Source organism: Amborella trichopoda, chromosome 2 (genome assembly GCF_054954075.1).
Source record: "Amborella trichopoda isolate Santa Cruz 75 chromosome 2, AtrichopodaSantaCruz75HAP2 v2.0, whole genome shotgun sequence".
Lineage (NCBI taxonomy): Eukaryota > Viridiplantae > Streptophyta > Magnoliopsida > Amborellales > Amborellaceae > Amborella > Amborella trichopoda.
In genome coordinates, this window is record NC_142337.1 from 61,750,663 (window position 1) to 61,811,610 (window position 60,948).

Here is a 60,948-nt window from a genome sequence, read left to right on the forward strand (position 1 = left end):
TGAAATTTAATAGCTTGGGTATGTCACAAAGTTTGAAAAAAATTTATTTTGAAGTTTGAAGTTGGTCAATAAAATAACTGCAACCATCCAAGTTCATATTTAATAGTCAAGATTAATTGTGAACACCTTGTCCCAAAAGTAAAAATAGTCTTATTCTACCCTTTTTTTTTTAAAAAATTAAGGGCGTAACTGCATGTGCTCGTGGCAGAGCAAGTAGACATGCTTATATCCATGATACTCATTCTTAAATGACAAACAACGACAAATCTACAGTAAGGTCATGAGCGCGTATGCTATGCTTCGCACGCTTACTCTTCGTGCAAAATATATATTTGGTTTTTGTTCTAACATTTTAGGATCCACTTAGAATCACCAGGTAATTACGTAATGAAAAATTAGATTTCAAGTTCTTAAACACTTAGATCTCACCCTCTAAGAATTAGACCATCTCATGTTATTATTTCAGTCACATTTTAAGTATCAATTGGAGTTTTTTTTTTTTTATGCCAATTACCTAGTTGAAGTGGTTACATTCCCAAAATTTTGTGTCCTAATAATACTCTTAGATGGAGTTTCTTAAATGGACAATATGCTTGTGTAGCAAATCCTTTTGGCATTTTTAAAAGTTCTTTCGAATATTTGTTTTTAAATGACAATACGTCGTATTTGTTTCATTAAAAGAATTAGGGTTGAAAACCCCATTTTTAATGTATATTGCTATTTTAATAAGGCCAGTTATAGCGTTCTCTAGATTGGACTATCCACCGAATTGATGAGGGATTGTCCCAATAAAAAAATGATCCAATTACTGGTCGAATTGATTGGATTGCATTTTAGGAAAAATAAAATAAAATAGATATAATAAATAAAATATATATTAAAAAATTTTCCAATTTCATTTAGTTAGTCAAACTACATGGATGAGAGAGAGCGAGAGCAAAAAAATACTGTTTGCTATGGAGTTTTTTGGAAAATGCACGGTGGAGAGAGAATGATTTCACATTGAAGAGAAAGTTATGAATTAGAAATTCATACAATCGATCATTTGTAATGCAGTTGTCTCGAAAAGTTAAAAAAATAGTAAAGTCCCGGTCTTTAAAAATCTAGGATCCATAGATCTATTTATATTTTATATTTATTTTAGACTTATTAAGAAACAAAAGGAAGCTTTTAGATAACGTTTTATGTACAAATTATAAGAGAAGATAATAATTCCCATTAAAAGAGGAAATAGAGTCTTTCACTATAAGCAAAGATAACTCTCTCTCTCCTCCCTTTTCTTCAATTAGGGGCGGCAATGGACCAAAACCTGGACCCAAATACCATTTGTCTTGGTCCGGGTCCGGTCGGATCTGACGCATACCCGCCCCTACCCTCAGTGATATTGTATCCATCTCTTTTTTCAATTTGAAATTAATATTCATGTTGGTCGTCACCGAGGTTTTCAACTTGTGAAATTTCACGCAGAAAATCCATATATGTGTAAACTTTTGAAGGATGCATGTTTGAAATGGTGCGCTTACCCATCAAAATCCCATCTCGGAAAGGAAAGAAATCTGAGAATAGCATCATTTCAAAAAAAAAAAAAAAAAATTTAAGAAGGAAAATTGTTTAATTCGGGCTAGCCCGCATGATTACATATGCGGTACAAAAGTGTAAAGCATCCATCATAAAGATGGATGCAAGTAGGTGTTCCATCTAAAAGACCGGAACCTAATGGTTCAAATGTTTTTTTACTAGAATTAATTTTTTTAGTTTTAAAATTTTATTTATTTTTTCATATTCATGATCTCCATGTTAGAGATTACATGTCTTTAAAAATTAAGTCCAAAAATTCACTTGGCCGCATCGAACCAATCGCCAATTGGTTCAAATCAAACTGGTCGAGTCCACAAATTGGCTTGGCTGAAAGTAGTTTAAAAAAACATTACAATCAAAATCTAAAGAGTTCAAAATGTTCAAACGAAGTTTAGGAATTTCAAATGTTCTTTAAAACACCAGTTTAAATTACTAAAATATCTCTAATGGCGTTCATAAGCCCTAAGTCCGAGCTTTGATTCAGCGTGGGACTCCAGGACTCTGCATTCGGTTTCTATAGGTCCATGAAGAAATGAGTCACTTCTTGAAAATCTATTTTTGAGGTAGATTTTTTGACGTAATTTTTAAGGACATGTAATCTCTACACGGAGATCATGAACATAAAGAATAAATAAATTTTAAAAATTAAAAATAATAAATCTATTAAGTAAATATTTGGACCCGCTGCATGAAACAAATTTTTTTTTTAATTATGACCATGTTTTTTTTTTTTTTGTAAGCATAGAGCCTAGGCTTTAAACAATCAAATTAGAGCCTACCTTCAAATAGTGTCGAAAAATATTGTTTCAATAGTAGAAATCTTTTTGATAGCCTTAAAATATATTTTCATTTTTATTTATAAAGTTTAAAGCTTCAAAAATAGTGTAGATCGATAGATATATGAAAAATTGAAAATCTTGAAAATTGATGGTCAAACAATGTATTACAAAATACACTATTTTCAAAACTTGAAATCTATTTTTTTTTCATTTCCATGCATTTTGATGTCGAGATGATCAATTTGAGGATATTTGGGCATCAAAAGAACCTCTTTTTGTAGAATTTTTGAGTTAGGCTCAAATTTGATTATTTTTTTATTTTTATTTTTAAGTAATTCAATGGGGGAAGATATGCCCGTACTTTTATTTTTCAATGGCTTAGAAGTTAGCTTTTTTCATGGTATCAGTGTATTGGTGTTAGTTATGGGAATGAAAACTACGACATGGTGACTAGGATGGGGTGCTGCCACAACGACCCCAATACCTTTTACTTTTTTTTATTTTTTATTTTTTATTTATTTAACAATAGAGAAGTGCAGGTACCTATTGGTGGCCAACGTTATTGCATCGGTGTACGCTTTTCTCTCCCTCATCCTACAAGCGTTTGGTAAGCGTTCGTCCCTGCTGCTTTGCACGTGCGACGTTGTTATGTTTGGGTTGTTGTTTTCGAGTGTAGGGGCATCGGGTGCAATAGGCGTGGTTGCGCACAATGGGAATTCGCACGTGAAATGGAATAAAGTGTGCGATGTTTTTGATCAATTTTGCAAGCAAGTTGGTGCGGCCACCCTTGTCGCTTTCTTCGGGGCTTTGACCTTCCTGCTGTTGCTCTTTCTCTCTCTCTTTAATCTCCACCGTCGATCTCCCTAGTTTATGCTCTCTCTCTCTCTAAAACTCCGTATGTTGTTTTTTTAGTGAGCTGCTACTTCTCTCTCTCTCTCTCTAAAGTTTCTCTCTCTTCTTTATTTCTGCTTTTAATATGTTAAGTTGTTAACAAGCCTTTCTCTCTCCCAACCCCATTGTAAATGAATGTAAACGTGAGTGTGTGTAATTTTAAATGTCCATGTTCTACTACCCTCTCTCTCTAGTTGTGGCTGTAAGATACTAGAGAAAATTACGCTACTGTTTTATTTTACTGTTATATCAAACAGCTTTACAAATATGCAGTATTTTTTTTGGGTAAGTAAATAAGCGGTATTTACCTTGAAGGATTAACCTCCTCGTAATTTTTTTTATTTTTTTCAACTATGTCTTGTTCTGATGTTTTAAACATTAGACTGCTTATTAATTTTTATTTTTATTTTTTTAATATTCATAAGGCCATTCAATGACAAAACAAAATATAGCATAAAACATTAGAGCACTTGTGTTAAGGTTTTTTTTTTTATCCTCTATTTTCTATCATTTTCTTTGTTCCTCTTTCCTTCGTGTGTCGACATTTTAAGTTATTTTTGTGTTACTTATGTTGCCAATGTTGTAGAAGTAATGTATGGATTATGCGTTCTTTTTATTTATCCTTGCAACGTTGTATTACTGGCATGTATATGGTAATAATATTAGTCGTGACATGAATGAATAAGTTAATAATGTTAGAAACTATATTTTTGTATATTTGAGCCTTAAGCTCCTATAGAAGATGTATTTCAGAGTTTATCGAATATGTGAACGAGAGTCCCAATTTATAGGGTTATAAAATTGTGTACTACTAAAGAAACTAACATAGGTAATGAACCACTTTTCTAACACATAAAAGGAAAGAACAATATTTTTTCAAAAAATGAATGCAGGTTTTTATGTTTTCACACCTCTCCTCAAACTCAAGATGTATTAAGAGAGAGGAACTTGAGTTTGAACAACTGAAGGCAGGCCCTAATAACAAAACATGAACAGACAAGATCGAGTTGTGGTTTTCTTAAATCTCTCTACCAGTCTCTCCTTAAATTAAAAATCAATTATAATTTCTGTTTTTTTATTTATTTCTCCCTTAACTCATCCATCTCTCTTTAAATCTCTCACAATCTCTTTTTGGATATCTCTTTTTTTATCTTTTTTTAAATCTCTCCCCGTCTCCTCCTTTCCCTCCCTTTCTTCCTCTCGAGGCTCTTTCCCTCTCCACGCTCTCTCCTCCTCTCTCTCTCCAAGCACCTTCACTTTCTTTTTGTCTCAAAGCTTCTTTTTTTTTTATGGTATCTACTCCCATCCCTTTCTAAAGTCTCTATTTATATTTTTATATCTTATTTTGTCTTATTCTAATTTGGATTTTTTTTTACCAAATTTTGATTTATGGCCTAATCATAAATCTCTCGATGCTGCAAATTTTGAACGTCCTCTTAAAATTATAGGTAACAACATGAGTTTTATTTATTTATTTATTGTAGTTTGGTACTGTATTTATTTGTGTCGTTTGCCATTTAATCTAATTATATTTTATTTATTGAAAATATAAATTTAATTTATTATGTGAATCATAAATAAAGAAGAATATTATTAAGCTTGAGTAATTGTGGTTGAGTAATGACAATAGTAATCTCTAATTTATTGTGGTTTTATATCAGTCTCAAAGTTTTCTTACAATGTCTACCACTTTTTCCCTTCTAAAGTCTCTCCACTTTTTCCCTTCTAAAGTCTCTTTTTGTATTTTTTATCTTATTTTGTTTTATTCTAATTTTGACATTTTTTTTTTTGTCGGATTGTGATTTACAGCCTAATTGTATATCTCTGGACACTGTCAAATTTTGAACACTATTTTAAAATTGTAGGAAATAAAATGAGTTTCTTTTATTTATTGTAGTTTGGTACCATATTTATTTCTATCGTTTTGTCATTTAACCTAATTATATTTTAATTATTAAATACATAAATTTAATTTATTTTGTGAATAAAAAATAAAGAAGAATATCATTTAGCTTGAGTAATTGTGGTTGAGTAATTTGAATAATGAGAATAATATTTTCTAATTGTTGTGATTTTATACCAGTTAATCATAGATCTCTAGACGTGGTCAATTTTTAAACACTCTTTTAAAATGTCTGGTAACAAAATGAGTTTTTTTTTATTTATTATATTTTGGTAATATTTTTTTCTCCATTTAACATAATTATATTTTATTTATTGAATTTATCAATTTAATTTATTGTTTGATTCAAAAATAAAGAATAATATTATTTGGCTTGAATAATTGTGATTGAGTAATTTGAATAATGATAATAATATTGGAAAATAGTTTGATAGGGTAGCAGCCCTATCAAAGTAAGTAAAGCCTAGCCTCATAACTCATCCAAAATTACAATTCAAACATTAAAAAACCTTTACATCAGTCATCCCAACTTGAATATTATGGTTGTAAAAAAAAAAGGCTTTCAAGCTCTTAAAACAGTATATATTCTAATAAAATATCTAATTCATCCATTTTGCCCTAAAAATAAGTGTTCACATATCCGCAAAATATGTACAATTTTTTTTGAGTTTCGACTTTCATTGTCCATGTCGGAAATTGATTTTAGCGCGTCATAGAGATTTTTGCTGCCGAAAGTGCTTTTCAGACGAGGATTTGAGGTGAGGGTTTAATTTCTTTACATAAAGCCTAGGCCTTACAGAGACCTCATCCAATAGTATTTTCTAATTGTTGTGTTTATTTTCATAACTATAGTGTTGTATATAATTAAGACAATTATATATTTTAATTAATCAATTAGACAAATATTAATTTGACAGTAATAATTAATTATAATAATATAATAACACTTACATAAATAATGTATTAACATCCTTCATTAGTAATAACGAATTATATATAATTAATATATACCTTATAATTAATAAAAGAAGTTAATAAACATAATATATTATAATGAAAACTGATATTCATAATAATTAACATGGTTATAGATATTAATATGCATAAATATAAATTTATTGAAAATTTATAATATTTTTTATTTATTAAAAATTTATTATCATATAATTATTTATTGTAATTTCATTAATGGAGATTATAATAATTATGTTGTATTAATAAATTCTAATTGCCTAAATTTTTTGAAAATAAATAAAAAATTTACAATTTATATATATATATATATATATATATATATATATATATATATATATATATATATATATATATATATATATATATATATATATATATATATATATATATATATATATATATATATGTATATATATTATCAATTAATAATATTTGCCAATAATAATTAACATAGGAGATAATTAATCTATTTGATTATATCAATTATAATTCATAACTATTTTAATATTCATAACAGAAAATAACTATAATTATTAATTTAAAATAGCAAGTGTATGATTGTAATAGTTTATTAAATATTATACTTATTACACACATAATTATATTATAGATTATATTATTATAAATGTAATTATATATTAATAGTATTATTATTATAAAAGTTTGTTCCACATTAATTTTCTTATTTTCAGAGATAATTTTGGTCGAAATTATAAATGTGATCAGTATACATGAATAATAATAATCATACTTTAATAATTAAAATATATTAATTGATATTAAATATAGTTTAACTAGTCATAGATACAACAATTATGTTATACTGCTAGAATTTTAACTAACTAATATTAATCTATTGTTTTAGGTTATTTATATTAATCTATTTTAATAATATATCAATAATTATATAATAATAAATTTATTTTTAAAAGTAATAAATATTACTATAATTGAGTTGATAATCATAAATAATATCCTTTCTATGATACTTCATTCGATATTTTAAAATTTTATGTGTTATTCAACATAATGCATAATAATGTATTCATTTCACTAAATTTATGTCTATTCAATCAAATAGTATTTCAATCATTATTGTTTGTTTATGAAAAGTATTTCATCTCTCTTTCGCCTTCTTCCTACATGTGTGATAAACTATTATTTTTATATTATTGTAGAATTTAGTTTAATTTTTATTTCATTTTAGATTTTTTAAATTTATTTTCTTTATAAAATATCATTAAAAAAACATTACATGCATAACAGTTTGATAACACCTGCAATACAAGTGCATGCTACTAGTATTATTTAATTGAGAAATTGTATGCTATAAAATTATTTATCTTTGTTATATGGACATCCAATGGCTACTAGCCATTAAGATGTCAAACTAGATGACATAGAGTTTTCATGAAGTTCGAGAATTTTTTTTGAACTTTTTTTTGGGTGAGAAAATATCAAAGTTGCTCTCAAGTTTATATTTTTTATAGCATGAAGCAAATGGAAAGATGGGGTTGATCGGAAGTGTTGTTTGATTAGGAGAGTGGGTTTAGATAAAAAAAAGTCAGCGAGATTTTTGCCGATGTTTTGATAAATGTGTATCTTTTCTAACTACAATTTGTAATCTTCATTGTGATAGTGAATTTTCACTCGTTGAGACTGTGATTGTAGCCCTTAGGGATGAACCATATAAACCATACTTCATTGTAGTATGCTTTTTGTGTGTACTTATTTCTCGCACTTTTATTATTATTATATTCATCTATTTTGAATCTAGTAAACTATGTCTATTAATCTTAGGTGGGATTCTAGGGTTTGAGATTCCTAGTTGTGTAGGCAAAGGGGTTTCGAGGAAGGCTTTGCCGTGTCCCAATTTGAGGTGCACCTTACTTCAATCGTATAAGGTTTACACCTCATATAAACTTGACCCTTTCTTTGCAACGACCTCCAAAGGAAGCATATAGCGGTGAAAATACCCTTGTGGTCAAGAATGCCTTGTAGCCCCATTTCTAAACAAGATTTTTTAGGGGGTGAGGCTAGTTTGGCACATAGTGTGGGACTCGCATTTGTTATACGTTAGATGCCACTTCATTGGTCAAAGTGGCTTCTAATTTATAATTGAAGGTAGCATGGAACTCCATATACTAAACTGGCATGTGTTTGATAATTAAAATTTGTTTGAATCTCCAAGTGCCGGCCCAGGTTTAGTTTCACGATTGAGGCCTTTCCAATACATGGAAAGCTGGACCAGCATTGTCTTATATACAAAATTTGAAACGATGCTGGTCCAACATTTTAATGTTGGATTGGCCCCGTTTTTTTGAAAAAAAAAATAGAATCAGGTCTTACACCTGAAGTGCCGCACAGCTTTGCCCTTTGAAAAAATCTCGTTTAAAAACAAGGCTACAAGGCATTACTAATTACTGAGGTACTTTTTTTTTTTTACAACTGTCATCCAATTTTATAAAAAATTACAGGAACGAGATTAAATCGTTAGAGACAATAGCCTCAGATAACTAACTACTGAGGTATTTTCTTCCTAAACTACCCTATATTCTTCCTTAGGGGTTGGCTGCAAAATTAACAATGTATAGGCAGGCCCATGCTCAAAAAGTATGATCCAATGGGGTGGACGTATTTTTTCAAATCGATAACTCTCGTAGGATACATTTGGCTGGCATTTTTATACGAAAAAATCTTTCTTTTTGTGTGGTTTGGTGTGAAAATATTTCCACACAAATTAATTATCGATTTATGTTGAAAAGATATACGGAAACCAATTGCTATGAAAACATTTCTACACCTAACCACGTGGAAAATTTCTTTCGCATTAAAATATTTTCACGGGAAATAAATATCTATCTCAAGTGATAAGATCATCTGTTGCTTACAACTGAAGGTACGGGATAGGCTCCGAACGCATTAATTCCATCCTTATCATTCCAGCGCGGGGTAGACCTATTGCATACTTCTGTTTCCTTTTACTTGAAGAAAAACTAGCGACTTAGGATACCCATTTTCTTAAGGGGTGAAGTTTATATAAGGTTGCAACCTTGAAATGTAGAACTATGGATGCACCTCAAATATCCATCAGAAAAAGTTGTTTTCATGTTAAAAAAACCCTCTAATTGATCATCTCGACATCGAAATATATGACTATGAAAAAAAAAAGATTTTACGTCCCAGAAATGGTGCATCTTACTACATATTATCTAGACCATCCATTTTCAAGATTTTCATATGTTTGTAGATCTACTTGATTTTAATCATTTTTTTTGTTTAAAATTTTATAATTAGATATGAAAATAGATTTTGAGATAATCTTAAGAATATTTTACATCAAAATTATATGTTATGATAAAATTTGAAGGTGCACCTTAAATGGATTGTTTATGGTTGCAACCTTATGGAAACCGCACCTTTTCTTAAGAAACCATTTCCAATATAAATTTTTTTTTCTTTTCGGGTGTAGTTTATATAGAGCCGAGGCTCTAAACAATCAAAGTAAAGTGCATTTTTAAATAGTATCGAGAAATATGGTTTTAATACTGGAAATCTTTGTTATAGTCTTAAAATATATTTTTATCTTTAATTATAAAATTTAAAACTTCAAAAATAGTGTAGATCCAGCAAATTTATGAAAAGTTGAAAATCATGAAAATTGACTGTCAAAAAATGTGTTACAAGATGCACTATTTTCAAAACTTGAAATCTATTTTTTTATCATGTCCATGCATCTTGATGTCGAGAAGATCAACTTGAGGATATTTGAGCATCAAACAACATCTTCTAGTAAAATTTTTGAGGTGGGCTTAGTTTGAGTGTTTAGAGCCTCGGCTCTACATAAACTTTTTCCTTTTCTTAATGGCTACAAATTCACCCTTTGCTCAAGAATTAAGCTCTCTTTGTATTTGTCCGAACATTGGTGGAAGAGCTTCGCACTTCACCCTTCACCTGGCGATGAGAGAGAGAGAGAGAGATAGAGACTTAGCCTTTTGGCCAACCTTGCCACATACATGAAATTTATTTGTGTAACGTCCACTTTTTTATTCCACGTCCAGTTGATCTTGGAGAAGTCCACTTCCTCTAGGAAAATTTTTAATGTTTTTTTTTGGCAGAAATCTTCAAGGCAAATGTGGAACAAACGGAGAATTGTTCTGCATAAGGATAACATTCAGTAAACACTCAGCTACCTAAATGAATTTGGGCTAATTTGATGGTCGTGATTATATATTATATTTTAATTTTTTTATACAAATCGATATCATTTGAAATTTGGATCTTCTGTTATTGAAAAATAGACTAATTTAATACAAACATTAAAAATAATTTGTAAAAATAAATTAACTACAATATCCATAAATTTTCAAGGGTATTTTGGTTCATTTATTTTTTTATAAATTATTTTTTAATATTTTTATTTGGTAAGCATTAGTGAGAGGAATTGATGCTCCAAATTTTATGTGATTTGAATTAGTACAGAAAAGATAAAAAATTCAAATACAAAATATAGTCATAACTATCAAATCGGCTCAGATTCAATCTAAGCCATTGGGCTTGCACTATCCATCAGCCCTTGAGCTGATATGATCGGTTACACTATCCATCAGCCCTTGAGCTGACATGATTGGTTTCATATATATATATATATATATATATATATATATATATATATATATATAACTTTAGCTGATGTTTTCTTACTTTCCCTCTAAATTCCAGCCCTATAAACCCCTATTTTTAATATTTTTTTACATCACAGATCTAGATCAGATCCAAATCATTGATCCAACAATCGGACACAGGAGAACAATCCGCCCCACCAATCCGAGCTTTAAAAAAGTAGTTCTTAATATTCAATCTATGGGTCATCCTCACATGGGTTTCTTGTAGTACGCGGTTCGAGTTTTAAATGTCCATCTCTTACTTTCACATGTTTGAAAGTCAAGGCCCATTTCCTATTTTTCTCATTTCATTTTCTTAACTAAGCTTTAACTTAGGTCTAAATGTTATGTGAATATTTAGACTAAAATCTGAACGATTGAACTAGATCTGGAGCTATGATGCAACATTAACGGCGGAGAAAGATCTATTTTCATTCCAAATTTCAATGAAATACATCTGAAAGTTAGCTGTACTGAACTGGTTAAACAAAAATATTGTGCAGCACCAGTCTTATGTAGTTGAATTATCAAATGTCAATTGTGTAGTTGAATTATTAGGTTTCAAATGTGAAGCTGATTTGTTGAATATCGGAAAGAATTAAGTATTCGCTTATCCTAAACTTTGTACAACTCGAAGATATGGATCAAGACAAGCAACTCGAAGGCGTTATTTCGATAGAGATATAATGTTTTGTTATTCGGGTACTTGGTAACGGGATGAAGTCCTTCAGTGGGACAAGACCCACAAAAGAAATCGATCCAAATAACGTAATTAATAGTTTAAGTTAATTAACGGAATAAATAAGATAGATGTAAAGTGTGGTCCCTCTGAAAAAAGATCAAAATCAACGGTCTAAAATTTTTCTTCAAACAATCATCACTTTTAATTTTAATATTTATTTATTTATTTACATCTGAGTGATCTTCATGTTAGAGATAATATATTTCTAAATACTTGTGTCTAAAATGTACGTTAACAAATGGATCATGAAGGGGGATCTACATACAAGTCGTAAGACTCATAAAAATTGCCCAACATCAAATAATTTATTTTTTCGCTTCCGTTTCACTTAGATAATTTTTTTTAAAATATCTTAAAAAATATTCACCCCAAACAAGCAGAGCATTTCAATAATTTGATCCACAGTATATAAGCAATGGCACTCCCATTATATAAGATCAGAAAATAGACTCAGCATAGGTTTAATTTCTAAAGTGTCATTTCTCTAATTTTATATGATCTGACAACTCATCCAATCAGATAAGGATCCTAAAGACCCCAGGGTTTGTTGGCTTAGGATTTAACACCTATTTAAATATCATTTCCATTTCTCTATCACTTCTCTTATGCTTATTAAAATAAGAAAAAAGTTTATATAGAGCCGAGGCTCTAAACAATCAAATTGGAGCCTACCTCAAAAATTTCACTAAAAGAGGTGGTTTTGATGCCCAAATATCCTCAAATTGATCACCTTGACATCAAGATGCCTGAACATGAGAAGAAAATGGATTTTAAGTTTTAAAAATAGTATATTTTGTAACATATTTTTGGACCGTCAATTTTCAAGATTTTCAAACTTTCATAGATATGTCGGTTTATACTATTTTTGAAGCTTTAAACTTTATAAATAAAGATTAAAATATATTTTAAGGCTATCACAAAAATTTCTAGTATTGTAATCACATTTCTTGATTCTATTTGAAGGTAGGCTCTAATTTGATTTTTTAGAGCTTAGGCTCTATACAAACCACACCCTTAAAATAATTGCTTGAGTACCTTTTTTTCGTGCATCATTTGAAGAAGGTATCAAGATTCTTAATAAATTATACAACGGTGTGTGAATGGCAATATACTAAATGTTATCTCTATTCTTTAAATTCTTAGAGGGTGTGGTTTTCATTTTTATTGAGACCACCACCCTAGTGACCCCTTCAAAAAACTCACTCTTAAATTATTTAAAAAAAAATGGGCAGGAACTTGTTTTTCCAACTGAATTATCCCCCACCCTACAAAAAAAAAAAAAAAAAAGACTTTGGCAGAATTTACAATTCTGGCGTTTGAAGTCCCTATTATTACTTGAAAATTTATTTTGTACCACTAATTCTGATAATTAACACTGCAAAAGCATTAAGGAGATCTTTCAACAATTATAAAAATAGACGGTCGAGATAATATGCTAGAAATTGCAGTGTTTTTATGACTAGAAATATTTTTTTGCCCATATCTATTCTACATATTTAAATATCCAGATGATCAATTAATGTATTTTCAAGCATAAGAACCTTCTCGGATGGATCTACTACGCTGACAATACTTACATGGTTGATGCCTTGTATCAACTAATTCACATAGGAAGAGATGCTCCAACTATTTCTGTTTTTCAATAGATTGAGGAGTTACATTTTGAAAAAAAATGTTATCATTGGGGGTGTCAGATGGATACTGTAAGGATGCTACGACCTACCCGTTTTCTACTATTTTCCTTCTTTAAAATACATTTTTGAGTTACTCGTAATTTTTTATACAACAGCCAAACAGTGTGTCCGGTCGAAGGCGAGAATCTCCTGTTCCCATGCACTCTGTTCTTTTAGCGTGTAAGCAACCCACTCACGACCTGTATACCCATTCGAATATGACATTTAAAAACAAATAAACGAATATTCACCATCGCAAATTCGCAATAAAATATTACTCATTCGCTGTATAGGAATTAAGTAATTGATTTGGAGAGAGAAGGGGAGATATTGACTGAGAACTATAAATGTTGGTCGCCCTTCAATTCATGATCTGCAACTACATCAAACAGAGAGAAAGCAAAGTGTAGAGATATACAGAGACAGAGAAAGCAAAGTTTAGAGAGAGAGAGAGAGAAAGCAAAGTAGAGAGAGAGGATTTGCAGTTGTAAGTGAGCCATGGCGTCGATCGAAAAGGGAGTGGAGATTGAGGGGCGGCGGCCTCTTTGGTGCTTAGATGTGGGGTTAAGGCTTCTGAGCTTTTCGGCGACGCTCACAGCTGTGATTGTTATGGCCACAGGCAAGGAAACCATCACCGTCGTCTCCCCGTTGCTCCCTTTTCCTATTACCCAAGAAGCAAAATTCAATCAGTCTCCCGCTTTCATGTAAGTCAAGTCTCTCTCTCTCTCTTCCTATTATCCAAGAAGCAATATTCAACAATCTCCCACTTTCATGGAAGTCTCTCTCGTGCAGGCCTCAAAACTGTAATCTAAAATTCTTGGATACGTTAGGAGTTCCACGTTTGGTGCGGTATGAAAAAACTTTCCAGACAAATATTTTTACGGATGGGAAAAAGCTCTTTCATGTGATTAGATGTGAGAGTTTTTTTGTGATCTCTGTTCACTTTGTCAGAGTTTTTTTTTTCATGTCAAGTATTTTCATATATATCAAACATATGGGGTAGCAAAATGCTTGGATAGCCATCGCAAGAGAACATATTCCAGTCACGAGAGCAGCCATTTTGTGCATAAGCCAAAGTTTAGGATTATTTTTAACCCACCCCTCCAAAGACCTTGTTTAGGCAGGACCACCATTGGGGGTCAAACATATCCTTAGAGAAAAATATATTGTGATCCTCATGATAACTTAGCCCATGTAGTCATGAGTTCATCACCATCCAATTAATAGGTTGGATGGATTACATGCAACTATCTGTTTCGAAAAAAGTCATTTCTTTTTTTTTTGAAGGCGTTAATGAGAAAAGAGGCCGTACCCTTTTAATTGATAATCATTGATGACACTACCACCATGCGGTCCCATTCTTTGTTTGAAACCCAAATACTTATTGTGAACAAAAGGCCATAAATCTCTCTCTCTTACTCTAAGTTTGAATTAAAATCAGTGGATTTCACATTGGGCAGATACTTTGTGGTGGCCAACGCTGTAGCGTGCGCGTATAGCATCTTCACGGCGGTGGTTTCCGGCGTCTCCAAGAAAAGTCCCTCCGACAAGCTTTTGTTCCATCTTCCTTTCTTCGACGCCGTAAGTGTCTCGTCTAATTCACTTTTTCCCGACTTTATCTCTATACCTTTTAAAGGAATGTTTGGTAGTTTCACGGGACCATATTATAGATTTGAACCATGGATTACACAACCAGTCATGGGATCTGATGAACCAATAACTTTCAAAAATGGTTTGTATAACACTGTAAGTCGATTTATAGAAAATAAAAAAAAATTAGAAATAAAAATGCAAATTGGATCTCAAAACCGTCAGAAATAAAAAAAACCTCCTCGAAGTCTAAGATGAATCCTCTGTCCATGTTGATTTCATTCAGTCTTGAGTTTTTGAAATCTTATTTCTGGATTTCTTTTGAATCCTTCATTGGGTGTATCGAAGATGATTGAAATATTGCCACAATCCTCCTCATTGGATGTTTTACCCATGGGACCGTATGTAATTTAAACCCGTGGGACGATCGTACAAAGGCACTTTAAAAATTAATCAAAAGCATGGGATTAGATAAGCCTACAACCCTAAGCTCTTTTCTTCCACTAATTGATCTAAAATAGATTTTACAAATTGATTGTGGCCCTATTCAACATTAATCCATAATCAGTATAAATTAATGCTTAACCGGTAGTCTAGTCTTTGTGTTTATTTGAACTTTATTTTTGGGTGAGGTTTATATAAGGTGCCCCCCTTATACAATACAGGTAAGGCACATAATTAAGTTTTGTTCGGAGATATAGTTCCAATGTTGGAAACCTTATAATGGCTTGAAAATGCAAGTTCAATTTTAATATAAAATTTCAAATTTCAAAAACACTTTGGATTAAGTAGATCTATAAACACTTGAGAATCTTAAAAATAGACGGTCTAGATAACTTGCTACAAAAAATGTTATTTTTAATACTCAAAATTCTTTTTTTTACTTATATCCATATATCTCAAACTAGACATGATCAATCTGAAGGTTTCCCAACTTCGGAACACTCCATCTTATTAGATTTTTGAGTTGCACTTTAATTCAAATAGTAAAAGGTTACAACCTTATATAAACTTTTTCCTTTTATTTTTTATGTAATATACCAAACATTTGTGTTTCACTTTTAACTATTGTTGATGAAATCAAAACTAGCACACTAATCTCTTGCAATCATATGTGAAATCCATTAACTTAAAGATTATTAGAAGGTTTGAAAATTTTCTCTTGACGATTTGAGCCTAACAAATGGTACACACTCAAAGTCAATCAATTTCATGAAGAATATTGCGATTCCAGCCTCTATGTATGAAAAGTGAATGGTCCGCTCATATACTTGCTTCTTCTTCTTTTCCTCTGGGGGTGTCTCTTATAAATGCTAACCAAACTGAGTCCATTGCCCTTTCGATGCAGGTGTTTGCAGGGATCGTGGGCTCGGCTACAGGTGCTTCTGCTGCAATCGCGTATGTTGGACTCAAGGGCAATTCTCATGCTATGTGGCCCGCGATTTGCCCCGTCTTTGGCAAGTTTTGCCGGTACGTTGGAGGATCGACTGCAGTCTCCCTCGTTGCCTCAATAGCCTTTGTGCTTCTTGTCGGCCTCTCCTCACACTCTCTCTACCGTAGAAGAAGCTCCAAATAGCAAATGTTACCCATGTGTATGTATGTATGTATGTATATATGCATGTATGTATCTATGTGTGTATGAATCTCTTTGCTAGTGTGTGTATTGTCGGTTCGCACATGATTATGTGTGGGCAATGTGTGTGGTATTTTGGTTTTCCTTCTTTATTTGAAATATTGTTGTATCAGGGACTATTGTGGATGAATAGTAACTTGGTAGTTTCAGTTTGCCGGTCTTTATTAAATTGTTATTTGGAAAGTTATACCCTTGATATACAAGGAAGTCACAATTACTTACAACCATCTAATGTGAAATCTGATTGTTTGGGTTTATCATAAAGTTTGAATTTTTTTTTTTTGAAGTTTGAGTTTGGTCAACGGAGTAAATGAAACCATCTAATGGTCAAGATTCATTGTGACCACCTTGTATCAAAGATAAATAGTTTCATTATGTACTTTTCTTAAGTTTAATTCTTTTTCTATTAATAAATTACACCAGGGTAAGAAATCAATGAAGTATTATTTATAATTTTTTTGAATAAGCAAGTATTACTCATAATTGGTTCTATCTTTGTTCCAAAAGAAAGGAGCTGACAGAACTTGGTGAACCGGGCCTTTTGTGTATGCCGGTAGCTGGCACATGTGCATTGTATGATAATGCAGTTGAGAAATCAGGCAATTTTAGAACATTTAAGTTGAGCAAACATTATACATGGAACAATTTATATAAGGTCGGTACCTTATATAGTAGAATTAAGATGCATCTATGAAAAATAATATTATGATGTTGAAAAACCATCTAATTAATCATCTTGACATCCAAATGTATAGATATGTAAACAGAAAATTTTCAAGTCTCGCCACTAAATTGCACAAAAAAATGGTGAGCAATTGACCTTAATTCAGTTGATGGAGCGGAGGATTGTAGTGGAATGTTGTTTATCCCTAGGCCGTTGGTTCGAATCCAGTGGGTTGGAATTTATAAACATTTTTAGCTACCCAAAAAAAAAAAGAGGTTGTAAAAATAGTAATCTTGCATCATATTATTTGGACCGTCCATTTTCAAGATTTTTATGAGTTTATAGATCTATTTCATTGAACTATTTTTTGAGTTAAAAATTTTATAATTAAAAATGAAAATTGATTCTCGAGCCATCCCAAAAATTTCAACTCCAAAATTGCAGCCTATAACAAAGTTTGAAGGTGCGGTTGCCTTTAATTGTTTAAGGTTGCATATGCAAATCACCTATTTATACTCCATAGTTTAATCATAAACAAAGGAAGACATGATTTTATCCATCCATAGTTTAATCATAAACAAAGGAAGACACGATTTTATTTATTGATATCACTACGGTGGTTTGTGGCATTTTCTGAACAAACACGTTTTTGAGCGTGGTCATGAAATGGTAGTAAACTATGGATATAGGCTGGGAGACCAAACTATGGCTCAAAGCACTTAGTTTCTTTCTACTTAAGGAACGCACTTAAGTCTGATTTATGGCCCATCCAAACGGCGCCTAATGCTAGTTTTGACCAGACTTCTCACGCATGTTATACCGGCGCACATCATTCAAGCGTGACAATAGTAAGTGCCAAAAGATTTCATGCTCCTGTGGGAGCATACTATTCATTTACTCCCTTGGAAAAAATCCATTCAGCAGTGACCCTAGGACTATAAATTGTAGATATGCGACATCTTCAACCCATAGACCAGCACTAATAAAAAAAATTGTAAATCACACTCTATGTACTTGGAAAAGAAAATGTTTCAATATTAAACAAAAACAATCCAATTTTTTGAGGTATCTTAGTGCTAGAAAACGTAAAATTCAAATCACTTACTTTGATTCTTAGGTGGTTTTTAAAATTTTTAAATTGAAAAAAAAATCCTCCCAAGGGAGTAGGTGCATAATATATGCTCGGACGAGTTTCTTGTGTACCTTTATAGAATGAACATGTTTTGATAGGGCTTCAACCCTATCAAAATAAGTAAAGCCTCACCTTAAAACTCACCGAAAATTGTACTTATGGTATCGAAAATCCTTCATATTGATCATCTCGACCTTGACCATTATGGTTCTTCATCATCATCATTATCATAATCATAACCTTTTACCGACTATTTGAGGTTGCTACATGAATTCTGATCCGCCAATTTGCTCCATAAATGACCATACTTATATATCTTTTCTCACTATTTCTAGCCATATTCTTTTGGGCCTACCTCTTACTTTTTTTTAGCCTTTCACTTGAACCAGCTCGCACCTCCTAATAAGTACGTATTGAGTTTGTAATGCACATAGCCAACCCACATAAATCTACTTTCTTTTATCTTATCATTTATTGGAGTCATGCCTAAGTTCTTTCAAATATATTCATTTCGAATTCTATCCCTTCTTGTCTTGCCACTCATCTATGTCAATATCATCATCTCAGCTACATAAAAGCTATACCTAAGGAATTATTCTTTGCACACTTCACAAATCTATTAACTTTCAAGCCCAAACGATTTTCCTTGGGTTATGCGTGGAAGCATCCCGCTGACGGTTGGGTCAAACTTAATTTTGATGGGAGTACGAAGGGACATATGGCTGGGTATGGGGGAAGTCTTCGTGATCACTGTAGAGCAATGATGTAGATTGTTTTGGGCAGAATCCTCCCTCGTGAGATAAATGAGGCGGTGAAGATGGGAGTTCTAAATGTAGATCGTTCCTACTCGAGGAGCTCGGCTACGTCATCAGCCGGTGTTTGTTCCCGGACTCTAACCCTTGGCACCTAAGTAGTCTCATAAACAAAATTTTGTTACATTTGAGGGATTTTCAAGTCTCTTTAACGCATGTTGCTCGAGGGTTTAATTCGGGCTACTTCGTAAGCCTTGGTCTTGTTGTCCCCCCTGGCCTTAACTCCTTCCCTCCTGATTCCCTCAGGGCCTTTCTTGCTTTGTCTTTTCTTTTCTTTTTTATTTTCCATTGTTTCATTATCTTAACAAAGCTCACACTTACTCACAAAAAAAAATATATTATCCTAGTAGCCGGGTTGGTTCCTATCAAGTTTCTAACATGCTAGGCATGGGCTGGTGTTTGATGTTTCAGGTCTTGTTTGAAAATAGTGTATTTTGTAAAGCATTTTTGAATCTTCAATTTTCAATGTTTTCAAGTTTTTATAAATCTGTCGTTCTACACTATTTTTTAAACTTTAAACTTTATAAATAAATATGAAAATATATTTTAAAAGTTTCACAAAGATTTCCAGTATTGAAACCATATTTCTTGACACTATTTGAAGGTAGGCTCTAATTTGATTGTTTAGAACCTAAGCTCTATACAAACCGCACCCCTTAGAAAAAGCTACAACAATAATCATCCCAAATTAGAATCTTAATAATTAAGGTTCAATTGGTTTCAAATATCTTGATTCCCTCAATTTTCTCTTTTGAATAAATTCAATGAATAAAATACTTGATTTTTCTTTTTCTCTTCTAATAATGTATCTTTCTTTTTAGAGCACTGTGAAATAAGGTCGCCAGGTCTCCACACAAATTGGATTAGGACAAATATAAAATTTTGAAATTTATTTTTTTAAATAATAAATATGAAATTCATAGAAGGTTACGAAATTAATTTATCCTTAAACTATCAAATTGATCATATTTTCTAAATTTTGTATTTGTAAATAGAATCAAAGAATCTATCGATTTCTTTCTTACTTTTTTGTTGTGAGTTTTATTATATATAAATGATTTATTTTAATTTAAAATTAAATCCCAGAAAACTAGTGATAATTTGATTAGTAATAGGTGTACACGTCCCTCAAGACTTTATGACCATGTTACCCTAAAACACATCTCATTATCTAACGCAGATATGAATAATACCAATGTCAATTTTTTTAAAATTAGCCTTTCAAATGCACCATCTAAAAAAGGGGCCCATGGGATTTTGGGTGAAATTATTTCCCTTGAGATTAAAATGGAGTGCTTAGGCTTCAAAAGTATCAGACATGAGTATTTATATCACTAATATGTCCATACATGCAAATTAGGGTTTTAAAACCCGGTGATTTTCACTCTGAGTCACGATCCGAAAGCAGAATCGATCAGGATTGAACTGGCTCAAGCATGGCATGAGTCTAGGTCCATTCTCTCTCTCTCCCCCCCCCCTTTCCTCTTTTCATTTTGTTCTTGTCTTCTTTAAGCTTATTTAATGTTATGTGTGGTCCCCTAAATCCCCATCCAATAAACCTTTATTTCTATTTTTATTTAATTTTTTTTATTTTGTAATTATTTTGGATCACCGAACCAAACAGTTCAAAAACGGTCTAGATGGCTGATCCAGCAAATCCAAATCGGGATTGATTGACGATCCGCCCTGATCCGTTATTTTTTAAGCATTGGTGCAAATACATGCCATTAACATAAACACGAGTCTTATCCAATAGGTTTCAAGTTAACATCAACTTTCTACTCAATACCATAGAAAATCGAAATCTAACGTGCAAAAGTGCATCATTTTGAACGAGTAGATCTCAGCCATCTAGTCTCTTGGGCCATGGAGATGAATCTTTCATTGACCATTGTTATCTCAATAATCACACACACAAAAAGAAACGATTTTTTTGGCCGGTATGGCCTAGTACAAGTAACACACATCCCTCAAGAGTTTTGGCTATGTTATGTTGACCCATATATTCATGTCAATGTCTAACATGGATATGAGTGTTAAATATTATTTTAGAATTGATGTTTCAGACGCGCCTATATATGTTTCATCGAAAGGGAGAAGTGGGATTTTTAGTGACATTAATTATGTTTGCAATAAAATATCAAGAAAATAAATTAAAAAAAAAACATCTTAATTTCTAAAATGTTTGACAAATTTCATCGTGTATAAATAGGTCTCTGCCACCGTATGTTCTTAGTTGTAGGCCTGATGAATCTTTCCTTCAACAATATCATTTCAATGATCAAACAAAGTTCATCTCCATTGAGGATCACTAGAATCAATGGTTGGAGACAAACTAGCGTATGAAGTTATACACCGTACGTAATATGCTATGCGATCTCATGTGGACAATTATTAAACGAGCAGGATTACAACACTTTGATTGCAACTAGTGCTTCAATAGCCAGATTAGTGGGGTGGATAATTTACCACATATATGTGTAGGATCGGTGGATTGGTGCTCCGATTCATGTTAGGATCGGTTTGAATGGGCAATCTAGAAAATATAAAATAAATTAAAATTAAAATTAGGCTTTGTAGGGTGGAGATGTTAGAAAGGACCTAAAAAAATGTTATATAAGTCCAAAAAAAAAAAGAGAAAGAATTTATATAAGGTTTCAACATTAAAACATAGAAATAAAGATGCACCTAAAAAATCCATTGGAAAAAGTTGTTTTAATATTGAAAAACTTTCTAATTGATCATCTTAACATCGAGATATAGAAATATGAAAAAATAAATAAAAAAAATTGAGTCCCAGAAATAATGCATCTTACAACACATTATCTAGACCCTCTATTTTCAAGATTTTCATATATTTATAGGTCTACTTGGCTTTAATCTTTTTTGGAGTTTAAAATTCTATAATTAGAGATGAAAATAAATTTTCGGATAACTCTAAGAATTTTTTATACCAAAATTACATGTAAAAATAAAATTGGGAGGTGTGCCTTAATTGGATTATTTAAGGTTGCACTTTATACAAACCAAACCTTTTAAAAAAAACGTATATAATTGTGATATTTTTTTGTGAATTTGCTTCAGAAGTATTAGTAAAACAAAGAAAATTTTCGCTTGTAATATAAGTAATCAAATACTAGATCATCAATAAGAGTGTTGTTTTTAACCTAAAACTCATTTTATAAACTAAAATTGATTATGGCAAAAACAATAAACTACGAATAGGCATTAGAAGATGAAATGCAAGCAGAAAGAAAAATTTGGGGAGAGAGAGAGAGGATTTATGCTCGGTCGAATGAGCCAAGAGATACATGAACAAACAAAAAACTTTTTAAAGAAGTTTTCTTTTGGATAATAAAATAATACAACTACATTTGTTTTTGAGTAATAATACAACTACATAGTTCCTTTCCCTTAAAAGAACTAGTGCTTTTAGGTTTATTAAAATTTGGGGAGAGAGAAAGGATTTGTGCTTTGTCAAATGAACCAAGAGATACATGAACAAACAAAAAACTTTTTAAAGAAGTTTTCTTTTCGATCAAAAAATAATACAACTTTATTTGTTTCTTTTACCTTAAAAGAACTAGTGCTTTAGAACCTTTATTAAAAACCATACCTTTTCAAACTTTTCTTTAAAAAGAAAATCTCTTTTGTGGAGAATCAGTGTTCTAAAACAAGTCTTGCTAAGTATACTGAAGAAAGGAGCATGTTATATGCTAAATATTGGAGCATGTTATATGCTAAATATTGAACAACATACACACAAGACGAGGATGGAAAGTTAGACATGGGTTTGTTGGGGGCAAGATGTTGGATGTAAAATTTAATAGATGAAAATGTGTCACAATATTCGCAGGATTATATTTTGAACTTTGTTCTCAAACAATAACATATATTAACCACTGTATTTCAAATCTAATGGCCAATGATGATTGTTTCTTCCTTGTATAAAAAATAAGTGACCTCATTATATATATTTCCTAAAATAAAAAGAGCATGTATACTATAGTATCGTGTGAGTATAGTTTACTTCTACTCCCTCAGTCAAAAGACCTAGTTGAGACAATCTTGTCAATCTGAAATTTTGGGATCTACTAAAGAATTAAAAGATGATTATTCTAAAAAAAAATATTGAAATTTGAGTTTTCTAACGTAGAATCATCTAAAAATTGGAGCGTCTCTATTCAATCTCAACACATTATTTTTTTTCAAGTGTACGAAGGGTACAATTAGGTTACTTTTTTTTATTGAGGTTAAACTATGAGTAGAAGAGGTTTCATTCCAAAATTTGAAATCCTAAAATTAATTCTAGCTAGGGGTTTACATGAGGGAATAAATGGACATTCTACTCCTACTGGAATAAAATATCTTTTGGCCAATAAAAATTAAGTCGTATGAACCACTCAAACCTGAAGTTTAAATGAGGTTCTGTTTGGATGAGCTCACTTTTTAAATACAAAAAGTGAGAATTATACAAGGTAAGTAAGATGCAATTTCAACTGCTCAAAAAATAGTAAAGATGGGCATATTGATAAAGGATACAGTTTGTATAGGTGTATAACCCCCCTCCCCTCCTTTAAACAAACAAAATAATGCGCACCTCCAAAACCTATTGAAAAATGCAGTTCCGATGCCGGAATAATTAAAGTAGCCGGAAATAATTAAAGTAAGATGCAATTTTAACTGCTCCAAAAATAGTAAAGATGGGCATATTGACAAAGGATACAGTTTGTATAGGTGTATAAACCCCCTCCCCTCCTTTAAACAATCAAAATAATGCGCCTATTGAAAAATGCAGTTCCGATGCCGGGAATTCTTAAGATAGCCTGAAAATTTGTTTTTTACCCCAAGTTAGGTAGTGCAAAGGTCTAAAAATTTGTTTGTTAAACTATTTGTCAAAAAAAAATTTTGTTTGTAAACTCATTTAAAAAATTTGTATAAGGTTGCAACCTTAAATTGTAGAATTAAGGATGCACCTCAAAAATTCATTGCAAAAGGTTTTTTTAATGTTGAAAAACCCTCTAATTGATCATCTCGGCATCAAGATGTATGAATGTAAAAAAAAAAGATTTTGAGTTTCTCAAAAATAGTGCATCTTGCAACATATTATCTAGACCATCCATTTTCAAGATTTTCATATGTTTGTAGATCTAATTGATTTTCCTAAACCCTAAATCCCTTTTGGAGTTTAAAAATTTATAATTAGATGTGAAAATAGATTTTTAGATAATTTTAAGAATTTTTTACACCAAAATTGCATGTTATGATAAAATTTGGAGGTGCCCCTTAATTGGATGGTTTGAAGTTTGAAGTTGTAACCTTATAAAAACCACACCCTTATTGTTTTTTACACAATCTTGGTAATATCCCAATAATAGAGATGCACATGAAACAAAGACCTCTATGATCTTCTATCGGGGAATCCATTTTTTTTATTTTTCCTTCACCCTTTTCTTTTGGCAAAGATCACTTACATGTGGTCTTTATTAGAATAAGATAAATTTTAAAATAAAATCAACATAACAAGCAAACCAAGATCTTAACAACTTGATGCCATTGAAACAACTATGTATAAGATTGCAAGAAACAAAAGGAAGAGTGTCGAAGATTACCTTAACCAGGCTTATTACACCCTACACCGAGTCACAACGATCCGATAACGCGGGGTCAACGGTCTAGCTTCAATCTTGAATCAAGAAAGCAAATTTCGGCCAAGCCACATCAATGGAACATGAACCCTTTTGATCACAAACTCAAACTCTAGTTGAATTCTCTTAGCAACCTAGTTTGAAAGAGATAGATTTTCTTTTTGCTAAATCATAAAGTCCTTAGCCATAAATCCATATTTGAGAGATATGAGAGAGAAGAACTTCATAGCCTAAACCCTTAGGTTCTTTGAGAGATAGGAGAGAGAAGAACTTCATAACCTAAACCCTTAGATTCTTTGAGAGATAGGAGAGAGAAGAACTTCATAACCTAAACCCTTAGGTTCTTTCACAATGTAGGAGAAAGAGATAAAAAATGAGAGAGATAAACTTTCTTAAGAGAGAGAGATAGAAAGATAATATGTAGAGATTTTAGGTAAAAACAATCCTTTTTTTTATAGGTTTGAACAAGATTATGGTTTCATAGGGTTTTCTTTGGCTTGTCTCTTCTTGTGAGATTGAACATAGACCGTCGATCAAGAGTGACTTGTGGGGTGAGAGATCTGAGCCATCCATTCCATAGATGGGCCATCAACATAATAGAAGGTGCGTGGACCATTATCTCCATTTCATTAACCATTTTCTCATCAATAGAAATTAGATAATTTAAATCTAATTAAAATATTATTCATTCCATAATCTTTCACAAAATATTCCAAAAATATATCAAGTCAATGTGCACTTTCAATATTTGGTTAAAATATTTCATATCTTATTTGACCACGTGTCATAACATAATATTACCAAAACATGAAATAACTTAAACTCCAAGAAAGAATCTAATGGGTGGGGCGTGCCACCCATGTGTGGCACATGTGGGCCCCATCCACTTGACACATGGTGGGCCTATGTGCACTATGGGCCCCTCCATGATATTTTATATAATTTTAAATTCTAAAAAAAAATTCTAAAACATTATTTGAATTTTTATAATTTTGTAAAATCAATATCTTCATTTTTATAGGTTCAAAACAAGTAATAAATAAAATATCAAATGACTCATAAAAATTCAAATAATAATTCTAAAATAATTTCTATCATAAAACAAACATAATTAAATTAACTTGATGGGAAATGGATCCATATGGTTAAGGAATTTAATATGCAATCATGGGGCACTCTTCCTTCAACTGTGGACTACAGACCACACTTGCTTTATCGAACCGACCCAGTGTTTCCCATGACCCATAGTTCAAGCAGAGGCTCATTAGCGGGTCACTAAAGTCTGGCGGATGAGCCAAAGAATCACAATCCCAATCTGTAGATTATAGGTCCTCTCTTAGAGACAAGTCAATGTCACCAAGACCTTATGCGACCACTACTCTATGGCCTATAGGGGTATCTCTCGCAAATGTATACGCTTCACCCTAAAAGGTGGATATCTGGCTTTCTCGAATGATCTATCGATATGCATGCCGTGTGATGATACATGGATGAGGTTTTGGCCCCTGTCTTTGTAGGCCACTATCACACACAAGGGTCACACAGTCCCTCGGCTCACTCATCCGGGCATGTTCTTCGACCTCATCAATGGCTAACTCATAAACCCTCATCGGTTTGTTCTTTATGCCTAGGTAACATGGGTTTTTCTCAATCGACTAGCCTAGATCGTTAAGCACAAATCGGTATCAGCAAACCATCGTTTGCTTAGTATGGTCCACGAGGGACCACACTCCCACTAAGTTCATGTTCTATTATGTCATTTCATTTTACAAGCACTCATAAGGCCTTTAAAAGTCACATAAACCCAGCATCTCTCACTTGACCTTTGAATGCATTACATTTATCACTTTCTCACTCTTTCTTATTCTCATCTTTCTCTCCCAATTGCAATCTCTCTCAAGCTTTTTTACTTATTCTCTGAATACATTAATCATGGCTTTCACCATCAATCTTTTCATAAAAGGATTTATAGAGGCAACACATTTTTCTCTTTGCTCCTCAAATCTCATCCTAAAATTGGTTGTAGCTCATCTTTCACATTGCATCGCAAATCATGGACCTATTGTCGCAAAAGACCATCACGTACCCTCATCGTACGAGGTCGTATGTTCATGGGCTCAAAAGAGTTCTTCAAAGAAGCTGCTCCCTTTTGTAGTCATACAACCAGCACCAAACAATTGGGTTCCATGGGTGAACAACATTATAGTATGTTATTCCATTTGACATGTCAAATACTAGCAGGTACGCCCACTGGAATATTTAGTTTATCTGGATCTGGATCTTTCTCAATCTCACCTCATTCCTCTATTGATACAAACATGGTTTTATATGCTTGGAGTTCTTATGGAATCATGGCTCTTTTGATACGCATATCGTCAACGTGCTGTCACTGAAAATTCTTACTGCCTCACAACACACGAGGTGAAAGTCAAGTCGATTAAGAAATTTCTTAATCCATCGGACTCCTTGATCACCAAACAGCACACCACGTACTCTGCCTTTATGGTAGACAATTTCGTCACATCCTGTTTATTTGATTTCCAAGAAACTGTACCTCCTCCAAGTATGAACATATATCTAGATGTAGACTTCGCATCATCTAGATCTGTGAGATAGCTTGCACCTGTATATCTGAATATCCAAGTGGCTAAAAAAATATGGGACTGTAGCAACACCCACTCAATTATTGCACATACAACATATACATTCTCAACATTCTTATACATATATCATGAGGTAGCATATCAAGTCTCATGCAATATTTAATTCAATACCCGTTGGTTTCATAATATGCAAAAACCTTCATGAACCACAAAGGTTCAACCACACTAAACATTTTTGGTAGTAAATTCATACAAAATAAGTTATCTAATTAACATAATATGTGTCAGGGAAGCCCAACATGATGGCATTCTTACAACATTCCCTATGGTTCAAAGTCTTAGGTAATCGAGGATTCTAAATAACTAAAAACATGGGTCAAGGCATATAGGTATTTAAAAAAAAACAATGCATGATAGTTTTTCTCCCACTTTTATAAATACATTCAAGACATAATGTTTTTCTTTTTAATAAAAAAAATTTGACTTAGTATATATATATAAATTCACAAGCAATAGTTATATCATAATATGACAGTTTAAAATGGTTTTCATAAAGACTTAATGGACCTTAAAAGACTATGTTGTTTTTTCAAAACCATATTCATAAACTTAAGCTTTTATCAAATTATTCAATTTAATTATAAAATACATGATTCGCCTTCATAAATCATTTTACCACATTCACCTTTTATTTCCTACCAAGTCAAGTTCATGGCCACAAAAACAAATCACATATACCATTTTATAATTTTATCCAAAATAAAATACAACTAAATAATGTCTATTAAAGCCTTGACAAAATACTTTCTTTGTGGCAATTATGGAGAATTTATCAAGAGATCATCATCACATGCAACACATCATATTATAGACATTATTGAGAGGATGGTCACCAAGACCAAGTTCCATCATAATACTCCCTTTGTGCTTACATATTTGAATGAGCTACACCCATCTCTAGTATTTCATCCTTAAGGCTCAAAGCCCTTGATCAAATCACATCTCCATGTGTATCACTACCTTAAGTAGTTCATACTCAAGCACAATGAGGCACAAAAACACAAGGTATTCAAAACCGACACTTTCAAATTTGTTAGTACTTATCACTTAATGTCCATACACTCCATACATATTCATAAAACAGTTAGCAAAAATATAACCAAAGCATATTAAACAAAGTTATTGATTCATGTTTCCCTATATGACCTTACCATAAAATGTGGGATAAATTTCATACCTTAAATCCATGTAGTGTAGTACTTGGGCTTTCTTGATTCATTGTTTTTACTTGTTTGGCAAGCTTTTATGATCTTGAAAGTGCATGCAACTGATGGAGAATATATTGGTCATTAGTTTCACATGTCACGAAGTGTTCATCTCTTCAGCACTTGGATTCTCATGTCTTATACCGTGAAGAAAATATCTTCTTCATCCCATTATTTCAAGTATCACAATTTCGATTCTCCCATTGATTTTTAGCGTTTCTATGTTGCCACCAAGTCTCTCTGTATATCCCTTTATTTCGAAGAAACCAATATATTTTATAGGTATTGTGTTTCTTCTTCTTTCTGTTATTTTTAGATCGAATACTCTTCACATAGAGTGTCATATCTTGTCAACTCTGTATTACCTCTCTCTGAAGTTTTATTATATAGCTCATTATAAAACCTCTTTAAATGAGGCCAAAAAAAAGGTTTTCATTCTTAAGAATCCAAAGATGTGTCTTAACATGTCACATCTTTTTAATTTACTGCAAAATAGAATTTGAGCATCCCATGATAAAAATCTGATATCTCTCAACTCATAAAGAGTTAATCTTCGAATCTTTTTAAGTATTGAAATAGATTCAAAAAAATATAAAATAATGCTCAATTCCATCCCTAAATTACACCATTTAGTGAATATTCATTTTAGTGACATTTATGTCACAATGCAATTTTTTTAGTTGAAAATCAGATTAAACACCTCTCAATAAAAAATTTGTTTCTCTCAATCCTCAAAGAATTTCTTCTTGAAATCTTTTGTGTTGAAAACTAGACTCAAAACCAAATCATAACATCATAGTTTAAATCCCAAATAATATTTTTCTTCAGAGAAATAAATAAGTGACATTTACGTCACAAAATAAATCATACTGCAGAATTCCAGGATGAACATTATCTAATAAAATTGTCTTTTCTCTCTACCATCATGGAGTTTTCCTTTTAAACCATTTTTATTTGAAATTAGACACATAATAGTAACACATATATTTTCACAAATCTTATATCACTCTGTTAAGTAGGCTTGATAAATATCGTTATTCATGTCTTCAATGAAGGACATACCAAATTACAGAAAATTCAAGATGACCTCTCTTTAATCCAAAATTTTTATTCTTTTCTTCCCATAAATATTTCTCTCTCAAATAAATTTTATTAAAAATTAGACTTAGAATGGAAGTCTAAAAATTTAGTGTGAAGCATAAAGCATTCTGTTAAGAATAGAAATTAAATCTTAACTTCCAAGTCATGAAAATAATTTTTGTTGTAGAAAACAACACTTACGCATCATTCAATAAATTGATAATATCTTTCAAACAGTAAGGATTTTCTTAATGAAACATTTGTTGTTTGAAAGTATACTCAATTTAGGAGTCACAGTCCAATTTTACCTAGAAATAAAATCATCTGGTTAGTAAAAAAAATCACGGAACTCAATAGACAGTTCTTGAATTTTGTATGGTCAAAACTGACACCCTTCATTGTTAAGTCCATAACTCTCAATTCCTATAGGATCTCCCACTGAAATTTTGCAGGCAAATCCTACTATTAAAGACACAAATTATCAATGAAGTATGCAATTGAAAAATACCTCATTATATTCTTCATATCACTACTCCAAAATAGCCCAGAATACTAATTATGTAGAGTGCCTTTTCGGTGTTGGAATATCTCAATAATTCTTAATCGTAGGTATATTTCTTGATCACAAAGGTCATTAGCTTTCTTATATCTCATTCCCAAGCTTGATCTAAACTCAATACAGAGAAAATATAACTAATGGCATCAAGTATCAATATCTCTGATATCAATGAAAGAAGGACCTATGTGATCTTTTACCGGGGAATACATTTTTTTTTTTTTTGCGTCACCCATTTTTTTTTGGCAAAATATCACTTACATGCAGTCTTTATTATAATAAGATAAATTTCAAAATAAAATCAACATAACAATAAAACCAAGATCTTAACAACTTGATGCCATGTAAACAACTATGTACTATGCTTGAGAATAAAAGATAAGATTGCAAGAAACAAAGGATGAGTGCTGGACATTACCTCAACTGAGCATATTACACCCCACATCAAGTCACCACCATCCGATGGCGCGGGATCAACGGTCTAGCTTCAATCTCAAACCGGGATAACAAATTTCGGCCAAGCCACACCAATAGAACATAAACCCTTTTGATCACAAAGTCAAACTCTAGGTGAATTCTCTTAGCAACCTAGTTTGAGAGAAATGAATTCTCTTTTTGCTAAACCCTTAACCATAAATCTATATTTGAGAGATATGATAAAGAAGAATTTCATAACCTAAACCCTTAGGTTCTTTCACAATGTGGGAGAAAAAGATCAAACATGAGAGAGATAAACTTTCTTAAGAGGGAGAGATAGAAAGATAAGGTGTAGAGATTTTAGGTAGAGACAATCCTTTTTTTTATAGGCTTGAACAAGATTAGGGTTTCTTAGGGTTTTCCTTGACTTGCCCCTTTTTGTGAGATTGAATATAGACCGTCGATCAAGGTGACTTGTGGGGTGAGAGATCTGAACCATCCATTAACATTATAGAAGGTGCTTGAACCATCATCTCCTTTTCCTTAACCATTTTTCCATCAATAGAAATTAGATAAATTAAATCTAATTAAAATATATGCATTCCATAATCTTTCACAAAATATTCCAAAGACATATCAAGTCAATATATACACTTTCAATATATGGTCAAAATATTTCATATCTTATTTGACCACATGCAATAACATAATATTACCAAAACATAAAATAACTTAAACTCCAAGAAATAATCCAATGGATAGGGTGTGCCACCCATGTGTGGCACATGTGGGCCCCACCCACTTGACACATGGTGGGCTCATGTGCACTATGGGCTTCTCCATGATATTTTATATAATTTTAAATTATCAAAAAAACTTCTAAAACATTATTTGAATTTTATAATTTTGTAAAATCATTATCTTCATTTTTACAAGTCGAAAACAAACAATAAATAAAATATCAAATGACTCATAAAAATTCCAATAATAATTCTAAAATAATTTCTGTCATAAAACAAAAATAATTAAATTAACTTGATGGGAAATGGATCCTTATGGTTAAGGAATTTAATCAGCAATCATGGGGCACTCCACCTTCAACTGTGGACTACAGACCAAACTTGCCTTATCGAACCGATCCAGTGTTTCCCATGACCCACAGTCTAAGCAGGGGCCCATTAACGGGTCACCAAAGTCTGGAGGATGAGCCAAGGGGTCGCAATCCTAGTCTGTGGATTACAATTCCTCCTTTAGAGACAAGTCAAGGTCACCAAGACTTTATACGACCACAGCTCTATGGCGCATAGGGGTATCTCTCGCACATGCATACACTTCACTCTAAAAGATGGATTTCTGGCTTTCCCGAACGATCTATCGATATGCATATCATGTGATGGTACATGGATGAGGTTTTGGCCACTGTCTCTGTACGCTACCATCATACATAAGAGTCACACAGTCCCTCGGCTCACTCATCTGTACATGTTCTCCGATCTCATCAAGAGCTAACCCATTAACCCTCATCGGTTTGTTCTTCATGCCTAAGTAATATAGGTTTTTTCCAACCGACTGGCCTAGATCGTTAAGCACAGATCGATATCAGCGAACCATCGTTTTCTTAGTATGGTCCACGAGGGACCACACTCCTACTGAGTGGGACCACACTCCCACTGAGTTCATGTTCTACTATATCATTTCATTTCATAAGCACTCATAAAGCTTTTAAAAACCACATAAACCCAACAACATATCACTGCATCTAAGTGGGCACATGAAACAAGCACCTACCTTTGGATGAAGCAAACCACAAGTTATGAAATCACATATAAGTTGTTCCACACCTCGTAGGTTCAAAACTCCACTGAAATCTTCTCATAAACATTGTCTTTAAAATTTTTGTGAACCAATGGGTATTCCTATCGACGGGAGCACCTTCTACTTCATGGTTTTTTATACAATTTAGCACTTTATCTCTTTTCTGCTACTCCAACTCATGGTCATATGTATTTTTTATGGTATTGTGAAATGAAATCAAAAGATGTTAAAGTTAAATGAGTGATCTCTTGTTTGTATTTGATAATTTTCCTTGAATTTTAAAATTAGAATCACACCCTTTATCTCTCCACTTTCTATGAAATTTTGAACTCTTATTTTAAAAGATGAAGTTTCTATAAGGCCTCTCATTCAAATCCTCGTCGGGTAAGCACTTTGGACAACAGAAAGCTCCATGAGGGCTCTAAAACAAATTTCCAACAACGATAATGAATTTTGAAACTAAAAAAATTACAAAACTTGTGGATCTCTATGAACACTTCTTTTGTCAATTTAGATAATTAGTTATAAGGAAAAAGTTTATATAGAGCCGAGGCTCTAAACAATCAAATTAGAGCCCATCTCAAAAATTTCACTAGAAGAGGTTGTTTTGATGTCCAAATATCCTCAAATTTATCATCTTGAAATTAAGATGCATGAACATGAGAAAAAACTAGATTTCAAGTTTTGAAAATAGTACATCTTGTAATGCATTTTTTGGCCGTCAATTTTCAAGATTTTTAAGTTTTCATAGATCTACTCGATCTACACTATTTTTTAAGCTTTAAATTTTATAATTAAAGATGAAGATATATTTTAAGACTATCACAAAGATTTCCAATATTAAAACTACATTTCTCGATACTATTTGACGGTGCACTTTACTTTGATTGTTTAGATCTTCGGCTCTATACAAACTGCACCCTTGTTATAATATACACTATTTTTAGAGTTGAAATCCTAAAATTTTCACATGTCACAACCTTAATGTTCAAGCCAAGATGATCGCTGTAAAGGTTTTTTAATGCTTGAATTGCAATTTTCTATGAGGTGAGCTTTACTTATTTTAATAGGGCCACAGTGACCCTATCAAACCATTTTTCCTATTTTAAATAAAAAGGTGCGGTTTGTATAGAGCATAGGCTCTAAACAATCAAATTAGAGCCTACTTTGAAAGAGTATTGAGAAATGAAGTTTCACTATCAGAAATCTTTGTGATAGCCTTAAAATATATTTTTATATTTATTTATAAAGTTTAAAGCTTCAAAAATAGTGTAGATCAACATATCTATGAAAACTTGAAAATCTTGAAAATTGATGGTCCAAAAATACATTACAAAATACACTATTTCCAAAACTTGAAATAAATTTTTTTCTCATGTCCATGCATCTTGATATCGAGATGATAGAGCTTCGGCTCTATATAAACTTTTCCCTTTGTAAAAAGGAGGATCTGTTATTTTCTATAAGTACACAAGGGACTAGTGGTGCTGTTTTAAACTCTTATTTTCTATAAGTACACAAGGGAGTAGTGGTGCTGTTTTAAACTCTTACTATAGCTGCAGTTGCACATGGGACTATCTTATATTTTCTTTCCAGTAAGTACATAAAAAGTATCAGTCCTCATCAACTTGGGACATGATCATATGCTATGAGTTTCACTAGACATACCATCTCTTGTGGCTTGTTGGTTTTGTTGTGTACAAGGCAGACTTAAGAGTATATGCTAATAAGTGAAAAATATCCACATTATTTTTTTTTAAAAAAAAGGTTTATATAAGGTTGACACCTTAAAATGCAGAATTAAGGTGCACCTCTAAAATCTTTCAAAAAAGATTGTTTTGAAGTTAGAAAAACATCTAACTGATTATCTCGATATTGAATTGTATAGATATAGAGAGAAAATGAGATTTTAAGACCTAAAACTCATACATCTCACAACACATTATATGAACCGTCCATTTTCAAGATTTTCATGCGTTTATAGATATGCTTGACTTGAATTATTTTTGAAGTTTAAAATATTATAATTAAAGATAAAAATAGATTGTCACACCATCTTAAAAATTTCCATCATCAAAATTGCTTCTCATGATAAAGTTTAGGGGCGCACCTTAATTTGATTGTTTAAGGTTGCAACCATATGCAAAGCCTTAAAAAAATGTGAGGGTTTTAAATGTTGGACTTTTTTAAAACCCTAAATACTACTATTTTAAAAACCTATATTTCATATCTAGGCGGACCACCCTATGCCACTTTCACGTGGGGCAAAAGATAGCTTGTGTCAAACTTTGAAAGAAGACGGTTAAGGTCTAAGGACAAATAAAGAAGAATGAAAAATATAGTGGGGTGTGGTTTGTATAGGGCCGCGGTTCTAAACAATCAAAGTAAAACGCACCTTCAAATAGTGTCAAAAGATGTTGTTTCAATACTGAAAGTCTTTGTGATGGTCTGAAAATTTATTTTCATCTCCCATTATAAAATTTAAAACCTCAAAAGTAGTGTAGATCGAGTGGATCTATGAACACTTGAAAATTGACAGTCCAAAAATATATTTCAATATGCACTATTTTTAAGACTTGAAATCCATTTTTTCTCATGTCCATACATCTTGAGGTCAAGAGGATCATCAATTTGAAGACTTTTGGACTTCAAAACAAACTCTTTTAATGATCTTTTTTTAGGTGCACCCTAAATTGATTGTTTAGAACCTCGGCTTTATATAAACTTTTTTCTCTCTTAGAAGTCCTAAATTTTTTTGTAAAGATTAATGATTTAGCAATTATAATAAAGTTTGTTTATGCTTTAAACTTTAAAACAAGAATAGACGATCCACCCATCGATCTGATTTTTAAAACACATGTTAAGATTCCCTTGAAGATTATTGTATATTATCATATGTCCAAAAAAATGTGAATATAAAGGCCACTTTATTGTTACATATTCATTATTGCATGGTGTTTGTCTTATGCAAGATTCGGTGGAAATGGTGTGATCTCCTTGAAAGTAAAACAAATCATAGTCCTTATTTTTGGGCTTGGAGACCACAGGTCTGTTCCCTTTAAAGCAATGTAAAACATGTTTGGACCCACTCATGGCTATTATTTAGAGGAGCTTGACATGAACCACATCCCTCTTCTAATTTCGATGCATGGACTTCTAACTTTTTTTATTTAGATTGGGGGAGACAGGTACTGTATTGTCCTCGACCTAACAACCAACTTCTAAATAATTATTTAAAGGGTTAAAGATGGAGAGATTGAAGAAGATGTTGAACATAGAATTAAAGTTGGATAGACGAAGTGGAGATATGTAACTGGAGCTTTATATGATTGTCTCTTACCAATGAAGCTGAAAGAGAAGTTGTGTATGGCAGTTGTTAGGCTAGTTTTGTTTTATGGGGCGCAATATTGGGCGGTCAAAAAACTACAAACCATAGGATGAATGCAGTTTGAGATTATAATGTTGAGATTGATGAGTGGGAAGATAAGAAGGGATATTGATTTGAAATAAATACATTCAGAAAGATTTAGGTGTAGCTCAAATAGACGGTGAGATAACAGAAAATAGACTTAGGTAGAAATGTGTAACATATATCCAATACAACACCTATTAGAAAGTACGAGTTGGTTCAAGTGGAAGGCTAAAAAAAAACAAGGGGTAGACCCAAAAAAAATGGTTAGAAGTAATAAGAAAAGATATGGGATTAAGGCTTATCTACGAGTATAGCTCTTGATAGAGCAGAATGACAGGTCATGATTCATATAATTGACCCCAAATAGTTGAGAAAAAGCTATGATGATGATGACGATGGTGAAACTCTTTACAAAATCAAATGTTATCAATTAACATTGGAAAAGTTATTTGTGAGTTAGGGGATGTGTGCATCCCCTCACCCATCGAGTACATCTTAAGCTGGACGTAAAAAAGTAGGACTTAAATTAATGTTAGAAAAAGTATGAAATTATCTTGGCCTAGATCATGAAATCCATCTTTAAAATGGACTTTAGAGGGGGGACACACACATACATGTGAGTTCGAGGACTCATAGAAACTCCCGTCCATTAACATTTCAGGGGTTCTCATTTTTTTGTCATTTCACTTAAGTACATCATGAATAAAATAAAAAAAAATAATCAAAGTGCCCTTGTGTTAGCATTGGGAATTAGGATCAATCGTGGGCATTTATCATCCTGACATCACAATATATGAATATAAAAAAAATGGATTTCGAGTAGTAAAATAATATATATTTTAATATATTATCTGCACCATCTATTTTCAAGATTTTTTTAGTATTTATAAATTTACTCAATCCGCACTATTTAGAATTTTGAATTTTATAATTAAGGGTAAAAGCAGATTTTTAGCTATTTTAAGAGTTTCCATCATAAGAATTGAATATTTTAGCAGCATTTGAAAATGTGCCTTACTTTGATCGTTTAAGGTGGGTGCTACACATAAACCCCACCTGTAAAAAGTATTTAAATGGTGGTTTCAAAATGAATTCAATACTTCAGATAAAATAGCAACTTTTGCGTAATGGAGTTAGTGTCCCATGTGCTCCTGTAGTTTTAGACACACTACTGAATTCCGTGTCCCAGCATAGATCCCAAATTTCATTAAACACTAGGGATGCAAAGGAATTCTCTGGTGTCACGTGTGCCCCTTATGTATGAACCTTATACTAAGGTGTACATTAAAATATCATCCAAAAAAGTTGTTTTGATGTTGAAAAGCCATACATTTGATGATCTAGATATTAAGATATATAGATATAAAAATAAAAATGATTCCAAATCCTAAAATAATGTGTTTTGTAATACACTTAAACCGTCCATTTTTTAAATTTTGAAGTGTATATATGTCTACTAGATCTACACTATTTTTAGAGTTTTAAATTTCATAATTAAGGTGAGAATAGACTTTTAGGTTATCGTAGGGATTCTTGGTATTGAAATCAGTGTTTGTAAAATTGAACCGGAGCAGTTAACCAGACATGGGCCTAAAAGCGGTTTAACCAGTCTAACTGGTAAACCAACCAATTAAACCGTTCTAACCGAACAAGTCCTGAGCGGTCAAAAAATTGTTGGAAAAACTAAAAAAGATACAAAAAAATCTATTAAAATATGAAAAACATATAAAAAATGATTAAAACAAAAAAAACATTCAAATGAAGTTGAAAATTAATGTAAAAAATAGATTTAAAAGAATCAATTTGTACGTTTCTTTCAATTTTCTGAAAAAGATGGAAGAATGTAAAAGTGAGTATTAATGACCAAAAAAATTTCTAATCTTCACGATAATATAAAGAATATTAAAAAATACATTATAAACCAAATTCTTTATTTTTAGGATTTTATATACATTTTTTTTAAAAAAAAAAAATACCGAAAACCAGATTGCCCTATTTTTATTGAAATTACATGTTTTAGCAAGATTCAAGGTCATGTACAAGTCATGACAGGCGTCCTAAAATGGTTCTGAGATCTCTTCTCGGGTTCCATCAAAATTCAATTTAAAGGGACATAGTTGGGGGAATAGATGTTGATTTGTCTTGCATTCAAGGCAAACTCACCTTGTAACACTTACCCAAAATACTCATGGGATAACTCTTTGTTTTTCATATTTAATGGGATATTAATCCTCAATTTTAAGAAACCTTTAGTATAGGATATCTCAGAGTTTATGAGGATATGGACTTCTGTTCTTTGGGGGTTTCCTTATTTTCTATATAAAGTCTATATTAGAGAAGGAAAGATTCAGAAAATTAAAATTTTGAGGGTTTTCTAAAGAAAAAATTGTAGAGAAAAGAAAGCTTAGTAAGAGATTGAGTTTTGTCTCTGGTTTGCTAATTCTGTCATTCTCTTTTTTTTGTTATTTATTTTCTGTTTTATTGGTTTGCTAATTCTGGCATTCTCCTTTTTTGTTATTTATTTCCTTTTTTATTTTTTTTGTTTATTGCTTATTACTTGTCCCCCTCCTTTAGCCATTTAATGTGGTGTACTGATGTTAGTATATCTCTTCCCACTTTAAGCACCAATGGAAAGCTGCCCTAATATTAATCCACTCTTGAATTTGATTTTAAGAAAGAGTGCAATTTGCGGCTCTTTTTGTTTCTTTGACCCATCAATACACCGATTTTCTCCTGCAAATGGGCTATTATTTGCACTTTCAATTGACTAGATTTTTCTTTAAGGACTTGGCTTTTTCAAAAACACTGAACTGATATAGGGAGTAGGGTTTGGGTATTGGTGGTTTAGGGGGCTGATGCTTCAACTGATAGCGGTTTGGGTATCAGACCGCTATCAGTTGAGGCAGATGCCTCAACATTACGTCCCACCTTCTATTTCCACTATTAACAAATAAAAAATAAAAAATAAAAAAGTTTTTCACAAAGGATTTTTATCGAAAGCTAAGTCACTGAAAGGAGTAGTAGGAGTATTGAATTTGATTCCTCTGGCTGCCTTAATACGCTATTGACGACCTGAAGATGATAAAAGAGTTCATATTATTGTTCCAAAAGAGATCACTTTCAGAGGGGACGTTGGGCCCATATACACAAGAAAGAGCCCATTTTAAAGAAAATTGTTTAATGCGGGAGGGGCGGCATTTTTGCATTTGTGGTATTTGAGGTATAAAGCATCCATTTTAAAGATGGATTCAAATATGTGGTCCATCTAAAAACAATTGAAACTAATGATCCAAATGTTTTCTTAATAGAATTATTACTTTTAATTTTTAAAATTTATTTATTTTTTCATACTCATGATCTTCATGTTAGAGATTACATATCCTTAAAAATTAAATAAAAAAATCAATCTCAAAAATAAATTTTTAAGAGGTAACTCATTTCTACATGGACTCATAGAAACCGTGTCCCCATTTTAAATCCATTTCCGAGCCCTCAGTGTGCACTATCTCAACCACTTGCCTACAAAAAAAAATCAAGCTGTCAAGGTTCCTAGGACCCATTTCACCAAAAGTCCCTACACTTGGGACACCAATAAACTAAACTGCATTTCTACCACGAATAGGGTGCCGATCACACGGTGGAGAAAAGCTCTTTACTTGGAGCAGGTATTTGGTTTCTCATGACCAACCAGTTCCGCCATCACCCAAACCCCTTACATTTCGAGAAGAAATGTAAAGGGTTTCTTGTCTTTCTCTATGGGCTGATCTCCATCCTCAATTTCCAATTCACGGCGGATGTCGAAAAAGGGAGCATGATTGTGATTTCCAATTCACGGCGGATGTCAAAAAAGGGAGCATGATTGTGATTTCCAGTTCACAGCGGATGTCGAAAAAGGGAGCATGATTGTGTTTAATAAGTAATCCATTCCAATATTACATGGGAAAGATTTTTATGCTTCCCCTACAACATAAAAGATATAACTTCTCCTTTCATCCAACTGTCCAATTTAGGTCAAGTGAGCCATTAATCATTTGCTATCATCTCAATGCGGCGCCCTTAAATAAAATATTAAAAAATATTTTTGATAGAATATAGTGACCATAAGGCTCAAAAATTGGTGTCAAAATGTTTTTATAAAAAAATAAAAAATAAAATAGTATGGAGAGTGACATTGTAATTGGGGCCATCTAAGTTGTCCATTTAGAAGGGCCAATTGGATAGTGAGAAATATAGAAGTTTTATGCAGTAGGAAAAGCAAATAAAGGTTGCCCATATTCCATTCTATGTCCTCTTATTCCCTTCTCCAAAAGGCATAACTAATGTTTGCTTCTAATAAATATATTTTTTCTCATTTCTTAAAAAAAAAAAAATTGGAAGAAAAAGAAAAGAAAAGAAAGATAAGATGTGGAGTTGGATTCACGTGGCGTCTTTTTTCACATAAAGTCACCATAGTTGAGAAAAGCTTATCTAGCCCTTTTTAAATTATAATATAAAGGTAAAGGTTTATATAAGGTTGAGGCCCTAAACAATCAAACTAAGGCACACCTCAAAAATTTACTAAAACAGGTTCTTTCGATGCTTAAGAATCCTCAAATCAAGCACCTCGACCTCAAGATGTATAGAGATGATAAAGAATAGATTTCAAGTATTAAAAATAGTGCATCTTGTAATGAAAATTTTTGGACCGTCAATTTTTAAGTGACTATAGATATGCTTAATCTACACTATTTTTAAAGCTTTAAATTTTATAATTAGAAATGAAAACAAATTTTCAAGCCATCCCAGAGATTTTTAGCACTGAAACATCTTTCAATATTATTTGAAGGTATGTCTTACTTTGATTGTATAGGGCCGGAGCCTTATACAAATCACACCCTAATATAAGTGATTTGGATCTTCTATATAAGGTCACGCAACATGAGAAAGAGTTCTCATATATTGCTGTTTCTACGTGCAAAAATAATGAAGGAAAATTTTTATATAAGGTTGCAACCTTAGAATGTAGAATTAAAGATGTACCTCAAAAATCTATTGAAAAATGTTGTTTTAATATTGAAAAACCTTCTAATTGATCATCTCGACATCGAGATGTATGAATATGATAAGAAAAAAGATATCGAGTTTCATAAATAGTACATCTTGCAACACATTATCTAGACCGTCCATTTTTAAGATTTTCATATGTTTATAGATCTACTTGATTTTAATCATTTTTGAAATTTAAAATTTATAATTAAATATAAAAATAGATTTACGGATAATCTTAAAAATAATTTACATCAAAATTACATGTTGTGATAAAATTTGGAAGTGGGCCATGAATCGCTTAAAGTTGCAACCTTAAAGAAACCACACCCATAAATAAATGTTGGAAAAAGTTTATATAGGGATGTTACCTTATAATGTAGAACTACGGATGCCCCTAAAAAATTCCTTTGGCCGATCATCATCGAGATGTATCACTGAGAAAAATAAAAAGATTTTAAGTATCAGAAATAGTGTATTTTACAACATATTATCTACACCGTCAATTTTAAAGATTTTCATATTTTTATAGTTCTACTTGATTTTAACCAGTTATTAAATTTAAAATTTTATAATTAGATATAAAAATAGATTTTGAGATAATCCTAATAATATATGGGCCAACTTTCTATGCTTCCCCTACAACATAGAAGTTCTATCTTCCCCTTTATCCAACCGTCCATTCTGAATGGAGGGCTAAGATTGTCCCAATCACAATGTCACGTCTCTACACTATTTTTTTTTTATTTTTTTTTTCTATAAACTATTTTGACACTAAATTTTGGATGTCCATTCCTCTATTAAACTTGGACTAATGAAAAATAAAAAAAAATATTTTCAATAAAATAAAATGATCAAAATACTTTTGAAAGTTTCAAGAGGTATTTTGGTCTATCAAAAAACTATTTTTAATATTTTTTATAGGTGCATCCCAACGACACGTATCAAATTTCATATTCATACAATTAATATAAAAAAATTAAAAATAAAATACTTTAAGATGCCAGATCTAAGATTAAACGATGAATAACTCCCTTAATCAAAATTGAACGGTCAGATAGTAAAAAGATGATTGGACTTCTGGAGAAAAATAAAAATTTTTCTCGTAACATACTAGATCAAACCTACGCACATGATAAAATTTAAAGGGGTACCGTACCTCTACTCCTACGAAAATAGTACATGATTATTCCGTTTGCCAACGGCACCATAAATGTTACATTGAAGGCGAAGTGATTGAGAACACGTTTCCGACATCCTTTTGTGGCATTTTCAATAAGAACGGCAAATGGCTTACAACTTGGACTCACTTGTAATTTCGCTCTTTGATTTTTTAGAGAGTACCGGGGCTGTTAGCGCCTACGGATTTACATCACCAAATCCAAGGTTCAATTTTTACCCCTTTTTTTTCCACCTTCCCATGGGGCGATCTAGCTACTAACAACTCTGTTAGATGTTTCAGTTCGATCGGTATTAAAAATATATTGAGAAGTTTTTAAAAATAAAAAAATTGATCAATAATGTATTTTTTATATTATAGTAAAAATTAAAAATAATTTTGATCATTAATACTCATTTTAATTTAAAAATCGATTTTTTAAAATTTATTTTTTATTAAGGTTATGTGTTTTCTTTTAATCCTCCTTTAAACCAGTCGTTAGCTTTCCATGGACCAAAAAAGCCCATTAAAGAGGTAGAAAAAAACCACCCGGAGAGCCAGTTCCCGGTCATTCGCTTTCAAAAGATGGCCACTGCATTATTTGTGAGAAAAAAAAGGCCAAGAAAATAAGTGACAAAAACAAAGGGTGTAGTTTGTATGGAGCCTAGGTTCTAAACAATCAAATTAGAGCCTACCTTCAAATAGTATCAAAAAAATTTCAAATAGTGTCAAAAAAATATAGTTTCACCACTGAAAATATTTGTGTTAGCTTTAAAATATATTTTTATATTTATTTATAAAGTTTAAAGCTTCAAAAATAGTATAGGTCGATAGATCTATGAAAACTTGACAATTTTAAAAATTGACGGTTCAAAAATACTTACAAAATACACAATTTTAATAATTAAAATCCATTTTTTTTCATGTATATACATATTGATGTCGAGATAATCAATTTGAAAATATTTGAGAGGAAGAGCATCCACCTCTAGTAAAATTTGTGAAGTAGGTTTAAATTTGATTGTATAGGGGCTCGGCTCCGTATAAGCTTGAGCCAAGACAAAAAAGCCACCCATTAAAGAGAGAGACAGTTCCCACTAATGTGCCTTTCAAAAGACGAGACGGCACGGCACACATTAATTATTTAGCGATTGAAAGAGGAGAGAGAAAATCACTGCTCTACCCATGAGAAATCCGAAGAGAGAGAGAGGGAGGCTTTTGTCGCCAACCCAACGAGGGGGGACTCGGCACCCGTCGCAGTCCTTGTCATTTAGAGAGAGAAACAAACGCTGGGAGAGAGAGGGGTTATTTGTTTGCTGCTCTGGTATTGGCAGGTTCGTTTTGTCACGGCACCTTCTATTGTTGTGTTTGGTCCAAGAACTCGTGCTCTCTCTCGCTCTCTCTCTCTCTCTCTAAAATATTTTCATATTTTCTCTGTAAATGTAAAATGGGTGGTCTTAGAGGAGGACAGCATACACATGTCCCGAAAGGAGCGATGCAGAGCCTCTGTCCAAACCGCTCATTTTCTATTCAGGTAATAATATTTTTCTTGGTCCTTCTCTCCCTACACGACAAGAAAGAGAGTGAGCTCTCTCACTCTAAAATCCCCCATTCTATTATTAATTTTTTCACATTGGGTTGTTCTGACCAGACAGTTATGACGAAGCCCCAATTTTGTTTTCCATTCATCCAATTGTAAGGTTATTATCTGATTTTTCTCTTAATAATTTTAGGTGCATGAATCCCCAATTCAGACATTCATATTTTCTTTGAATAGTCATCTTACCATTTTCTCTCTCTAAGGTTTTTGCATTCAATACGCATCTTTAAAAATTAAGGACATTGCGTAGTGGTGGTGCTGTGTGGTCTGAAAAGCATGAGGTCAACTCTTTTTAGTGTTTTTTTGGTTGTCGACTGACTACTCTATTTAAGGGAGTTTGTGACTGCTCTTTCTCTCACTAGTCCTTTGTTTTCATTTTAGTTCATGTTATACTGTTAAATTTGCACGGGGAGGAGAAGGCATGAAGTGAATAGGGGGATTTTTTTTTGGATTAAATTGGAACTTAGGCTTTGAACTGCTGGATTGATACTTTGGGGTGCTGTTTTATCTTGTTTTAGATTGACATTACGATTTTTTGCTGTTGAATAGGCATTCTTGCGGCCTAAATGGCACCAACGATGGCCCTTGGTACTCCTCATGCTCCAATTGGGATCAGGGTTTTGGAATACTTTTCTAATCCATGTGGGTTCAATCTTATTCCCAGTTTTAATCCTTTATTTTCGAGTAGAAATCGATATTCGATTTCAAAGACAGGGAGTAATGCTTTGGTGGATGGGCGATCCACCACTTTGTCTTTGGAAAAAGAGAATAAGGAAGAGAAGTTGATTGGGTTTGAAGGCAATGCGAGAGTTGTGTCTGAAAGGGAAGGAGAGGGAAAGGATAAAGAGTTGAAAGTGGAGAGTGGTGTTAGGGGGTTGGAATTGTTAGAAGATGATCTTAGCTGGGAAGTTCAAAGTGTGAAAGACTTTTTCGATAGGTCGAAGGAGTTTACCAGGCCGGATGGTGGACCACCTCGCTGGTTTACCCCTATTGAATGTGGGTGTCCAATGAAGGATTCTCCGGTTTTGCTCTTTCTGCCTGGTACATGTTACGGAGCATTTTATTTATGGACATCAATACATGTTTGTTGATGTCTTTTGTTAAGTGTTTGTTTATTGTTTAATGTAGTTGTTTTTTAGTTCTTGTGTGGTTATTCTTGCTCCATAATTATATTTTAGATGGAATACCTGCTTTTCATTATTGTGCTTGTTTGTTGTCAACTTTTTGGATGAAAGCCAACAATCAGTGTAAATGTAGGTTGGCCTTTTTTATTTTATTTTTCTTGTTTTTTTTCGGGGATGGAGAATTTATAGAAGGCAATACTTAATAACTCTCGACTTGAATCAAATAGTTGCTTTTTTGCCAAAGGAGAAAGTTTATATAGAGCCGAGGCTCTAAACAATCAAATGAGAGCCCACCTCAAAAATTTCACTAGAATAGGTGGTTTTGATGCCCCAAATATCGTCAAATTGATCATCTCGACATCAAGATGCATGGACATGAGAAAAAAATGGATTTCAAGTTTTGAAAATAGTGCATCTTGTAACGTATTTTTGGACTGTCAATTTTCAAGATTTTCAAGTTTTTATAGATTTGCTCGATCTACACTATTTTTGAAGATTTAAATTTTATAATTAAAGATGAAAATATATTTTAAGGCTATTACAAAGATTTCCAACATTGAAACCACATTTCTCGACACTATTTGAAAGTGCGCTTTACTTTGATTGTTTAGAGCCTCAACTCTATAGAAACCGCACCCCTTTGCCAAATGATGTTCATGGCTCATGTGGTGAATGCCCTTAGTCTATTTGCTTTGAGCTCTTTCTTTTGCCGATTATTCAAGCTACTTGTTGGCTCAAAACAATGCTGGTGAATTGAGAAAATTTTATGGTTTTTTTGCTGTAATTCTTGTCCTGTTCCATTAATGGTTTGATGCTCCTTAATCGAATATGATTATTTGAAATTTAATATCGTAGGAATGGATGGCACTGGTTTGGGGCTCATACTGCATCATCAAGCTCTTGGGAGGTAAGGGTTTGTGCGTTTGTGTTGCTTTTCAGTATACATACGTGGGTACCTATGTACAAAAGTACAAAACTACAGTCTATGTCAATGCATGTTTTTTTTCTTGTTTATATATATGTAGGTACCTACAAAACTACATAGATGCATTCACAATTTCACAACTAAGTATAGGTGTGCAGCGGTGTGTATGTGCGTGTAGGTGTATATGCATGTAGGCTTATATATGCATGTGGTTACGCTCATGCTATATATGCATATGGGTATTTGTCTATGTCTATTCTCATTTGTTTTTTGTGCCTATGGCTTACATTATGGTTATGTGTGTTTGTATTTATGTATGTATGCTTGTATGTCGATATGTATTTATGTATACATATAGATGCATGCATGCATCGGCGCTCTCATGTTTTATGTTCCTTAAGTGAGTTTATTTACTGGGTTCTTTAACTCTAGAATTAAATGGCTTCTCTGTCTTGGAGTTGTGAGATGTATGCTCTTTGATGTATAAATGAACTCTGAGGTTTCTCAAAATTTGCTTTGGGTACAAACGCATATTGCTATGAAATGAATATTTAAAAAGGCAATCCACATTTGACTGTGAAAATGAATAGAATGTTCTTGCAAGCCAGAGTAGCATATGGGTATTCTAATCCTTTTCGGCCATTGGTTACTCATTTTAGGATATTTCTTCTCTCCACGTAATTATGGATTACTTTGGACTTTGGAGAATTCCAACTTAGGGTATGTTGGCACCAGAGAAGAGGTGCTTAATTTGATTTTTAGTAGAAAGAATGGTGGTTCTTCCCTCTTATATGGTAAGATATTAATGTTATGATGGTCCACATCACAAGAGGGGATTCATGTTTTTAATTGAATTTGTACATATACATATTAGTGGCTGCTTAAGACATTATACTACTCCACGTCACTATTGTGTCTGAGTGCAAGAATTAGTGTGGGTGGAATAATTTGTAATGAGGGCTGCTTATTAAAGGTGAACTAATCCCTTATTAACTTTAAGTGCAGGATTTTTGATGTTAGGTGCATGCACATTCCTATTTATGACAGAACACCATTTGAAGGTTGGCGACTCAATTCTTCTCTAGTAGTTCATATGACAAATTTATTGTTCTGTCTTCTGATTATATTGTGGATGCTGTTATATTCTTTTCACCTTCTTCCATTAACCTTATGTTCTTCTCTACGTGTTGGAGTACTCGGTTGAGCAAATTGATGAAATTGAACTGCCTTAAGGGCAGTGTTGACATGTGTGATGGAGACTATGCTACAAGCTTTAGAACCCGATCAAGTCCACGTTTGACTTGACCTAGAATGGGCTGGGATCATTGCAGGCTGTTAGCGATAAGCAAAGCAGTTTCGGGGCTAACGAGAAAGTCGTTTGGGGACTTTGAATAGTGCATAATTTTGCACAAGTTACACAAATATGAGGGTTCCAACTTACAGGTAGCATTAGCAGCATTGGTAGCTCATGAAGAGCTTCTAATGATGCTCACAGCTAATGTATGGCAAATTGGCAACAAAGTTTGATGGATTTTCCTAAGTTTACAGGTGGCCTGATGTCACCTTGAATGGACTACCATGGATTATATTGAGAAAGGGCAACATGTGTAAAAATTTACAAATTCGTACTCTTCTAAAACTGTTAGAAAAATATGCGTTCTTCATTAGGCCATTTTTATTTATTTATTTACTATTATCATGTAAGGATGGACTTACTTATATTCTGTTATTTAATTATTGAAAAGTTTATGTTGAATTTGATATGTTCTTAAGAAGTTCTTATTGGGTTTCTAACAGCTTTGAGAATGCCTATTTGCAATAAGAATTGTAGTGCCTGTACTTAGCAGTTTATGTTCTCATTGCATTGGGCAATGTTTATTGTTATTCATTGCTGGACCTTCTTTCTATGTTATTTAGTCTAGATGGATAATTGGGGTTTCATGGATCCAGGGCTAGTAAAATTTGTTGAAGATACAGTGAGGTTAGAGCATGCACTCTCTCCAGACAGACCAATATATCTTCTCGGAGATTCTCTTGGAGGATGCCTTGCACTAGCTGTTGCGGCTCGTAATCCTGCGATTGACCTTGTATTGATCCTGTCCAATCCTGGTAAATGATGATCTTGGCTTTTTGTTTTGCAAAAAGAAGTCTGGAATCTATCTTATTTTTAAAAATATGTTTACATATGCTTTTTTTCAATGCTCTATGAAAAACAAATCTAGTTCTTGGGGTCATTCACATCTGACAAAGTGATGGGCAGTGATGAATGATGTATGATGATGGAGAGAGAAAGGGATGCACTGTTTGTGTCATGTCCTGTTCTGGTCTCTCCATTTCCGTCTTTCATTTTACTTTTATGGTGGTGACTCCATTGGCATGTGGTTTTGCATTGGATCGTACCTCACTTTCCGGGTTTACATTTGTGATATGGATTACATGGTAACCCATTTCCTGTTGTTTCAGCAACATCCTTCGGAAAGTCACAACTGCAACCTCTATTACCTTTGATTGAGGCTGTACCAGCCGAGCTACATAGTGCCATTCCATATCTTCTAAGCACCATAATGGGTATATTGTTGGAACTCTTTCACTTAAAACTCCATGATAAACATCTCATGCATGTAATGGATGTTCTTGAAATGGGTGTATGATAAAGTAGCATTATCTCTAATTGTCATTTGAGCTGGCTGCAAGTATTTTACATAAATGAGGCTGGTATCCTACAACATTATTGCATATTAACGGTTTTAGACTTATCTCTCATCAACTAATATGTTTCAAGAGGTTTTGCTAATTTGTTTTTTAGAAGAAGACTAACTTAGGCTTTGCTTTGCTTTGTGTTTTGTTTAGTCATGGAGCCGGAATGAAATCAATATGAAAATTTAACATAATTGATGATGTTTAGTCTTGCTCTCTATTGTAGGCCTTACACTAAACAATTCACAAACACAATAAGCGTGAAATGATCAAAGCTAGAGATTGTTGCGACCTTGTGATTACTACTACCTGTTTGAGGGGACTTACATCCTGAACTACTTTACTTATGTATCATATGCCCATAGATTTGAAAAGCATCCTAATCTGTGTCTTGTAATTTGTTTACACTTAACTAGAGGGACTTTTACATGGGGTGCAGTTTAGATCAGAATCCCTATATGCGCCTGTTTCTTTTTTGTGGCACTTTGGACAATTGCTGATAAAACTTGATAGGATTTAGAAATTGAATGATTCTTTTGATTAGTTTAGGGATAACTCCGTTATCTTTGGAAACATTATTACTGTTTTCCTAGTTTTTATGTGAAAATTGCAAACATCTCTGGGTTGACAGGCCGAATTTTTTTACTTCAAAATCATGACTCTGAAAGAGCTTCATAAGTGTGCCGTTCTATTTGGTCTAATTCAGCTTGACTTGATAAAAATGAGCTGCCTGTTTTTGTCATTATGAATGGACTACTGCCTGCTTTTCTCAGTATGAATGAACTACAAAATACAATTTAACTCGCATTTTTGTATATTAAATTGTTTACTATAAGACAATTTACCTTTGATACAAGTAGGTTAGAATCACCGCTAGCCATCTGGTGTGAAATCGGGTGGCTATGGGTGTGTCCTTTTTCCATACAAGGTTTGAGAAAAAATTTCTTGGACTTTGAGCACGGTCAATGGGATGCCCCCTGTCACCCGATTTCACATATGATGGCTAGGGATGACTCTAAAAATAATTGGTCTCATTTCATACTTTCCCTTTTGCATACATTGTGGGCACTCTTTGCTGCTCATGTTCATGAGAAATGAATTTTTGCAGATACTCCTTTGTTACTTGGCCTGATAGTTCTTTCATTCTTAGTTTTCTGCAATGGCAGTAGGTTGCCATTTCTTGTGTTGTATAACATTTTCTCCATGACTTTTGGACTATATTCATAGATTGAAGTTTCCATTCATAATATGAAAGTGTGTTATGCACAAGTTCTTTATTAGTTATGAGCTGAGTATCTTAATGCATGGTTGGAGTGTATCTTTCTTATATCTTAGCATCCTTATATCGTCCACCTCCAGGCTGTTTGGGTAATTACTTTCTCAATGACTTGTTTAGGTGATCCTGTCAAGATGGCAATGGTTGATGTTCCAGAGGGGCTTTCTCCTCCAGAGATGGTGGACCAGTTATCAGGCAGTCTTGTTGCCTTGTTACCCTGTCTCTCTGTAATTATTGAATCAGCACTTATTTCCTTGTTTATTGTTTTTTAATCATTTCTTTTTCTTGTAATATGTTGAGTTACCTTGTGTTTTTAATGAAGCCTCCTAAATTCAGTAATGATGTAGAATTGTGGCCTAGATTCACCATAATAAAATGCTTTTGTAAGTTTCTTCAAAATGTTCTTTTATCATTTAACTATCATTTTTTTCAATAACTAAAAGAAGCTATAATTGGTCACTAGGAATGCACTTTGTTATAGTTGTAAGTCAGCTTCTCCACTATACTGCATATGGTTTAAAAGCTTTACTACTTGAAACGCTCTTCTTTAAGCCATCGTCAAACTCGTGGATGATTATTTTATGATTTGAAATGTATCTAGTTGCAATGAGCGAATGTTGTGTGAAATCAAATGACCTGCGGTCTGATCATACCTTTTTATCTGCTTATGGGTAATGCTCATGAACTACAGGAAAAGATGAAAAGCTTAGTGACTTAAGAAGGTTGAGGCGGTTAAGAAGTATTTTTTTAGCAGTAGTGGTGGTTTTGTTGTATGTGATGTGGGAGGTTATAAATTTTTTGGGAATACACAAATGTAAATATCAATCTGGTGATAATTTCTGAGATAATGTACACAACATAATATCGGGGTGTCACATCGTATAGATAATGTTTTCTCTATACCAAATTGCCAAAACACCCTCACACAATTAAATGACAAAGGTATCTCTATATAACTACTCAACCACACCAACCATTGCATAGAGCTCAAATTAGCCTTGACAATTGAACCAATGAGAGTTTGTCTACCAACAAACAAGTCAAGCTTTAGTTTACAGTTTTTGTGAAAATATTTGTGATAATGCATCTCGACTGATATGAGGCAAAGAAATAACGTTGGTTGTGAAATGAACCTGAATGAGACCAAATGCTTCTTCTATATGTCCTGAAATGAGTATGGGACGGGATGCAAATTTGATCAATGAAACTCATGCTATCTTCATAAAGTGATGGGAGTTTATAGGCCAAGATTGAAGAATTTGATAACTCCTCACATGGTGAAACGGTGATTATGAAATAGAGTATTTGAAATGTTGTGATATACTATGGAGTACTAAACTTCTGTATATATCATGTCAAAAGACAGTTTCTCTGATGCAGCCTAGTTGTTTGTCTTTTCTACCAGGCTTTGTCAGAAATAATACCAAAAGGAACACTTGCGTGGAAGTTAAAGCTACTTAAATCAGCTTCCTCTTATGCCAATTCTCGTCTTCATGCTGTCAAAGCTGAAGTTTTGGTGCTCGCCAGGTTTCTAACTCAACCGGATATATATGTTTACTGAAATACCTCTTGTTATGGATTATTAATTGAAATTATTGCTTGTTTATGCCCTTCATATATGTTCTTGTCCTGGTTAATAAAGTTGATGTTTGAATTATCATGCTTTAATTCTTTTTTGTCATGCTTTAGATCCTCTCTATCCCATACAAACTAATTTTCAGACCACAGGACCAAAGGTCCCTTGATATCACTATTTTCAGGCTACACATTTTTATTGATTCTTGTTTTTCTGGTGGGTGCCAATATGCGCTATCATTCACCATTATTACTGTTTGGTTGACTGTGTTATGTATCTAAATTTGAAATGTTTTGACCAATAAAAAGCAGCTCTTGGGATTAGTGTTTATTTTGTTATCATCATTAGAAGGCTTCATTCCCACATTCTTAAATATCAAGGACATATTCTCAATGTACATAAATATCGTTATTCAGTCGCATTAGTAATGAGTTAAGCATATTTTTATCTGAATTGTGAAATGGCACTTTTACTTGATGTCTAGTTTTGTCAATTAGCACTTCATTCTGGAGTACATCCTTCAACTATTTGAAATCAGAAGCAATATACCTCATTTTTTTTATATTGCACTTTTTCTCTGTTCAGACTTTTATTAGGTGTAACTACTGGAACTTGTGATGGTTCAAACCAACTTATTCTTGTGTCACCGTAGTATTACAATAATCTATTCGGTGTGGTTTGTATGAGGCTGAGGCTCTAAACAATCAAAGTAAGGCGCTCCTTCTAATAGTGTTGAAAGATGCTGTTTCAATGCTGGAAATCTTTGTGATGGTCTGAAAATTGATTTTCATCTCTAATTATAAAATTTTGAATTTCAAAAGTAGTGTAGATTAAGCAGATCTATGAACACTTAAATGTCTTGAAAATTGACGGTCCGAAAATGCATTACAAGATGCACTATTTCTAAGACTTGAAATCCATTTTTTCTCATGTCCATATATCTTGAGGTCGAGATGATCAATTTGAGGAGATTTTTGGCCTTCAAAACAACTTCTTTTAGTGAATTTTTGAGGTGCGCCCTAAATTGATTCTTTAGAGCCTCGCACTTATATAAACTTTTTCCTAATCTATTTGATGACATGATTTCTGTTAATGGTATTAAACATTAATGTCATGTGCAAGCTCAGAAACTTAGTTGTTATCTGTATGTCAGTGGCAAGGACCAAATGTTACCAAGTATGGAAGAAGCGGAACGACTTCGCCATACATTACCAAACTGTAGAGTTCGATTCTTCAAGGATGGTGGCCATGCAGTTTTATTGGTATGAAATGGGTAAATGAGATTTTCTATTCATTTTCTTAAATTTTGTGATGTTGTCTAAATCGTTATCTAATCCTTTTAATTCCTCGTTGACATAACACACTGTCAACTGCATTAGAAGATTTTTGTATTATTTGCAATCTAGAAGTTAAATGCTAAAGGGAATTTAGGTTCCCTTCATAGGAAAAGTCTTTTTTTTTTTGTTGATTTTTGATGATGGAAAGAGGAGAGCTTTCTGAAGAATTACGAAAAACTATGACAATCTTATGAATATGATGGATAAAGAATTCATTCAATGCACTGAATGAAAAAGAGAAATTAGATCTTTGGAAGAGTATGATGAATAAATTGGTAGGTTGAGAGTTGACACCATTGTTCGCAAAATCGCCCATTAGGATGATCAACCGGTATTTAAAAAAAACAAATTAAAAAAAAAATATATAAATTCTCAAAAATAAGGAATTTGATTTGTAATGCATTTTTAAATATTCTTTACATTATGGTAAAGATTAAAATTTGTTTTGGTCATTAATACTCACTTTTATATTTTTCCATCTTTTTTAGAAAATTTAAAAAATAGCTTGAAAAATATAAAATGGGTTAAAATCCATTTTTTTCATTATTTTTCAACTTCATTTGAATGTGTTTTGTTTTAATCATTCTTTATATTCTTTTCATATTTTAGTAGATTTTTTTATATATTTTTTTAAAAAATTTAACACTTTTTTGACCACCCGGAGCTTGCTCGGTTAGAGTGGTTGAATCGGCTGGTTAGCCAGTTTGGCCGGTTAAACTGCTTCCAGGCCCATGTCCGGTTAACCGTTCCTGTTCAATTTTGCGAACATTGGTTGACACTAGATTTTGTCTTCAGTCTTGCAGTGTGTAGCAGGAACCTAGGAAAACCGAATACGATGATCTATTGCTGAAATCTTTTGTTTACAGTACAGATTAAGAAATGGATATCTTATGTCTAAATGACTTTTAAGCATCCTGAAGTCTAGTGGTCTTGAGTGCCAATGTTGTTCTCTATTTTTGGATCACCAAATGGATCATTCAACCATTTTTTGATAAAAAAGGAGAATAGGAAAATTGGGGAGTAGGGGTGGCAATGGGTCAGGTCAGGTCTAGATCGACCTTGACCTAGACCCGACCTAGGCCCCACTCGACTGGAATTCACCCGGACCTGGGTTTGGTCCAAGTGACTTGGACCGAACCTGACCTGGACCCAAGTCTAGAAATTTTAAAAAAGAAAAGAAAGATATTCTATGTATTATTTAGTATATATTTTTTATATTTTATGCTGGTTCGGGTGGGGTCGGGGCAGCCCAGACGCGGAGCCAACCTGATAGGGTCCATGCCAGACACGAACCCTACCCGCCGGGTCCCAAACATCGGCTCAGACCTGGTTCGGACCGACCCGATCCAATTGCCACCCCTATTGGGGAAATGAAAATTAGAATAAGAGTTTAGAAACATAACAAAACCACAAACATAAAGAAAGAGCAAAAAAGAAAGAGAAAAATTGTAAAAATTGTTCATATGATTTTAAACATATGTTCATTTTACATTACTTGCTAAAAGTCCAGTCTCCCCTGCAAGATGTGCTTTTTATCGTTTGAACTTACCTTCCTGAAACTGTGCATCCGAACCCTATGTGGAGGTGGAGTAAGGGGCTGTGTTAGCTATGATTATGAGATACTATGAAGTATGCTGTAGTGGTTGATCTCGGGCTTTTGAATTTTTTTCATGTCCTCAATGGATGTTGCTAAGCTTCACTTAATTCGATTGCTTTGATTCTGTGGATTTACAGTAGATTTGTGTAACCATTCACCAGAAATTTGTGGGTTGGAATGGTTGGAAGATGGGCCCAATTTTTTTCTGTTAGTTTATATGTGCTAGTCATGGGTGTTTTGACCTTTGTATGGGTGCTTGCACGTAATGATTCTGAGTGGAAGTCATTTGCACAAATTCTAGTCTATATTTATGAACCTTGAATGGCTTTACAGATTCTTTATATCTTGCATCTTGCTTTAAAACTGGACGAGTTAGATTTTGCCTAGTCCCAGCTGTGAAGAAAGTTAGGTTTCTGGTTAAAAATTTGTGACATAAAACTTGCCTGTGGCTTGAGGAATATTAAATCCTGAAATTGTTCATCAACTGTAGTTCTTTATGTCAGTGGTATCGATGTATTTCATATAACTTGAGGATCGAGTCTCTATTGAGATGAATAATGGTATGCTCTTGAGTGTGTGCGCAGATCATTAGTTGGCACAAAATTCCTGAACCATTATTATATGGTTGATCGTACAATAATCAAAATATTCACAGATGTAAACTTCTTAATGTTTGAAATTTAGTTGGTAAGAGTATTATCTTTCTTAATGACATGAAGCCGTTATTGACACAGGAAGATGGTATCAATTTGTTGACAGTTATTAATGGTGCCCAAGTTTATCGTCGTTCAAGAATTCGTGACTTTCTCTCGGATTTCCTTCCACCTACTTTAAGTGAATTCAAGAAAGTATATGAACAACAGAATGGGTAATTGTTCTTTTCTTTTTCTTTTTTTGATAGGAATGGGTAATTATTCTTTTGATTTCATATGATGTAAGAAAATTCCCGTTACATTTGGTTGCTATGCTTAATGCTCTAATTTCATTATTTTTTAGTTGGTTTCATCAAGCTGTCAATCCAGTGATGCTTTCAACTATGGAAGATGGAACAATCGTGAAGGGTCTTGCTGGATTTCCCGATGAAGGTCCTGTTTTATTCGTTGGTTATCACATGTTGATGGGACTTGAGTTGTCTCCCCTTGTAGGGGAAATCCTGAGAGAGAAGAAAATACTTCTGCGAGGCCTTGCTCATCCATTATTATTCTCAAAACGCTCTGAGAGTTCTACCCAAGATCCATCGTCATTTGATGCGATCAGGAATTTTGGTGGAGTGCCTGTATCACCAAGCAATATTTTTAAACTTCTTTCAAGAAAAGCTCATGTTCTTTTGTACCCAGGCGGTGTACGTGAGGCTCTTCATAGAAAGGTAAGCTGTTTCACTTGACTTTACTGGTAGTGTAGTTATGTTTCTAGTCTATGATTGATTCTCATTCATTACCAAATACATGGCTCAGGTATTATTTTTGATGCTATAGCAGTCATAAGATATAATATCTATGGTTTGTCCCATACATATCCGATTAGAAAGTATATCATATGCATGATGTGTATCTTACATGATGATAGCTGGGTTAAGGGGGGTGACAATGTGATTTGCATTCTGAGGATTGACGGTGGTAGCTCTACCTGATTCTGTGATTTGCATACTACAGTTGATCTTCACCTCCTTCCGTGATAATCTATGGTGGACGCCTTGCTTGTATTTTATAGAGAATATACAAATCAAGTGTCTGATTCTTTTTCAATTTAGTTTAGGAGGCTTCTGTTCTTAAAACATATTTCACTGTTTGGTGGCAGTAATATTCCCATCTATGTTCTCAGTGGGAATAAGATAAATATGGGTGTGAATTGTGCAGCCCACTAATTTTCTTACACACTTTAGCCAGTACAATATATTTTTATAGGAATCCGACCTTTTTTTAGATATAATATCTCAATCAACTTTAACCGTGTTCTTTGACAAACACTGATTATGTAAAGCTCATAATAATGCTTCCAACCTCTGTAGGCTTTGTTGATTGTCGATTGACAAACACTGATTATGTAAAGCTGATAATAATGCTTCCAACCTCTGTAGGCTTTGTTGATTGTCGACTTTGTTGTGACTTGCTCCCATACTTCAAAAATTAAAAAAGCATGGAATTTTATTATCATGAGTTTGAAAGTGCGCACTCATTAAGTATAAGGAAGGAAGCCCTGACTGAAGAGTTACAAGACAGCAGGTAAGATGTGTTGCAAATATTCGTTCTCATCAGGCTAGGTTGTCAAAAAGAGATTGGCCTCACATTCATAAAGGAAAGAAAAGGCATAGCATTCTAAACCCATGATTATGCATTTTTTCTAATTTAGGAGCCTCACCTTTCTTTGATGGGTTCTGATCTTTTATCATACTATTTCATGAACTAATGCAATATTCTTTTCCAATGACTCAGAATTTTAGATTGCCTGTGAATATTTTTACTTAGTTATTGTGATTCCTTGTATCTGTCTGAATGATCCCAATAGAGTGTCTTCTAAAGATGTATTTGCTCTCTATCTGTAAACTTTTCTGTCCACCTGGCTTTGAAAAATATATATGCACACTAATCTCTTTAACCATCTTTTTTATATATTAAAAAGAAAAGAACCGCTTTAACCATTGTCATGCAATAATATTGGTTCAATAGTTGGGTGTTTCTTGAACCGTTGGATATGTGTCAACTTGCAACTCATGATTGGCATATAGCAAGCATCGACTATTCTCTCGTTTTTTTTTTTTTTGCCCTGGGGGGGGGGGGGGGGGGGGGGGTAGATCAGTGCGGATTACAGGCCCGTACCCATTTTTAGAAATAGTCAACTTTTGAATATGTCGTTCCTAACAGTGTTTTCATATTATAACAGTTGGCTATGAACCATCTATGTATTTTTCTTGGGGATATTCCACTTGTACCCCTATATACTTATTTGTTTGTTGGCAAAGTCTTAACTTTCTAAAGTGATATAATGTGTTTGATGGATGTAGGGTGAAGAGTATCAGTTGTTCTGGCCGGAGCGTTCGGAATTTGTGAGAATGGCAGCTAAATTTGGTGCCACTATAGTGCCTTTTGGTGTTGTTGGAGAAGATGACATCGTGGAAGTAAGCTCTTAAAAGTTTACTTTGGCAGTCTGTAAAATTTCAATCCGATATTGGGGAATTTACTGATCCTATTCGCGTCAAACACCATTTAGAACAAGAAAAAAAGATCCTGTTCATAGCAACCTAATATCTTTTTAGTGTAAAAATCCTTAAAGTTCTGCATTTATTGAGATTATCTTTTATGACTAGGAAAATGAACTTTTTTAAGTAGGAAAATAAATAATCTTTTAGTCTTCAATCTTCTCTTAACTATCACTTGAATTTGTTTTGATAGCGTGGAATTAAACATGTGATTTTGGTCGGTGATTTGGTTCACGATGGGATTATGCATATTGTCTTAATTCATCAGGACCCATGTTCCAATCATTAGTTTGACATTCCTTTATGCTATAGCTTATGATATTTGTCATATCTCGATTGTTAGTCTGATCTAGTCCTTTTTGTAGTAGTTGGTTGTTGATTACAATGATTTGATGAGCTTCCCTCCAGCTAGAGACTTCATCAAGCAAGGAAATAAGGAGCATGTCAGATTAAGGTATTCTTTAAGTGTGTGCTCATGCTTGATGTCTTTCATTTTAAGCTGGGAAAGCTGGGTTTAGGAAGGTTCCTACAACTTTATATAAAATATATTGAAGTTAAATAAATGCTACAATTGTTAATCTGATGTAGTTTTATGTATTATCATGTCAGAATGCTCTCAAGTGCTCGAGTCTTGATTTTGATAATCATTTTTATGTATTTTCTTTTATTTTCTCTTGTATTACATTATTTATGACATGGATCCTTTTCTGATCGGCTTAGCTTATTATGAGAATATTAAGGTATGACCATATGTAACTATGTTTGGGATGAAGATTACTTCAGCTTAGTTGAACTTCCTTTTAAAAAAAAAAAGGTTATTTCAGCTTAAAATTTCATTACTTGGTAACTTAAATATCATGTGTGAAGGTTGTAATTGTCAATGCTTGATGAAATCCCCTGTGAATTATACGACAAGCTTATGAACAGGTGAATATTTGTGACTTAGTCGAAGGGGTAACTACTTGTATATTTGAGTTTCAAAAATTTATTTGCCCCCATGCAATTAACCTTCCTAAGTGTAACACTGTTATTTTTACATATTTGCATGCACCTTATACAAATCAGCTCTCCCTTTATTACTCTGCATCAATTACCTTGGTAAAGCACAACAGATAGTTACCATTTCCTTGTATAACAATCATCAGTGTACACATATCCAAAGAATTTTAAAAGCTTGAAGAGCTATTTAAGCTTGTGTTTCGGCTTGTGATAACAGGACTGATGTGACTGGGGAGTTAGCGAACCAAGACATGTATTGCCCTGGGCTTTTGCCAAAAATACCTGGGCGATTTTATTATTTGTTTGGGAAGCCTATTGAGACTAGAGAGAGAAAGGCTGAACTCAGAGACAAAGAGGAAGCACATAAGCTCTACGTGTACATAAAGTCAGAGGTGGAGAACATTATGTCCTTCTTAAGGAAGAAGAGAGAGGAGGACCCTTACAGGAGTTTATTACCGAGGGCTTTATATCAGGCGACATGGGGTTTCACTAAGGAAGTCCCCACATTTGAGCTATGAAAGGCTGGTATGAAGGTGTATTTTATCACTTGTTGGTTGTATAGTGGTGAGATAAGATGTGCAATTCAGAGGATATTCATATTAAATCTGATGGTTTCATTCATTTATCTTCTTCAGGCTTCTGCACTACTTGGTTCAATTGATTGCCTCAAAAATCTTGTACAACAGTTATTAAGTTTAAATGCTAAAGCTTGTGCCTCTGGCCACATGAGTGATATCTTTGACGAATTTCGCTAAAATTGACAAATTTTGGATACTTTAAACCTACTTTATTTTTACGGAATCTTGTTGCTCATGCATTCAACTTGCCTAACTATACAGACATGCCCTCATGACCGACCACAAAAGAAGATGGAAATTAAACAACTCCGATAAAGAACATGAAGTTCAGAAACTAAGTCTTTTGCTTAATTAGTAAAGCACTTTTTTAAAAAGCATTCATGCAATGAACAATCTTTTTGTATGCTTGGTTGCTTAGAGAGAGAAGGGGAAAAGAGATACGAGAGATTCACATAAAAAAATTTCTTATTAATTAAATAAAATATATAGAAATCTAGAAGGGGGCACACGTTTTGTGCTTTGGAGAAAATGATGGCAAGTGATATAAATAAAATATATAGAAATCTGGAAGAGGGTTCGTTTTGTGTTTTTTTGAAAATGATGGCAAGTGATATCTTTGGAATGTCAATCAACAAGTTTCTTTGAATGTTTCACGACTTTTCAAACTTTGGCATAATTTTCACTGTGAAAAGAGTGAAGGAAATTTTAAGTTCATTGGACATGTATGCTGAAAATGTATCTTTTGTTTCTGGTGTTATAATATTTTGTTCTTCCTTCATGTTTCCTTACCGGTTATAAGTATATGTAATTTTAATTCTTCCCAAAGCATTTCTGAGGTAACAACAATATTGCAAAAATGACATATTTTAGAAATAATAGCCCTATAATATTGGAAAAAAACTATTTTTTAATGAAAACTCATTAATTAATTAAATGAAATGAAATGAAACTCTTGGTTTTTAAACACAGAAGATTTGAAATCTTTATTTAATATTATTGCAATCAGCGGGCTCAAAATCTTACCATAATGCATGGCCTAATGGCATCCACCCCGGCATTTGGAGGGATGATTGGGTCTGTCTGGCGGAACTTGGAGGGATCATTGGGTCTGTCTCGAGCAGTCGAAGAGCAACTGGAAGGGACTTTAAATTTAGCCGCACCAACCATGGTATAATAATCTTTTCTTTTTTTTTAATTGAATCAAACCCAATTATCCCATGCATGGTGCGTCTTCTTTTTATACCTCCTAGAAGTGCCATCACTATTTTTTTTTTTTTTTTTGACAAATGTTCGAATCTTTATTAAATAACTTAAACAAAGCAAATCACATCAGAAGACACAGACAGAGAAGGCAAAGAAGTGCCTCCTTTAACGAGGGAGTCTGTTATATAGTTGGCTTCACGATAAACATGCCAACTAAATCCATGATTTCCAACCAAAGAGACCGAAGTAGTCATGGGGTACACGATTTCTTAATACACAAATTAATAACATTTAGTGAGTCACCTTCGTAGATACAACAATGAGCGAGATTTTTAGATATAATGAGCTTCAAACCTTGTAATAAAGAAGCAAGCTCCGCATGATTAGCCGTAGCAACCTCAATAGGACCCGCATAAGAAATAATGGTCTCACCAAGCTCATTGCCTAGAACACCTCCTATGCCAGCCAAACCTGGATTACTGAGAGAGCTACCATCGAAATTTAGTTTGAAACGGTCTGTCTCTGGTGGAGACTAGAAGCAACACGAACGCATCTTCACTTTACCCCTGAGAAACAAATTTTGCAGATTAATGAAGACGTCCGCTTTAAAAAGGCCCGAACATTTTTTTGTGACCGAATACCATTGCCAAAGGGAATGCTTTATATTGTCTAACAACCAGTCAAAGGAATGCTAATACCATCAAAAGTACACCTATTCATTTCCTTCTAAATTTCCGAAACCACTGCTCCTCGAGCAATACACCAGATCAAAGAACCTTCAGAGAGGAGATGAGAAAAAGAGAACTGAGTAATAATGTCCAAAA

The 60,948-nt window shown here is 33.0% G+C and overlaps 3 protein-coding genes across 30 annotated transcripts in view; all 3 read left to right on the forward strand.

The window, feature by feature from the left end:
* LOC18445212 (CASP-like protein 1E1) overlaps window positions 1-3,428 on the forward strand; it is a 5,299-nt gene extending 1,871 nt beyond the window's left edge. Inside the window, exon 2 of the mRNA XM_011629112.3 lies at window positions 2,897-3,428. Coding sequence (XP_011627414.1) covers window positions 2,897-3,224 — 328 coding nt within the window. The 3' untranslated portion in view covers window positions 3,225-3,428. The remainder of the gene's footprint in view (window positions 1-2,896) is intronic.
* Window positions 3,429-13,577: 10,149 nt separating this feature from the next.
* LOC18445213 (CASP-like protein 1D1) lies at window positions 13,578-16,592 on the forward strand. The gene is made up of 3 exons (XM_006855354.3): window positions 13,578-13,909; window positions 14,666-14,786; window positions 16,144-16,592. The coding sequence occupies exons 1-3, from the start codon at window positions 13,704-13,706 to the stop codon at window positions 16,369-16,371; spliced, it is 555 nt and encodes a 184-aa protein (XP_006855416.1). The 5' UTR covers window positions 13,578-13,703; the 3' UTR covers window positions 16,372-16,592.
* A 26,683-nt stretch (window positions 16,593-43,275) lies between these two features.
* LOC18445214 (phytyl ester synthase 1, chloroplastic) lies at window positions 43,276-59,076 on the forward strand. 28 transcript variants are annotated; one of them, XR_016049951.1, is made up of 15 exons: window positions 43,276-43,350; window positions 43,478-43,550; window positions 44,166-44,657; window positions 45,596-45,647; window positions 46,671-46,726; window positions 47,616-47,774; window positions 48,129-48,233; window positions 49,759-49,865; window positions 51,044-51,165; window positions 52,368-52,476; window positions 54,883-55,016; window positions 55,145-55,514; window positions 57,150-57,263; window positions 57,710-57,798; window positions 58,561-59,076. XR_016049951.1 is itself a non-coding variant. In XM_020674167.2 (15 exons), the coding sequence occupies exons 3-15, from the start codon at window positions 44,183-44,185 to the stop codon at window positions 58,859-58,861; spliced, it is 2,190 nt and encodes a 729-aa protein (XP_020529826.1). In that variant the 5' UTR covers window positions 43,276-43,350; window positions 43,478-43,550; window positions 44,166-44,182; the 3' UTR covers window positions 58,862-59,076. The 28 variants fall into 28 exon arrangements, 7 of the variants coding, with proteins under 7 accessions (XP_020529826.1, XP_011627415.1, XP_020529825.1 ...); XR_016049965.1 differs by having other exon boundaries at window positions 54,908-55,016; XR_016049961.1 differs by having other exon boundaries at window positions 54,908-55,016; window positions 57,713-57,798.
* Window positions 59,077-60,948: the final 1,872 nt, after the last annotated feature.

What these genes read in the sequence shown, in the direction of transcription:
- LOC18445213 (XM_006855354.3), top strand. Translation starts at nt 13,704, where the DNA reads ATGGCGTCGATCGAAAAGGGAGTGGAGATTGAGGGGCGGCGGCCTCTT. An exon ending in AATCAGTCTCCCGCTTTCAT is followed by an intron (nt 13,910 to 14,665) that starts GTAAGTCAAGTC and finishes CACATTGGGCAG; the next exon opens with ATACTTTGTGGTGGCCAACG. An exon ending in ATCTTCCTTTCTTCGACGCC is followed by an intron (nt 14,787 to 16,143) that starts GTAAGTGTCTCG and finishes CTTTCGATGCAG; the next exon opens with GTGTTTGCAGGGATCGTGGG.
- LOC18445214 (XM_020674167.2), top strand. Translation starts at nt 44,183, where the DNA reads ATGGCACCAACGATGGCCCTTGGTACTCCTCATGCTCCAATTGGGATC. An exon ending in GGTTTTGCTCTTTCTGCCTG is followed by an intron (nt 44,658 to 45,595) that starts GTACATGTTACG and finishes TTAATATCGTAG; the next exon opens with GAATGGATGGCACTGGTTTG. An exon ending in GTATATGAACAACAGAATGG is followed by an intron (nt 55,017 to 55,144) that starts GTAATTGTTCTT and finishes ATTATTTTTTAG; the next exon opens with TTGGTTTCATCAAGCTGTCA.